Here is a 72,089-nt window from a genome sequence, read left to right on the forward strand (position 1 = left end):
TCTTAACACCTCATTACCCTACTAGATTATCAGACACCTAGTTCGAGCTTTAGATTGGGGGTCATGCAATGATGTATCTCTAAGTCATGCTTAGAGACAAGACATTCAACATTCACTACGCCTAATCATGCAAGCATTCTCTTTAGACCGGGATAACATTGTATTTATCCATCATGCTTCAAATTTCCCATTCATACTATGAAAAAGATACTAAACATTACGGTTAAACAGTAAAATAACCAATATCTAGAGGAAAAACAACACATGCAAGAAAAGTCCAAGAGAGGATTGTGAGTTCGACTACTCAGACTTCATCCTAGCGCTTACTTTCCATTTAACCCACCCCCAAAAAGAAAGTATGCAATTTTTTCCAATGCATAAGAAATATAAAAAAGGTGGTAGGTGAAGACCACCTAAGGTTGATAGGACCGACGATCAACAAGTTGACAGGCCAGGTTCCCCGGAACACGCTCCCTCAATATTAGGGACACAATCAATAGTGTTCACAACAATGTTTGCACCCTCAGTGGTGCTCCTCTCAACATCCTCAAGCCTGGAGCTACACGCCCCAAATCCAACTCACTGGCCCTCATCTGTCGGGCCACCACATCCTCTAAAGAAGCTCTCCTCGCGGCCTCCACCTTAGTGCCCTCCTTTTTTCTATCCTGAGCCTCATCACCCTCTATGGACTAGAGCCTCTTGGCATGCAGGTGGTAGAAGTGGTGGCGTATAAGTGGTCTGGAATAGTGCACTATGCACTGTGTCCTCAGCAAGCTCCACAGGTTTGGTCTCAGGCTCAGGTACCCAAACATGCAGAATGACATCTACATCAGCCCTCAAGCTCGCCTAAGAAGCCTGGAGAGTTGACAAATCAATAGAAAGGGTTGGCCGGGCGAGAACTCTTAACTCGAATGCATCAAGGTGTTGGTGGACTGCCATAATCTTTCTCTCAATGTGCTTGGAAATCTTATTCTCGACCCTATCCTCTGCCTCAGCAATGGACCTCTGCATCCACAGTTTGATATGATGAAACAATGTGGCCATACGGGAGTCTAGATTGGGGACCCTAGCAATCGGGACCAGTGCTGCTGATGGTGTAAAATGGGAGTAACTCGGAGATTTGCAAGTGTCCAAGATAGACTCAACCAGGAAGGGGGGGGGTGTCAGTACACTATCATGTAGCCTGATCATCCCCTTGGGTTTGCTCTACTATGTCCTCCAAGTACTCACTTACTGGCTGCACCTCTACTCTTGGCCCTCTGTTGGGTGCTTCCTCATTGTCCCCATTCTGGATGACATCGATATCAACTGTCCTAGTAGGAGACCTGAAAACATGGATGTGCTAATCGGGCACTCCAGTAGACCTGCACAACTAAAAAATCATACAGGGAAAAGGGTAAGTTATTGAGGCCTTAAAGTCCCTCTCATGAATGAGTACCAGAAACAACTTCAGAAAATTCACCTAGAAGCCCGCAACCATAGCAGCTACCAATACTGCTCTATCCCATGTAAGAATGTTGTCAGCAGCAGTGGGGGATAGGCAGTAACAGACCAATAGCCAGATGAACTTGGAGCCAAATGTGAAGTTGGCCTTCTTTATAAGGACTCTGGGCTCCAGCACCCAATCTGCACCTTCACGATCCACGGAAATGTGCTGGGCTATCCACCTCCTAGTGGTCACTCTCACAAGCGTATCACGCTGAAAATGGCCCTCCTTGATCTTCTCCCAGTTGCAGAAATTTTCCCTTCTCTTTTTTCTTTCCAGATTTCTTATAGTGTATTTTCTCCAACATTTTATACCCTTAAAAGCTAAATTATTTTTCAATATAGATAAAACATATTGGATAAAAATTATACTAAGCTTTATTAATAATTTGAATTCAAAAAAAAACTCTTCCTACTAAATTAAATTCTTGATCTATAAATTATGAATTGGATACTATTTTAATTTGCTCATATGGTAAGATTTCTATTAGAAACTTCTATCATAAATCTTATCTTTACGTTGTTATAAATTTATAAAAGCATGAATTTGTCTTTGAATTTATTTATATTAATAGATACAATTCAGTTTAATAAATTTTTTAAACATATTTTATTATTTTTTTCCTTATATTCATATAGTTCTCTATTGTTAGTGTTAAATGGAAATAAAAATCAAGTGTAGGTGTTAGAGATATTTATTGTTTTCATTGAACTCGAGCTGTTTGATCATGGTCGTATATATGTTTTAAAGTAAAAGTGAATTTTAGATATAATAAACTCTTTTGTAAGTTTGTTTAATCATTAGCGCAAGAAAAATGAAACACTGAATCTTCGAATGATGGTGGTAATGAGCTTTTTGTTCATCAATGTAGTATAAGATCTAAAGATGTTCATAGTTAAACTGTCAGTGAAGTGGTTGAACTTGATGTGGAATGTGGGAATGATGGTCATATAAAGGCTATCAATGTTACCGGCCCAGTTGGTGCTCTTATCAAATCAAGATCACGTGATTACAGAGGTGGTGGAAGTGATTTCTACGGTGGTGGTGGTTTATATAAACTTTTAGGTGGAAACAATATGGTGGTTAAGGTTGTTAGGGTGGCAGCAGGCAGTATGGAGGTGATGGTTGATATAGCGGTAGTGGTGGTAGGTATGGTGGAGGTATTGATAGGTATTGTCGTGGTTGTAGAGGATCAAGTTGGTGTTACTAAGTGTGGAAAGGATTGTCATTTCACAAATAATATTAAAATTCAAAATTCTACTAAAAAAGTATTGAATTTTTTTCCTAAAAAAAACTATAGAGGTTGATGCAAATCACATACAGACAATTGTTCACATCATCAACTAAATTATGTTAGATCAATTACGAGACCTCTTTTTTCTTGTCACGATTAAAACGAGCATTGAGTGACACCCACACTTAACCTCATAGGTGGGCGAACCAAGGATTTTAAACCCCAACATAAACCTACAATTCAAATATGACAAACAAAAATTATGTGGAAGCTCCAGAACTGATTAATGTATCATTTCCCAAAATCTAAAAGTCATCACATCAAAGACATCTGATCCTTAAATACTAAGTCTAAGAATATTGTAAACACAAAATTAAGTAAATGAAATGATACGTGTCTAAAATTTAAGGAAATCATGACATAAATGAGAGAATTCACGAGCTAGAAATAATAGCTCATGATGAACTCTGACGTGTTAGAGACTGGCTAGAGCTGAGGAAAAGGCAAAGTCGATTATAAACTAGCTGGACTCCACTAAATAACATCAAAGAAAATAGAACTAGTGGTCAGTACAAGGAACACATACTAAGTAGGTATCATCGGAAACATACATACATATATATATATATATATATATACATACATATATATATATATATAAGAAAATCATAGGTACGCCTACGTGGCGCCAACACAAACAAGAATTCCCTTTTAAATTTATTTATTTCCAAAACTAGTCTTTCCCTTTCATAAAAAAGTTGTGACTATTATGAAGTTTTGTGACTTTATTGAAGAGTTATGAATAAGCATTCATTCTATTATTATTGAACCTAGTTTTTTTATAATCATTAATTTATACTTATGTTATTAATTTATATTTTTGAGTACATGTTTTAATCTTTGATGTTTATATTTATGCTTTTGTTCATTATGTTGAAATATGTTACTCAAGAGTTTTATGTAATCATTAAGCTATTGGTGTCATGTATATTATAATTCGTGAACTTTTAAAATAGATGACTCTAATGTTTTCAATGGCTATAAGACAATAGGGTGTCCAAGAATGGACTTTTTAGTGTTCAAAGTTATGGTGATTCCTCACTACCTTAGAGTTTTAGTTATTCAACTTTCTATCTTATCAAGACATTCAATTGATTAGTGACACTTCATAAATAAAAGAATGTAGTGGGATGATAAGTATTGTCTCAACCTTAATCAAAAGTTAGTTTTCAAATGGTTGATTAGAGTAAATGAATTACTAGTCAAAGAAGGATGAATCCATAATAATGAATATTAAGTTAATAAATATATCATTATTTCTATTAGATTAAAGTCGCAAAAAATAAAGTTTCAACCATATCGATCGAAATATAAACAACAAAATATGTCTTTTGGATATCAAAGTAGTGTCATCGACTGTGAATGATTTTGAATAAGGGACTTGCCAAGACATCATTTAATTCAAATTATTTGAGTGAAATACGTTGTTACATTGAACTGCAATCTACGTCCGTTTAAATATCAATTAACTTATCAAGTACACAACTAATTATATAAGGTGTATTAAATTTAAATTTTATATGTAGAGGTCTTTAGTAGAAGAAAACTATCCTATTTAATGAATAAAATGTTCGTACCAATTTTTTAAAATACAAATATAGCATAGACTAGGAAAAAATTATATATATATATATGTGTGTGTGTGTGTGTGTGTGTGTGTGTGTGTGTATTCTACAGACATTGGTGATGAGTAACTACAATAAAATGATAAATTAATAAAAAATACATCAAAATTTAGAATGAAATCTTTTTGGTTATAAGATTAAAAAAAAATTCATTTCATCTTAGGATAAAATATTTTTGACAATTTATTGTAGGGTTGTACCCACTCAAAAACACTTATATTATTAAATGTTCTTAATTAGATTATTGACATAGTTCACCACTGCACGAAGCGCACTCAATTTGCCTAGTTGAATAATAACATAAAATCTACAATACTTGGCTTGTGGCAATCACCAAATAACAATAACCTGTGACAATAACACTATAGTAGGTACACAATCAATCACAATATCAAACACACCTATGAGGACTCATGCCTCCACACCATACTCATTTGCGAAGTTTGTTCTTTGTGATTGTGTACATTACATTAATTCTATATTTCCTTTCCTTAAATGTTATCGTGTCGGAACGTGACACTCAGATATCATATACTATTTCACAATGTGTCACTCCGATCCCATAATACCGTGTCGGAAATTGACACCTCAATCCAATAATATAAGGTCGGAATATGACACTTTGATCCAATTATATCATAAATTTAGTTCATCAAACCATTGTTATTATTTTTAAGGTGTCATTTTAAAAGAGAGAGTTCATAATTATAAATTCAACATTCTCAGAATTTTAGGTCAACCACAAACCACACAACAAGGATATACAACCACACAATCATGTACTTAGTAAACTTCACAATATCACTCAGTGCATATCAATCGCTATTGAGAGTTTATGTATCAAATAAAAATAAATCATAACCTACCTCCACCGAAAAATTGAAGCCAATCAAACTACTTCTCCAATATTTTTCCCTTACTTAATGCCTCCGAACCCTTCTAATCTATAGAATCTGTATGAACAATTTGTAGGCTAACTAGTCTATAAACACTCAATTTATTCTATATTTAGCCTAAACGAAAAAAACCCACCTAATTCAATAATCAATTTTCTAAAGGTCAAACGCTAGATTCCACCAATTACCATAACTTAAATAGAATTTAAATTTTTTGATACATCTATTACCTAATTAAATATTTCCTTAATAAAAATTTAAACTATAATGTGATAACTAAATATTTTATCTAAGGACAAGCATTAGTGAAATACTGTGAATAATTGACAACTATCATATTGAAATATTTCACTGTTTAGTCTAAATCATTGTCCAATGATAGGTAACCATTGTCCAATGATTGACATGAGAGTCATTCTATATTTTATCTAATTATCAAAATACAAGTCCAATGTTAAGTCATAGTTTTTTACAACACTACACCCTCAATAGTTTTCATATGACATAATCCACTGAATATTTAATTACTTATCCTAATATATCACACTTGAGTCTTAATATGATAATTAGAAGAAAAGTCTACAAATAAGTCGAATGTTTAAGTGAACATAAGTTAAAAAAAATAAAAGACTCATGCTATATGTCCATATAAAATTTTGGAATCAATTTTCATCAATATTTTATAATAAGTGACCATCCTACAGTAATATGTTACCAAAAAACTTTTCCTAAATACCATATATAAGTAAAACCAACTGTTATACATCATTTTTTGCCTTATACCAATACAAGAAGTCAACAATATGAATGTCTATTAATTTATACTACTGCACAACAACATATCTTTACAAAGCTAGAAGTCTAACAAAGATCGTACCTGAGAAGTCACAGACGCCTACATGCGTAAATTTTTCCCCTTAAACCCTCCATCTTTTTACAGATTATTTAATCCCTAATTATTATTAAAGACTATTTATAAAAGTTCTAAAAGTGACCCATTATTAATTTAAAATTTATCTTCTTCAACCACCAACTAACTCAATCATAAGAACTACCGCAGTATTTCACAATTATAATTACGAACATTCCAAAATATCCCCTAAATATATCAGAAAGTATTTTATGAAAAAAAACAAGCTTTAGCACTCGAAATAACAAAAAAAAAGTTGTTACAATAGATACTAGTTTACCCATTCTTCGTCCTCCAACGGTCAAAGAAAGGCAAGGGAAGAAAGGGTACCTGAAGAGAAAGGCAAGGGTATATCATTCTCACTCACCCAAGTGGACTCTTCAACTACCCGACTCTTCAACTGCGCCTTGAGAGATGTAATCTCTTTTGACCTAAATTTGCGGACCTCTTTATCTAGAATACCGACAGACTCGTGCTCATAAGATAGATTATCATCAAGAAGAATTGAATCTTAACATTAATGTTGTGTCCATAATTGTATATTTTTTCAAATTACAAACATGAAATACTGGGTTCACTCTTGACAACCCTGGAGGTAAGTCCTGTTCATAGTCCACCTCCCTGATGCGCTTCAGAACTTCATATGGAGCAATTTATCTCGGACTATGGTTACCTCTCTTACCAAACCGCATTACACCCTTCATTGGTGATACCTTCAGAAAGACTTGTTCACCCTCCATAAACTCCAAGTCCCTAACCTTCTGATTTGCATACTCCTTCTGTCTACACTAAGCTTCTCCTGAATAAATTTCACTTTCTCTAACGATGCTCTCAAAAGATCGGTACCCAAGGTATTACCTCAAATGTATCAAACGAACCAACATAAGACCTACATCTCCTCCCATCCAATAAATCAAATGGGGCCATATCAATACTAGAGTGATAGCTATTGTTGTACGAAAACTCTTCTAAGGGTAAGAAGTGATCTTAATGACGACTAAAATCTATCATGCACGCACGATGCATATCCTCTAGCACTTGAATAGTTCGCTTCGACTAACTATCAGTCTGAGGGAGAAATGCAGTACTAAGGTCAAGTCTAGTACCTAATTCAGCATGTAAGGTCCTCCAAACATAGATGTAAATTGTGTACCTCTATCTAATATCATGGAAAATGGAAATCTATGCAAATTAATAATGTAAGAGATATAGAGTTTGGATTAATTGTTTGCATTGTAAGTTATCCTGACTAGAATAAATTTAGTAGACTTGGTTAACCTGTCAAAAATTACACAAATAGAGTCAAACTTAACCAATATTTTTGAAAGACCAACCATGAAATCCATAACAATTCTTTCCCTCTTCCATGCCGGAAAGGCCATTCTATGATGTTTCCCTCAAGGCCTATGATGTTCATACTTTACTTGTTGACAATTAAGACATTGCACAACAAAATTTGAAATGTCACGCTTCATTCTACTCAACCAGTAATATTGTCTTAGATCACAATATATCTAGGTGCACCAGGATGTATAGAATACCTCTAACTATGCACCTCTGCAAGAATATAATTAATCAAATAATCAAAACGGGGCACACCCCTTAGTTCTCAAGACGTTGTCCTCATCAATCACAACTTCTTCAACCTCTCCTTGCAACATCATATCTCGAATTCTGCTTAGTTTCCATCAACAAATTGTTTTCCCTTAATCTTGTCAAGAAAAGAAGATCTGGCCTCTACACATGCCAAAAATCCTCCTTTCTCAAGTACTTCCATCCTCACGAAGTCATTAGACAGAGTCTTAACATCTCTAGCCAATGTGCATCTAGAAACATGTAAGTGTGTAAAACAACCCATGCTCCCTCCTTTTCTACTTAAGGCATCTGCTACAATATTAACTTTTCCAAGGTGATATAAAATACTAATATCATAGTCTTTCAACAACTCCATCCACCTCCTCTTCCTCAAATTCAAATCTTTTTGAGTAAACACGTATTGTAAACTGTGATGATCTGTATAAACATCACACTGGACCCCATATAGATAACACAAAAGGGTCCAAAATACCCTCAAAGTATTGGAGATGGTACAAAATTATCCTCCATCCTCCTATTGGCTTCATAATACCCTTTCCACCTACCTCATGGGTCCAAAAATACCCTTGTCATTCACTTTTTTGTTCAAAATTTACCACTTATTTGACGAATTTGTATTTAAACTATTTATATATTTTTTAAATGCGTGGAGCTTAACTATTTGTTATAATTTAAATTATTAGTATAATTTATAAATCAATCAACTATCCACCTATTACTAATTAAAACCCTCCAAATTTAAAAACCCGTGACGTTATTAATGCAACAACAGAAAAGCTACTTCCAATTGAGTGTTTTTAAAAATTTGAGGAGAAATTAAATATACTAGTAAATTATTATACATTCAAGTGTCTAAAAATATTATCGATAAACTTAAAAGTCTGACTATTTATCTAAATTATTCTTATGTCTCAATTATGTGATGTTACTTCGTAGGTAATTTTTTTCCAAATAATATATTAAAGGTTTTAAAACAAATCATAAATATTTATAAAATTATATTTTTAAAAAGTGCATGAATTAATTCAGAATGTATTACTTCTTTAACTTTAATCATAAATTTTTAATTCAATCTTGAAATATAATCCTATTAAAAGTCTCCTCCTAAATAAGCAGATCAACCTAAATTTAATTGAGGTTTCGATCCGGACTCGAATAATTTTGGATGTCATTTTCAGTAATCTATAATTTCATCGTGTTTTAGTAGTGTTTATGGTGATTTTGATATTATAATTCGATTATTAATTGGGAGGGGTTTAGTTAGTAATGAGTGGGTAGTGCATTTGTTTATAAATTATATAAATAAATTAAATTATAACCAATATTTGAACGCCAAATATTTAAAGAGTTTAATTAAAAACAATTAAATAAGTGGTAAATTTTGAACCCAAAGGTCGATGACAAGGGTATTTTGGAGCAAATATGTTCATAAGAAGGGAATTTCAGATACAATAGGTGGATGAAGGGTATTTTTGTACCATTTTCAATACTTAAAGGGTATTTCAGGCCCTTTTCCGTATAGATAATGCCTCCACTTCTTCAATGCAAAACAACTACAACCAACTACGAATCATGGTCCAGATAGTTATGTTCATGCACTTTAAATTTCCTTGAAGCATAAGGAATAACATTCCTCTCCTACATTAGCACTCCACCCAAGCCAGAATAAGATGCATCACAATAATCAATAAAATTCATACATTCCACTAGCAAGAAAAGCATCGATGTAGTAGTCAGCAAGGTCTTGAGTTTCAAGAAGCTCTCTTCACATTCATTTGACCATACAAGTGTCACATTCTGCTTAGTCAAATTAGTCAACTTTAAAGCAATAGAAAAATCCCATCACTAATCGGCGATAGTAGCTAGCAAAACCAAGAAATATTCTTACCTCATAAACATTAGTAGGCCTTACCCATTTCTTCACAACTTCAATCTTAGAAGGATCCACCATCACTCCATCGTTAGAAACCACGTGCCCCAAGACGGACAGTGAATCTATCCAAAACTCACACTTGGAGAACTTGGCATAATGTCTTTTCACCCATAAAAACCTCAATATATTCTCAAATCCTCCTCATGGTCATTCATGCTCTTTGGGTATATTCATCATGATCATGAAAGCAGCAGGGGCATTCGTATCCCAAAAGACATTACTAAAAATTTAGAATGCCCACGCGTTGTTCGAAAGCAGTCTTTGGCACATCTGCTACCCATATTTTCAATTGATGATAACCAAACCTCAAATTAGTTTTAATGAAGACATAAGGACTTTGTAACAGATCGGACAAAACATCAATGTGAGAAATATGGTACTTGTTCTTAATAGTTACCTTATTGAGCTACATGTTGTCTGTTCACATCCAAAAACTACCATCTTTCTTCTACACAAATAAAACAAAAGTACCCCCATGAGATGCACTCGCCGATTTTATAAGGTGGAATGGAAATGGGTAGTACCCGGCTCTAGGTCAATAAAAAAATCAATATCTCTATCTTGTGTCATACTAAGATGGTCTGCAGGAAACATATGCAAAATCTCACGACTGTCGGAACAGACTCGATCGAAGACACTTTGTAAGTATCATCACGAAGAAATGCCAAGAAAACTAAACAAAACTTACTCACCGAACTCTTTGCACGAATAAAAGAGATTATATGAACTGGGGTGGAAATATAGTAACCCTCACACACTTGTGGATCTTTCCCAGACTTGGCACAGACGCCTCAGTTTGCCGCATGTGTAAGTTTTCTCCCCTCATACTCTTAACCTTAATAAATAATATTCACTCCCTAATTATTATATAATACTAATTATAAAAGTGGTAAAAGTGACTTATTATTAATTTTAAAGTTATCTTGTTTAACCACCAACCAACTCAATTATAAAATCTATCGGAAACTAATTTATGAAACAAAAAATTTTAGCACTCGAAACGAAAAAAAAAGTTTTTACATTTCTTCAAAACACAAAATCTTGAAAAACAAAGACACATGATCAGTTTAAGAGATTAATTCTAATCTCTGATCTAAAGTGACAATAAACTATGAATTACCCGAAATACAAAATAAAAGATATTTATTAAACCTGAAAAACATCTATAAATTTTACCACCTTCTAGTAAGCTTCACTGATTACTTTCAAAATATTCTTATTTTTTCAGTTTTATTCTTTGGTGTTTCCCTTTGCAATCATTATCCGGATCGTCCTTAAATTCGCAAGCCTTATTTTCACTCTTGTACTCCTCCTCACCGACGAATTACCTTCTTGAACTTTGTAATGTGCATAATATGTCATTGTAACAACCCATTTTGTCAGTTTTGAGCACTAGAACTTTTTCTTGATAAATACTTTCCGATTGATTTTAAATGGGTGTTTTGAACTATTCATAAAAATATTTAGGAAATTAGTGGGGAGTTTTAATAAGTTATAGAGTTGGTCTGAGGCAGATACATCTGATGTTATTATCACAAGTACTGTTCTTGTTTGTGATTGCATGGCTTTTGTATTTTTTGGTCATGGATCCACATTTTCATATGTATCTTCATCATTTTCTACAAGTCTTTATTTATATTGTGATTTGATTGACAGGATTATTTGTGTTTCTACTCTTGTGGGTGACTTTGTGATAGTTGAGAAGGTGTATAGGTCTTGCATTGTGACTTTTGTGGGGAACAATACTTATGTAGATTTGATTATTCTAGACATGGTTGATTTTAATGTAATTCTGGGTATGACTTGGCTATCTCTAAATTTTGCAGTATTAGATTGTAATGCTAAACCTGTGACATTGGCCAAGCCTGGGACAGATCCTCTAGTGTGGGAGGGTGACTATATTTCCACTCTAGTTCGTATAATGTCTTTTATTCGTGCTAAGAGGTTGGTGAGTAAGGGTTGTTTATTTTTTTTGCCACATCTCAGGGGTGATACTTCCAAAGTGCCTTCGATTTCGTCTATTTTGATAGTCCTTGAGTTTCCGGATATGTTTCCAGTAGACCTTCCTGGTATGCCACCGGATAGAGATATTGATTTTTGTATTGACCTGCAGCCGGGTACTCGCCCCATTTCCATTCCCCCTTATAGAATTGCTCCACCTGAGTTAAGGGAGTTAAAGGCCCAACTTAAGGAGTTGTTAGGTAAAGGTTTTATTAGACCTAGTGCATCCTCTAGAGGTGCTCCTGTTTTATTTGTGAAGAAGAAGATGGAATTTTTCGAATGTGCATAGACTACACGCATCTGAATAAGGTAACTATTAAGAACAAGTAACCCATTCCTCGCATTGATGATTTGTTCGATCAATTACAAGGTGCTTGTGTATTCTCTAAAATTCATTTGTGATCCGATTATCATCAATTTAAAATTCGGGCAACAGATGTTACCAAGACAACTTTTCGAACTAGGTAAGGCATTTTGAATTCTTCCTAATGTATTTAGGGCTTACGAATGCCCCTGCTTCTTTCATGAGCATGATGAATGGGATTTTTAAGCCATATCTGGACCTTTTTGTTATTGTATTTATTGATGATATACTTATATACTTAAAGAGCAAAAAAGAACATGAGTAGCATTTCAAAATTGTATTGGAGTTGTTAAGGGAGAAAAAGCTCTATGCCAAATTCTCCAAGTGTGAGTTTTAGCTCGATTCAGTGTCCTTCTTGGGGCACGTGGTTTCTAAGGATGGAATGATGGTGGATCCTTCTAAGATTGAAGCAGTGAAGAGTTGGGTAAGTCCTACTAATGTTTCAAAGGTAGGATCTTTGGTTTTTTAGCTAGATACTACCGTCGATTCGTCAAGGGATTTTCTTCTATTGCTTCCCAGCTGACACATTTGACTAAGAAGAATGTTTCATTTGTATGGTCGGACGAATGTGAAGAAAGCTTGCAGAAACTCAAGACCTTGTTGACTACTGCACCAATTCATACCTTGCCAGAGAAAGATAAGAATTTTATTGTTTATTGTGATAAATCTTATTCTGGTTTGAGTGCAGTGCTAATGCAGGGGATAAATGTAATTGCTTATGTTTCGAGGCAATTGAAAGTGCTTGAACATAACCATCCAACCCATGATTTAGAGTTGGCTGCAGTTGTATTTGCATTGAAGCAGTGGAGGCATTACCTAGGGGTCAAGTGTGAAGTTTACACACATCATCATAGTCTATAATATGTCTTTACTCAGAATAATTTAAATTTGAGGCAGAGAAGGTGGATTGAATTATTGAAAGATTATGATATTACTATTTTATATCACCCTGGAAAATATAATGTTGTGGTAGATGCCTTAAGTAGAAAACAGGAGCATGGGTAGTTTAGCCCACTTACTGGTTTCTAGACGCCCATTGGCTAGAGAGGTTTACACTCTGACTAATGACTTTATTAGTCTAGAAGTACTAGAGAAAGGAGGATTTTTGGCCTCCGTGGAGGCAAGATCTTCCTTTCTTGACAAGATTAAGGAAAAGCAGTTTGCTGATGAGACGCTGAGCCGAATTCGAGATATGGTATTACGAGGAGAGGCTAAAGAGGTAATAATTGACGAGAAAGGAGTCTTGAGAATTAAGGGAAGGGTATGTTTGCCCCACGTTTATGATTTAAGTCACACTATTCTTGCAAAGGCTCATAGTTCGAGGTATTCTATAAAACTTGGTGCAACCAAGATGTATCGTGAACTAAGGCAACATTATAGGTGGAGTAGAATGATTCGTGATATTGTTGTTTTTGTTGCCCGATGCCCGAATTGTTAGTAGGTAAAGTATGAACATCAGAGGCCTGGAGATACACTTCAGAGAATGCCCATTTCTAAATAGAAGTGGGAAAGAATTGCGATGGATTTTGTAGTTGGTCTTCCAAAGACATTGGGTAAGTTTGATTCTATTTGGGTAATTGTTGGCATGTTAACCAAGTTTGCTCACTTCATTCCGGTTAAGATGACTTAAAATGCAGATAATTTAGAAAAAATCTATGTCTCTGAGAGTTTTTAATTGCATGGAGTTCCACTTTCCATCATATCAGATAGAGTTACTCAAGTTACTTCTATGTTTTGGAGAACATTACATGGTGAATTAGATACTAAAATGGATCTTAGTACTGCATTTCACCCTCAGACCAATGGTTTGTCTGAACGAAGGATTCAGGTGTTAGAGGACATGTTTTGTGCGTGTGTGATATGATTTGGTGGTTATTGAGATAAATTATTACCCTTAGCAAACTTTTCGTACAACAATAGTTATCATTCGAGTATTGATATGTCCCCATTTGAGGCATTGTATGGGAGGAGATGTAGGTCTCCCATTGGTTGATTTTATGTATTTGAGGTCATACCTTGGGGTATTGATCTTTTGAGGGAATCATTAGAAAATGAAATTTATTCAAGAGTAGCTTTTGAATCTCAGAGCAGGCACAAGGTATATGCAGATCGAAAGGTTAGGGACTTGGAATATATGGAGGGTGAGCAAGTCTTGGTTGAAGTTTCACCCATAAAAGGTGTGATGTGGTCTGGTAAGCAAGGTAAGCTTAGTCAAAGATATATTGGTCCATTTGAAGTTCTGAAGTGCGTGGGAGAGACGGCTTATGAATTGGTCTTGCCTTCTGGGTAGTCAGGAGTGCACCCGCTATTTCATGCGTCCATGCTAAAGAAATACCATGGTGATGAAAACTACATCATTCGTTGGGATTCAGTTCTTCTTGATGAGATTCTTTCATATGAGGAGGAGTCTATTGCTATCCTAGATAGGGAGGTCCGCAAATTACGATCAAAAGAGACTGCCTCTATCAAAGTTCAGTGGAAGAATAGGCCAGTTGAAGAGTCCACTTGGGAGAGTGAGGATGATATCCATGAAATATATCCACATTTTTTTATCGATTTAGGTACTCTTTCTCTCCCTCGCTTTTCTTTTGATGGTTCGAGGACGAACGATGAGTAAATTGGTATCTATTGTAACAACCCGTCTAGTCGGTGTGATCACTAGAACTTTTTCTTGATAAATACTTTCCGATTGAATTTAAATGGGTGTTTTCAACTATTCGTAAATATAATTATTAAATTAGTGGGGTAGTTTTAATAAAAAAAAATAGAGTTGGTGGTTGAAACAAATAAAAATTAATAATAAATAAAGGGTCACTTTTACCCCATTATAATATTAAGGTATACAATTAGGATAATTACTGATCTGTAGAAAGGAGAAAAAAATTAGAAATAAGGCGCACGAATTGTCAAAGCAAATTCACGAAGGAGTTCAGGTGACCTTTTTCTTTGTTGGATTAATGGGCTCTTATGCTTTATTGGTTAATTTATGGCATTGCTTATGAAACTTATAGTATATGTTAACTTGCATATTGCAAATTAATTGGGTTCTCTAGGAATTACTGTCAACAAATATATGTATAGAATATTTGTTAAAGGTTATTGAAAGCATGGTGGGTGGAGGATTTAAATATTATAATAATGTAATAAATTGGGGAGAATTGAAGTTACAGTAGTAATGTATGTCGACCGATTTTATACCTCGTACTTAATAATTATACTTAATAAAGAATGAAGTAGGGAGAATAAAGGGTAACATTATTGCACCTATTGATTGCCTAAGAATTAATATAACAATGTTAGTATATATGTACATATGTAAATATTGGAGAATGGGGAATTTTTCTTAGGTTTGAACTTTAGAAAATTTATTATATAATTAGGAGAGTTTATGGGTATAGGCTAGACACAGAATAATCTTAGTGTTTATGATCTTGTGAACCTACATTTTATGTATATATATATTTGATAGATTGGAAGGGTTCAGAGGCAATAAGGAAAGGAAAGGCATTAGAGAAGTAGTTGCTTGACTTTGATTCTTCGGTGGAGGTTTGTTTTAGTTTATTTCTATTTGATAGATAAACTCTAAATAGTGATTGATATGTATTGAGTGATATTGTAAAGTCTCCTATGTACTTGAGTGTATGGTTGTATGATTTGATTGTGTAATTTGTGGTTGGCCTAAAATTATGAGACTGTTGAAATTCTTATAGTGAACCGTCTCTATTTATATGATGTCTTAAATAAATAAGGCTTGATGAAATAAAATAATGAGATAATTTGATCAGAGTGTCACATTCTAACACAGTATTTTTGGATCGGAGTATGACGTTTCGACACGATATTATGAGATCGGAGTATCACGTTCCAACACGACATATGAGATCGGAGTGTCACGTTCAGACACAATAAAATTAAAGGAATGGAATGTTGAAGTAAATTAATATACTTAATCTCAAAGAATTAATTTTCGAATTGATTATGGTGTGTAGGCATGAGTCCTCATAGGTGAGCTTGATGTTGTGATTGATGGTTTACCTATTATAGTGTTGTTGTCAATGGTTCGTGTGTTTGTTCATTGCTACCTGTTAAGTATTATAGTTGATTTTATATTATTATTCAATACATATTGATTTCTATTTTGAGTTGACCGATGATAGCTACTCAGTACGTGTTCCTTGTACTGGCCCCCACTTGTATTTTCGAGTCGCCTTCAGCTCTTGCCAGTGTCCAGCAAATCAAAGTTCAGGGTGAGCTATTATTTCTAGCTCGTGCTGGATTCTCTCATTCAAGTCTTAATGTCTTGGAATTTTGGACACGACCATCTTTTTGGGGATAATGAAGTTAAAATTTTTAAAGCTTATTTAATTGATTACTTTATAAGTTTTGGAAATTCCGCAATATTTTTGTTATTTATAGGTGAACTATTGGTTATGTTGGAGTTTAGATTTGTTGGTTCGCCCACCTAGGAGGTTAAGTGTGGGTACCACTCATGACTCATTTTGGATCGTGGCAGCCATGTTCTCCAATTGTTGCTAATCCACATACCAATTTGGGGACAAAATTAGCGTTTCTCAACATAAAGGATTTGAGTTCAGGAGAGACAAAATAGTGAAGAGGTTTGTTAGGGTGATAAACAAAGACTTTGCTGAAAATCAATAGGATATGTTTAAAGAAATTGACATTTTCCAAGTTAGAAAAACCTATCTTGTTCTAACATATTTTGGATAATGTATAAATTCATATGTTGCTTAATTTGTTTTAGTATAATGTAATCTTCTATAGAAAAATATAGATATTCTCACTTATAAAGGATATGAAATCCATGCATTAGGATCCTTATACTATAAATTTAACCTTACAATAACGAGTTTAAAAAGAAAGAAAATAGACATTTTGTATTACATGTCAGATACTCCTTCCTGTCCTATTTTATGTAACACCATATTGATATCAATCTATCAAAAAAAATATGAGATATATCTACATTATAAAATAATAAACATATAGAATTTTTATTTTATCATTAGTGAGAAGTATTATAGTAACACAAATATTAAAACATATTTAAAACAACAAGTTTTAGAATTTTGTGTTCCATTTAGAGTTAAAGTAAACATGTCTTTGAAAGATAAAATATATGAGGTTCAAACATCAACATGTTTTGATTAAGAAAATGTTGTTTTTTATTATTAGATTAAATAGGAAAGAACGTCACTTGAAATAGAAGAAAAAAAATATTCTTTTTTATTTTCTATGTTTTAGTTGATAATTGAAGTACAAATATAAGTATATAAAACCACAACATATAGATAGATTAGACATGTATAGACCTTTTTGAGAAGATGATATTGGAATAGACAATAATGATTGTTTGATCTGACCACATCAAGATATTTGATGAAAGATTGTTTAAATCTTCACCATTTAGTCATTAGGATTTATCATTTCTTTTTTTCTTCATTTAACATTAGTCTTTCTTGACCTTATTATTTGATAAAATTCAAAATAAATTTCCTACATAAACACAACATAATTGAAGATATTAATTAGTATATAACCTTTTATTTCTGAATTTATAATAAAATAATATGAACATATAATATGCATTCTGTTTTACTTAAAAAAAATAAAAATACTACTGTTTATTGGTTTAAATGAGAAAAAATTGACTAGGTTTCGAAAAATTAATTAATCTTATTGTTTAAGAAAAACCGACCTTCAAAATCGGAGTCGCCACTTGATTTTTGATAAAATCAAGAAAAACTTCAAAAGATTTAAAAACAGATTAAAAATCAATTGAAAAGGGTTCGAAGTTCAATATACATCTCGAGAAGGTGCTAGGCCCTCGGGATGCCCGCTAACTTGCGGTTGACCGGCGATTTGACTAAATGACTTTTAAAATAAAATTTTTAACTAAGTAAAGAGAAAATTCATTTTGATTTTTTTATTTCATTCTCTTTACTTTTTTTTTCTTAAGGAAAATGTTTAGAGGGAATTAATTTAAGGAAAACTAAATGGTAATAAAAGTGAATAAAATAGTAAAATTTAAAATAATGAAAAATGGCTACTCTTTAGGAGATTATTAAAATTCTACCAAAACACTAATTAATTAAAACAAATAATAAATAAAGAGAGAAAAATATTTGAACTTGGGCTTGATTGCCCAAATCCATCCAATTGGACTTTGGCCCACCTGTCCTAATCTATTTACTTAGATTTGGGCCCTTTTTTTAAAAAAAAACCTGCAAAAACAAATAGTCATTGGGCCTGTTAATAAAAGGGGACTGAAGGGCCTTGGCCCAATTTCCTAAAAAAGGAGACATAAAGTATACAAACGATGTATACTGTTGTATATGGTGTATATCACCATCCATTTTGGACCTTTTGAGCCCTGCACCTGTTTAAATACATATTTTCATTATTTTTCCCTGTATTGCCCTGCGTATTTGTAAATGTATAATTTTTTTAAAACTTACTTAACAAGTGTATATCATCACGCGATAATGTATACTGATGTATACGGGCTGCATTCTACGTCCGCATTGTTTGCCTAATTCCGAATTTTAATTAGAATAGGCGTTCCTCTACGTTCCCCTACCAATCATATTTTTTGAGCATATATATAGTATATCATTCCTGTATATCTGTGTATACAGGCTGTATATAAGCCTGTTTTTCAACTTTTGGAAGTTGAAAACTCCTTTCCAGAAACGTAATCGCCCTGTCGTCAATTCAGATTTTGAGTTTGGGCCTCCTGTGGATTTTTAACCTGTATCACAGTGTATATATTGTGTATAAACCAGATACACAGCTTCAAAACAAAAATCGCAGCCAAATGCCTGCAATCCGCTACTTCCAGCAGCTCTCCAATGGTTTTGCTTTCGACCTGTACATCCTCTCAGGGGGTTGGCTGACTCGGAAAAAGTGTTTTGAGACTTTATGGCTCAACGAGGAATGCAAGAATGGAATCCAAAGTGGACTCGAATCGATGTCACACAAGAAAACAAAACAAAAAAAAATAGTTAGCAAGGTGGAATGACAACATCTAAAAAAGAAGAAAGAAAAAAAAAGGATTACCTTCTTCGGGGCAGCAAGCTAGAGACGAAACGAGCAAAGGGATGACCTTCCACTACACAACTTCGAATTCAAATGATAATCAAAAACCCCGCAATCCTTCTGTTTTTAATTCAACTTCAATAGATATATAGGTGTGCTTAAACTATTGTAAAATCTTCCTATGAATAAACTCTTTCAATAATTCTTTTCTTTTCTATCACAAGATGTAAAAAAAAAATTCTCTCCAAAAACCATCCCTTTCTTTTTTTTCTTCTTCTTTTTCTTCTCTTTTTCTTTCTCCCTCTTTTCTTCTTTTCTCTCAACCAACCCCCTAACAATAAAGAAGATGGGGATTATTTATAAGGCAAATTATGGCCAAAAGAGGGGGAAATTTATTTAAAAATTGAATTTTGAATTTTTGAATTTTGAATTTTAAAAAGGGTAAGGTTGGAGGGAAAGGGAAAAAGGGAATTGGGTTGGGAATTAATTAAAACGGAATGGGCTATGTAATTGATCCTGGGTGTCTGAAAATAAAGTGGGCCTGGAAGGGAATGAGGTGGGCTGGAAATTTATTAGGCTTGGGGTTTGGGAGAAGTGTTGGGTTGCTGAAGTGGGCCGGGAGAAGAAGAAATACAAATGGGCCTGGAAATTAAAGGGAGTGTGTAAGTGGCCCAAGGCTAAGATCTTTTGGTGGATTTAAAGAATGGGTTAAATTTGATAAATAGCCAAATTGAGTTAAGATAATAAATTCGGCTAAACCTTAAATAAAACGAATTTGTATTAATTAATCAACGAGCTTCTTTAATTTAGTAATATAATTATTTAAATTGTAAAATAGTGGTTCAAAATATAACCATAATTTAAACTATATTAGCTAAATAGAATACTTACTAAAATTAAAAATATTTTTTTGTTGGTTTTTTGAATAATCATAAAATATACTAATTATATACATAATTATGTAAAATATATGTATTATTCAAAAGTTATAAGAAATGACAAAACTATTCAAAATGACACAAACTTAATTTTTTTTCTTAAAAATTTATAAAACTAATTATTTTAAATTGCTTGGAAAATTTAAGAAGCTCATGAATTAATTTCTATCGGAGATGGTCAAAATTGGGTGTCAACACATTCGAAAAGAGTTTATAAATAATCTTACAGATTCTTTGAGAAATAAAGATTGTAACATACGAAGAATTGATAGTTTGAGATTCATAGTAGCTATATTTGTTGAATACCTTTAATGAACTCCTCCATTTTCTCTTTCTCTAAATCCAATTTTATATTATAAAATAAAGAAGAATTTCAAATTTTGAAAGTCACCAACCACAAGAATTTTTTTTTCTCTTGGGCGAATCAAGTAATTTTACTTATCGAACTTAAGTTTTTGTTTTAGATTTTTTTGAGTGTACCAAAAAAATAGATTTACAACATATATTTGGACAATAGCCAAAAATAATGAATAATTATTTGGGGCCAATCATAAAAGATAACAATAAATTAGTGTTTTTATAAGAAAAAAACATGAATTAGCTAGGATATTTGTTATTAAAAATATATATAGTTACTAGTATTGTTGTAACAATTTTTCCCTAAATATTGTTACAATGCAGTTTTGATATATAGTGATACTGGTTCTCTTTTTCTTGTAATAGTAAAATAGAAAAAAGAACATTTATTTGAAAAACTAAAATAAAAATTAGTGCATAATGTATCAATTAGTGATACTCTATTTGTTTTCCAACACCTAATTAGTTTAGAAAATATAACATATCTTTGGATATATTTTGTATCTACAAAATTCTTTTTTTATAAAAATCATCATAAAAATTTAGATAAAACAAAACATTAGTGAAAAGTCACAATTCTTTAAACATCATAAGTAAAGAAAAATTAAAAAAGAAAAGAAGAGCGATTTATTAAAAAGATGGAGTATCCCTTAGTTTGACTTGCTATGTCTAATAATCTCAATGTTTTTTTAAGTTTATATATGTCATCATCTTCTTCATGAATAAAATTTGTTTGCTCTAGACACTTAAACACCTTTTAAACTTTGATGCTTAACCTGACATTCTGCATATGAAAATTTAAGAATACATCGACGTAAATCAGAAATTGAATTTGAGAATTTGGCAGCCATCTAACCCATGAAGTTGCACTTAACATGACAACCCCATATCTTCTTCAACATTCTCCGTTTTTAAAGAAAATTTTTGAGTGATTTTTAGAGGAACTAAATTTATTGGTGAATTGTCGTCAAATTTTTTCTTCTTAAAGTAGGCATATCTTGCATTAAGGAATAGTTGTTAGATTGGTAAAAATAGTATTTTGATTGAATAGGAATTTAATAAATCATGCTTAGCTAATGCAACTGTGGTAAAACGAAATAAGTGTTTTTGTTAATTGTCATTTTCTTATGAAAGTCATGGTATATAAATTGTATTCACTTTTTTAAAATAACATTTGTTTTTACGATATTAGTGTTTTTTAATGAAATTTTTCATTTTTTCCCAAGTTAAATTTGAAAAATTTACTCAAAAATATTGTGAATAATTGACAACTAACATATTCCAATATTTCAGTGTATAGTCTAAATCATTGACCAATGATTGACATGAGAGTCATTCTATATTTTATCTAATTCTCAAAAATTCAAGTCTAAGGTTAAGTCATGATTTTTTAAATCGCTACACCCTTAGTAGTTTTCATATAATCTTATCCACTCAATATTTAAGTACCTATTCCAATATATCAAACTTGGGTCTTAATATGATAATTATAAGAAAAGTCTACGAATAAGTCGAATGTTTAAAAATACGGCACCTAATTTATAAATGAACATAATTGAAAAGACTATGAATTTTCATCATTATTTTATTCTAAGTGACCATCCTACAATAATATCTCACCCAAAAACTTTTTCTAGTTATCAACTATAAGTCAAACATTTTTATACTTACATTTTTTCTTATACACGAAGTCAACAATATGAATAGCTACTAATTTATACGACTGCACAACCAAGATCGTACATGAGAAGTCAGAGCCGCCTCTGTTTGCTGCATGGCATAAGTTTTCTCCCCTCAAACCCTTAATCTTTCTACAGAATATTGACTCCCAAACTATTATATAAGACTAATTATAAACTGGTAAAAGTAAATCATTATTAATTTTAAAGTTCTCTTCTTTAACAATCAACTAACTCAATAATAAAAACTATCCCACTATTTTCATACTTATAATTACGAATATTCCAAATATCCCTAAATCTATCAGAAAATATTTTCTGAAACTAAAAGCTTTAACTTTTGAAACAACCAAAAAAAAGTTGTTACAATAGATTCCAATTTACCCATCGTTTGTCCTCCAACGATCACAGGAAGACAAGGGAAGAAGCGTATCTTAAGAGACAAAAAGGTGCGGATATCATTCATGCATATCCGTCTCACCCTCAAAGTGGACTCTTCAACTGACCGATTCTTCCACTGAACCTTGATAGATGCAATCTCTTTTGACCCCAATTTGCGGATCTCCCTATCTAGAAGAGCAACAGGCTCCTCTTCATAAGATAGATTCTCATCAAGCAGAACTGAATCCCAATTAATAATGTAGTTTCCATCACCATGGTATTTTTTTCAGCATACACCTATGAAATACTCGGTTCACTCCTGACAACCATAGAGGTTAGGAAATATTAAGATACCTCCCCGACGTGCTTCAAAACTTCAAATGGAGAGATATATCTCGGACTAAGCCTACCACTCTTGCAAAACCGCCTTACACTCTTCAAGGGTGGATACCTTTAGTTAGAATTGTGCACTATCCACAAACTCCAAGTCTCTAACCTTCCGATCTGCATACTCCTTCTGTCTACTCTGAGCTGCTAAGAGCTTCTCAGGAATGCATTTCACTTTCTCTAATGGTTGTCTAAAAAGATCGGTACCCCTTGGTCTCAGCTCAAATACATCAAACCAACCAATAGGAGACCTACATATCTTCTCATGCAATGCTTCAAATGGGGACATATCAATACTCGGGTGATAAATATTGTTGTAAGAAAACTATACAAAGGGTCATAATTGATCCCAATGTCCACGAAAATCTATCACGCACGCACGATGCATATCTCTAGTACTTGAATTGTTCGGTCAAACTGACCATCACTCTGAGGGTGAAATGCAGTACTAAGCCAGTCTAGTACCTCATTCAGCATGTAAGGTCCTCCAAAACTTAGAAGTAAATTGCGTTCCTCTATCTGATATGATGTAAAGTTGAACTCTATGCAAATGAACAATATCAGACATATAGAGTTTTGCTAATTTTTCTGCATTGTATGTTATCCTGACCGGAAAAAAGTTGCAGTCTTAGTTAACCTGTAAATAATTATCCAAATAGAATCAAAGTTACCCATTGTCTTAAGAAGACCAACCACAAAATCGATTGAAATTCTTTTCCACATCTATTTAGGAATGGGTATTCTCTAAAGTGTCCCTCCAAGCCTTTGATGTTCATAGTTTACCTGCTGAAAATTCGAACATTGTGCAACAAAATTAGCAATGTCACACTTCATTCTAGTCCATTAGTAATGTTTTTTAAGATCACGATGCGTCTTGTTTGCACCAGGATGTATAGAATACCTTGAACTTTGTGCCTCTGCAGGAATAGTATGAACATGATCATCCAAATGGGGCACACATACTCTCCCCTTAATTGTCAAGTCATCTTCCTAATTATTCACATCCTCTTTAGCCTCTCCAGATAATACCATATCTCGAATTAGGCTTAGTTTTTTCATCAACAAAATGTTTTCCATTAATCTTGTCATGAAAAGAAGATATTGCCTCCACACATGCCAAAAATCCTCCTTTATCATGAATTTCTAGCCTCATAGAGTCATTAGCCAGAATCTGAACCTCTCTAGCAAATGTGCATCTAGAAACCTGTAAGTGGCTAAACTACTCATGCTCCCTGCTTTTCTACTTAAGGCATCTGCCACAATAATAGATTTTCTAGGGTGATATGAAATAGTAATATCATAGTCTTTGAATAACTCTACCCACCTCCTCATCCTCAAATTCAAATATTTTTGAGTAAAAACATATTGTAAAGTACGATGTTCTGTATAAAATTCACACTTGACCACATTTTGAAAATGCCTCCGTTGCTTCAATGCAAATACAACTGCAACCAACTCCAAATCATGGGTCGGATAGTTATCTTCATGCACTTTCATTTGCCTCAAAGTATAAGCAATTACATTCCTGTTCTGCATTAGCACCGAGCCCAAGTTAAAATAAGATGCATCACAATAAACATTAATATTCTTACCATCCATTGGCACGACAAGAATCAGTGTAGTAATCAACAAGGTCTTGAGTTTCAGAATGACGACCTTTACCATGACCACCTCTACCTCTAACTACTGAGGATTTTTAACTCTGCCTTGGACAATATTTGCTAATACGTCTAGGCTCTCCACATTCATAACAAGTCCTAGAGTAAAATGTAGGTCTCTGTGAAGAGGAAGAAGTGTGAAGATAACCTCAAAACTCAGAAAAATGTTGATAGGTCTTCAACAGACCCTCAACTAAAGCCTGCAATAATGACTGTACAGGACGGGATGGATAACCCCCAACTCTGCCTTTGGAGTAATAACTACTAAACTCACTTCCCTTACGAAACTTCTTTAATGTCGATGCCTTGGTGAAGTCATATGGCTTTACCCCTTTTACCTGTATAATAAAATCAACCACTTCTTGAAAAGATTTTGTTTTACCAGCTATCTGTAAGGCTAGAATCTGAAAATCTGACCTCAATCCTTTCACAAAGCAACGAATACGCTCTTGTGACTGAAGAAAATCTCAGTGGCTTACATGGATAGTGCACGAAATTTGGCCTCATAATCAACAAAATTCATCTTTTCTTTCTCTAGGCTGAGGAACTCATCTCCTCTCCTATTCCTCAATGTTCGGGGTATATACTTCTCCATAAATAAGCTAGAAAATGATGCCCAAGTCATAGGTGCTGCCTTCACTCGTCGACACTCAACATAAGACCGGTACCATATTTTGTCATCCCCCTGAAACTTGTAGGTCACAAACTCAACACTGAATCATACACCTATGTCGATCTTATGTATCACCTCAGGAAAATAAACCAAGAAATCATAGGCATCTTCAGATCACCACCCTTGAAGACGGGAGGTTTTAACTTTATGAACTTAACGAAAAGTTCATGATGGTCACCTGTTATTATAGACATGTAGTCAATCGAGGAAACATTCTTATTTCCAAGGATGCATCTATGCGGGAGTCATAACAGTTGTATGTTGTACTTTATGAACCTGAGGTGTTGGTATAGAAAACAGTGGGTGTCTAGCCCTCATTAGATAAGCCGCTAAGATAGGTGAGAACCTTATTAATCATCTCCAGAGTAGGCTTGGGTGGTTCTTCCTTCTCTTGAATCTTCTCATCTTCCCCTTCTTCACCCTCTCTCACTACCTAATAAGTTGGTGGATGAGTCACCGCTCTATCCCTAATTAGAGCGGTGTTTATCCTCAGCCTCTAGTTGGCCTCCTCCCGCAACCTCAACCACGACCTCTTGCCACTGCTCCTCCTCGAGTTAACGCCCCAGTGTTTGGCTTAGACGCACCATGGCTTACCGGTGTTAGTGTTGTCACAGTTGTTGCTCTAGCTCTAACTATCTGCGTCATAGATTGAGAAGGACATATTCGATTTGTATCACCTAGATACCAATTGAATCCAAGTTATAGCACGAAAAAAAATGTGTTTTTCGAAAGTTATATAGCCTCGAAAAAAAGTAATGGCATCCCTGTACTGTTTCGCATGACTCTACTATACATGTACTTGTGTTTTGGGATCATCTCACCTAATGATCTAACACAAAGTTTGTCATGACCCAAAACAAGTCCTGAGTGACACCCATACTTAGCCTCCTAGGTGGGCCAACATCTACCAACAATTCAACTATGAAAAACAAAAATTATACGGAAGCTCCAAAACATATTAATGTATTATTTTCAAAAATCATAAACTCATATAATTAAGGACATCTAATCTCCAAATATTAAGTCTAAAAATATTGAAAATACCGAAATAAGTAAATCAATGATCCATGTACGAAATTTAAGGACATCATGATATAAATGAGAGAATCTAGCACGAGCTAGAAATAATAGCTCACCTTGAACTATGATCTGTTGGAGACTTGCTAGAGCTGTGGGCGAATCGAAGTCGACGGTATACTTGTTGCACTCCACAAAAGAACAACAAAGAAAATAGAAGTAGGGGTATCATCGTCCAACCCAAAATAGAAACCAATATATATTGAATAATTATGTAAGATCAACTACAATACTTGGAAGGTGGAAAGCAACAAACAACACCAACTAGTGAAAACAACAACATAATAGGTACAAAATTAATCATAATATCAATCACACCTATGAAGACAAACAACATCATAGTAGGTACAAAATTAATCACAATATCAATCACACCCACGAAGACTCATGCCTCCACACCATATTCATTTGGAAAATGGGTTCTTAGAGATTGAATATATTACGTTAATTCTATATTTACTTTTATTTAATTTTATCGTGTCGGAACGTGACACTCAGATACCATATACCGTGTCGGAACGTGACACTCCGATCCCATAATACCGTGTTATAATATGACACTCCGATCAAATAATATCGTATCAGAACATGACACTCCAATCCAATTATCTCATTTATTTATTTCATCAAGCCTCCTTTATTTTTTTTCAAGGCTTTATTTTACTAGAGTGTGTTCAAGATTATAAATTCAACATGCTCAGAATTTTAGGTCAACCACAAATCATACAACCAAGATATAGAATCACACAATCAAGTTCATACCTCAACATAAAAATTGAAGCCTGGCAAACTACTTATCTAATGTTTTTCCTTCCTCAATGCCTCCTAAACATTCCAATCTGTCAAGTATATATGCATAATTTGTAAGCTAGCAAATCTATAAAACTCAATATATTGTATATTTAGCCTAAACAAAGAAAAACTCACATTATTCTATAATCAATTTTCTAAAGATCAAACTGAAGGATAAGTCTAGATTCCTCCAATTAGCATAACATAAATAGAATTTAAATAATTTGATTCATCTAATACTTAATTACCTATTTCAGAACATAAAAGCTTAAACTATAATGTGATAACTAAATAATTTACCTAAGGACGAACATTTGTGAAATACTCTGAATAATTGAAAACTAACATATTCCAATGTTTCACTGTATAGTCTAAATCATTGTCCAATGATAGGGTAATCATTGTCCAATGATTGACACGAGAGTCATTCTATTTTTCAACTAATTCTCTAAATTCATGTCTAAGGTTAAGACATAGTGTTTCCAAACACTACATTCTTAATAGCTTCCATATAATATAATCCACTTAATATTTAATTACCTATCCCAATATATAAACCTTGGGTCTTAATATGATAATTATAAGAAAAGTCTACAAATAAGTAGATTGTTTAAAACAGTAAGAATAATTTATAAGTGAACAGAATTGAAAAAAATAATCTAAGACTCATTCTATATGTCCATATAAAAATGTTCAATGAATTTTTATCATTATTTTATCATAAATGACCATCATAATATAATGTCTCACCGAAAAGCTTTTTCTAATTATAAAATATAAGTCAAACCAATTGTTATACTTGCATTTTTGTCTTGTACCAATACAAGAAGTCAACAATATGAATGTCTACTAATATATAATACTACACAAAAAATAGATTTAAAACATAAATTTGGACAATAGCCGGAATTAATGAATAATTATTTGGGCCAATTATAAAAGCTAACAAAAAAAGTGATTTTATAAGAAAAAACATGAATTAGCTAGGATATTTGTTTTTAAATACATTTATCGTTAATAGGGATACTGGTCCTTTTTTTCTGGTAATAGTAAAATGGAATAAAAACATTTATTTGAAAAACTAAAATAAAAATTAAGGTGTATTGTACCAATTAGTGATACTTTATTTGTGTTTCAACACCTAATTACTTTAGAAAATATAAAATATCTTTGGATATATTTTGTATCTACAAAATTCTCTTTTTATAATAATCATCATATAAATTTAGATTAAAAAAAACATTAGTGAAAACTCACAATTCTTTAAACATCATAAGTAAAGAAAAATTAAAAAGGAAAAAAAGTGGGATTTATGAAAGAGATGGAGTATCCCTCAATTTGACTTTCTATGTCTAATAATCTCTTTGTCTTTGTAAGTTTATATGTCATCATCTTCTTCATTAATAAGCTTGTTTGATGTAGACACTTATAACACCTTTTAATCTTTGATACTTAACATGACATTCTACATATGAAAATTGAAGAATATATCGACGTAAATCAGATATTGAATTTGATAATTTGGCAGCCATCTAACCCATGACGTCGCACTACAAATGACAACACCATATCTTCTTCAACTTTCTCCATTATTAAAGAAAAATTTTCAGTGGTTTCTAGAGGAACTAAGTTAATTGGTGAATTGTCATCAATTCTTTTCTTCTTAAGTAGGAATATCTTGCATTAATGAATAATTGTTATATTGGTAAAAATCTTATTTTTATTTAATATGTATTGAATGAATTGATACACTCATACTTACTTCTCAAATAAGAAGTAAAGAGGTCGTGTCAAGTAAATAACCCTACTAGTGAGATTGGGATCGTTCCCACTAGGAAAATAGTTTAGACTTAACTTTAACCTATTATTACTATTGATCGGTCAATTACTTCCTTGGAAAGCAAAAATAATAAAAGGGGAGTTTCTATTTCTAAATTAATGAAAATAACTAATGAAATTGAAAGAGACACTTAACAGCTTTGAATGTTAGAGTTTAATCAATTAATAAAAGTAACTAGGGTTTACGTGTTCCCCACGGGTTCATAACTTGATAATTCTAACTATAACAATTCCTTCCTAGTATATTGCATGTAAAGTGATAAGTTATGTATTTCTAAATCGTTGGTCCAGCATCTAGAAAATCTCCCTCCGCACCTTGGTCCGGCTACATGTGTTGCTATCCTAACCATTATATTAAGCATCATATTCGATATTTGACTACGTTATTACCTCGTATCAATCAATACTAGCCTATTAAATAGTATACACTAAATCTATGTTGATAATTCTTTTCCTATTATCCACCTCCTTCGTCCAGCAAGTAGAACTAAGTCGAGTTCTAATGTTGGCCATCCGTTAAAAAGACTTTTAAGCGAATGAATTATTAATACATGCAAGACACTATTCTAGAATTGTTATTTTAGTTAGGTTTTATCTCATTATTTGCCTATGGTTCCCAAAACCCTAGTTATGAAGTTTAGTTACCCATAGTCATAATCACAATATTCAAATATATTATATAAGAATTCATGTACTTACTTCAATGAAAAAGAGTAAAATCCGAAAGTTTGCTTGATTAATCACCAAAAACCACCAATAATCACTTGCAAGAATCTCAAAGTAATCAATAATCTCACAAAAAGTCTAATCATAATCAAAAGGTGTCTAACAATACGGAGTCTAATAATGATCAAGAGTGTAACCTCAAAAATGAGGTTTTTCTAACTATTTATGGAAAATAAAAACCTAATTAAACAATTACTCTAATTGTTGGAAATCTGTCCAAACGCGGCTGGGTCGACGGATCTCTCGACGGATCGTCGTGGTCACGACGGACCGTCATGAACTCCGTCGTCTAATACTTGTGCACTTTCTTCTACTTCTCTCTTCATACCCTCGAAGTCAAGTATGACGGACCTTCATAAACATGACGGTCCGTCGAGGGTCTTCGTTCTAAAATACCTCAACTCTTGGAATATGAGTACTGAGATTACTTCTCTTAACTTAATGACGAACCTACAGGACGGACCGTCATAGACACGACAGGCCGTCATGGACTCCGTAACCCCACACTTGGTCAGACTTCCCCATCTTTCTTCAGCAGCGCACTACGCTGCCACCTACGGACCGTCACAAGCACGATGGACCGTCACAAGCTCCGTAGGTGGTCTGTTCTACATTTCTTCGTTCAAAATCTCTGCATTCATCTTTGGACAGATTTCCTTCAAATAAAGAGAAACTTATATAAAAATTAGCACAAAAAGGTTTTTGGACGCACTAGACTTTAAGGAAAAAGTATTAATAATACTGTGAAACCACGGTATATCAACACCCTCAACTTAAATTCGTTGTTTGACCTCAAGCGACACACTATGACTCAATACACCATTTTGTTCAATAGTATCCATGTTTTATCTTTTTAATCATTTGGCTATCAATCCCGATTAATCTCATCATATCTATGCATGCTATCACTATTAGGCTAGAATTATGTGGGATCAGAACATGACACAGACTCACCATGCACTAACACCTATCCTCTTCAATTTTTCACCGAGGTGCTAACAATTCCGGTATTGCAACTAGTGTCCTCACTCTAAAATAAAATACTCATTTTTCAGACAATGATTTCAGTTTGAGTATAAGGATTACTTTTCAACACTCGCTCTAAGAACAGAGTCACACTCATTCTTACCTATTGCCATAAGCTTGACCTTATTTTCACTGCCTGAAGTTCGCTATACAACCCTTAGGATCACGATAAAACTTTCTTAGGTTGTAACATAGGCTCAGGGTCACGTAGGGTATATTTAGGTATACTTTAGTGACTTTTTTCCCTCCTTGACATATCGGTGAAACATACCATTTTTTATCATTTCATCTCGCCCAGTTTTTCATATTCTTTCACCCTTCTATTTTCTCTTCTTTCTTCATTTGTGTAAGCGACTCTCTTCTTTTCTTGCTTGTATTTCTTGTATATTTTTCTTTTTCTTTACTTTTCTTTCAACTAATTCTTGAGTCACTTTACTTTTTTTCTTTCTCTATCTTTGTTCTTTCAACGCCACTTTCCAAAGCATTCCTCATAATAGCCACCCTCAACTCATGGCTTTGCCATGAGTCAAGGTACACAATACCCAAAGTTGGGTCAGGTTCATAAAAAAGGTTATTTACTGCACTAGCCACCCTCAACTTATACTTTTGGCATAAGATGAGGTGCACATGTCCAAGGAAGGACAAGAGCCAACACATTATTCCCACAAAAGATCAGTTGGACTGAAAAAGAAAGGTCTAATTTAAGCTCAGATCATTTGGATCAAAGAAGGATAAATTTCATTTGGTTTTCATTTTATTTACGCTAAAAATGGGCTACATTAAATAAGGGCCTATGATCCTTTCCTAATTGTCTATTATAGCTTACTTTTAACAGGACTAACCAGGCAAGTTCTAGATCAGTACAAATAGTGGACTATTCAAATCTTCCTAACATCAATTGATATTCAAATCCCCGGCAACGGCACCAAAATTTGATACGCTCAAACTTACTTCTCAAATATGAAGTAAAGCGGTCGTGTCAAGTTAATAACCCAACTAGTGAAGTTGGGATAATTCCCATGAGGAAAATAGTTTAGACTTAACTTTAACCTATTATTACTATTGATCGGTCAATTACTTCTTTAGAAAGCAAAAATAATAAAAGGGGGAGTTTTCTATTTCTAAATGAATGAAAATAACTAATGAAATTGAAAGAGACACTTAACATCTTTGAATGTTGGAGTTAATCAATTAATCAAAGTAACTAGGGTTTACGTGTTCCCTACAGGTTCATAACTTGCTAATTCTAACTATAAAAATTCTTTCCTAGTATCTTTCATGCAAAATGATAAGTTATGTATTTCTAAATCCTTGGTCCGGTATCTAGAAAATCTCACTCCAGGTGTGTTGTTATCCTAACCGTTATCTTTACCTCATATTGAGCATCGTATTCGATATTTGACTAAGTTATTACCTCGTACCAATAAATACTAGCCTATTAGATTGTATAAACTAATTCTATGTTGATAATTCTTTTTCTAATATCCACCTCCTTGGTCCAGCAAGTAGCATTAAGGCGAGTTCTAACGTTGGTCATCCGTTACAAAGACTTCTAAGCGAAAGAATTATTAATACATGCAAGACACTATTCTAGAATTGTTTTTTAGTTAGGTTTTATCTCATTATTTGCCTATGGTTCCCACAACCCTAGTTATGGAGTTTAGTTACCCATAGTCATAATCACAATATTCAAATATATTATATAAGAATTCATGTACTTACTTCAATGAGAAAGAGTAAAATCCGAAAGTTTGCTTTATTACCAAAAATAACCAATAATCACTTGCAAGAATTTCAAAGTAATCAATTATCTCACAAAAAATCTAATGATAATGAAAAAGTGTCTAACAATACGGAGTCTAATAATGAACTAGAGTCTAACCTCAAAAACTAGGTTTTTCAAACTATTTATAGAAAATAAAAACCTAATTAAAACAAGGACTCTATTTGCTAGAAATCTGTCAAAACGCGGCTGGGTCGACAGACCTTGCGACGGATTGTCATGGTCACGACGGACCGTCATGGAATCTGTCTTCACATACTTGTGAAATTTCTTCTGCTGCTCTCTTCATACCCTCGACGGAAAGTATGACGGACCGTCATAACGGTTCGCCGAGGGTCTTCGTTACAAAATACTTCAACTCTTGGAATATGAGTACTAGGATTACTTCTCTGAACTTTATGATGAACCTACAGGACGGACCGTTATAGACACGATGGGCCGTCATGGACTCTTTAACCCCACACTTATTCAGACTTCCCCATCTTCCTTCAGCATCTGCACTACGCTGCCACCTACGGACCGTCACAAGCACGACGGACCATCACAAGCTCCGTAGGTGGTCTCTTCTGCATTTCTTCGCTCAACATCTCTGCATTCATCTTTTGACAGATTTCCTACAAATAAGAGAAACTTATATAAAAATTAGCACAAAAAGGATTTTGGACACACTAGACTTTAAGGAAAAAATATTAATAATACCGTGAAATCACAGTATATCATCAATCAAGATCAACTAATTCAAGTGTGGTAAAAATAAATAAATGTTTTTATTCATTGTCATTTTCTTATAAAAGTCATGGTATATAAATTGTATTCACTTTCTTAAAATAACATTGTTTTTACGATATTAGTGTTTTGTTATGCAATTTTTCATTTTTCCCAAGTTAAATTTGGAAAATTTCTCAATTTTAAAAAAAGAACTTTCGATTTATTTATTTTATATATAAAACAGAAATGAAGCAACAAATTCAGTAAACATTATTGATGTTGGCCTCCTGCTATAAGTTTTGAGAAAACACTATTGATGAACATTTCTAAGGAAACATGTTACTTGCACAACCAATTCCTAATATTAATACAAACCCTTGTCTTATACTATCTATGTAGAATCAAGGAACTGACGTAATTCTAGGGACCTAATTGATGAAAGGAACCCAGTAATGAAATCCCAAATTCTTCGTGAAAAAATCTAATGAGAAGTCCTTTGAATTATGGGGCTAAAACATAAAGTATACTATTTCTTGTTCTTGAAAGAAACTGATGCCTCGTTCTCTTTCTATTAGTAAAACGACTTATCTTAGACATCAAAGGATGTAGCTTAATTGCCTTATTGAATAAGGACACGACAAAAAAAAACCTTGACATAAAAGCTGATGAAGTCCATTAACTACAATAATCATGCGCCATTGTTTGAACTCTCGGCTGTCACACGAGGTCATGGTTTTATATCACACGGTTTATGTCTCGGTTAATAGTATCCCTAATGTATGACTGTTAGTATATTGGACTAGGTTTTCAGCAGTTATATCAGTGTATTGTTCATCATGTTCTCTTCATGATTAGTACTTTGTAACTTCATTCAGTTGAACTATTTTATATGTTTCGGTATTTATATTCTTGCTCAGATTATGTAATTGCTCAATTACAATTTGTTCTGCTCATATATATTTTTCATGTTAGTATCTATATCCTGCATGTTCAATGCATTTAAAGTACTTTCTCATACTCTTTTATACATCCTTTTATGATATATGTTTAGATACTTAGCATCCATATCACGCTTAAAATCAATTCTCCATTCACATTCAACAACTTCAAAGGTGAGTCATCAAATTTCAAGGACAATAGACATGCTTTCATTTTTGTCATTATTTTTAGTTTCAGTTTTATCAGAGTTAGTTGGGCGCATGTCCCATCACCTCAGCTCATTTAGAGCTTTTCAAACATAGTAGTAGATTCAGTTTGAGTTGTTAAGTGGTTGTTGCAGTTATCACAAACCCTAGTTTATTTCACTTATTTTTAGTGCTTTTAGGTTTTTCCTAATTTCCAGGTATCCTTCATTGTAGTTTCTGCACAGTACAGGTTTTACTTAATTATTTTAGTATTTTCATGATATGCCAGATTAGGCGTTAGCTTTGGGACACTCATGATCGTAGGTCCCATGTTATGTCTAGGGGGTAGCCTCGAGGTTTGAAAATTGGTGTCCACTTTTGGGAATTGTATTTTTTCACTGTACATAGGTCCTGACAACAAGGTTTTAGAATGGTTTCTATTGTATGTTGTTTTTTATGTTTTACCTCGCTTCTGTCTATTTCTTTTATTACTACTATTAACTTTAGTTCTACCCGTGTACTAACTACATTAGCTTCTCGGTACGGGTTGTATTACACAGTAGTTATTATAGTAGATGCCATCAGACTCAAAAAGTAAGGTCATGGAAGGACATTTGTTGAGCAAGTAGACAACATGTTGACCAAAAGGGAGATATGTGATGTCTCGAAGTGTTACTTTTTTAGAAACTATGGTTAAGGAATTATTGAAAGGATAACGTAAATTTTCTATATCAATTATAATATGAGCCAATTTTTATAAAATAAAAAATTTTGGTCAATTTTTATAGCATTGGTGATTCAATTGTTTTTCGCAATAATCTGTTCAAGAATTCAAATGGTAAAAAATTCATCTTGTGTTCTGTCAAATTAATAGAGTAACATAACATAACATATTAAAGATAATTTAAAAGTCAAAATATTGGTTATATATAAAATCTTTTTCAAGAATATATGGTGCAAACTATATGTATAGAAATTAGTGTATTATGAACTCATGAATTTCAAAATATTAAATGTTTATTGGAAAATATATTTTTAAAGTTTTAATTGATTTTATAACCTCAAAAGCTAAATTATTTTTTAAAAGAGATAAAACATATTGTATAAGAAATTATATTAAGCTTTACTTAATAATTTGAATCCTACAAAAACTTTTCCTACTAAATTAAATTCTTGATCTATCAGTTATGAATTGGATACTAATTTAATTTATTCATATGGTGAGATTTCTATAAGAAACTTCTATCCGAAAATTGTCATGACGTTGATATAAATATAGAAAAAGCATGCATATGACTTTGAACTTATTCAATGTTATAGATACTATTCGGTTTAATAAATTTTAGAAACATATTTTTGTAGTTTTTCCCTTGTACTCATATTGTTCACCATTATTAGTTTGAAATGGAAATAAAAATTAATTGTAGGCGTTAGAGATCTTTATCGTTTTAACACAAAAAGTGATTTTTATCATGGTCGTTTATATGTTGTAAAGTTAAAGTGAATTTTAAATAGAATCAACTCTTTTGTACGTTGGTATAATCAGAAGCGTAAGAAAAAAGGAACAGTGAAGTGGTTTAGTGACCAAAAAGGGTTTAGTTTGATCTGCATTATTGTGTTGATGAGCTTTTTGTTCATCAATCTATGATAGGATCTAGACTTTTGTAGTTTAACTGACGATGAAGAGGCTGAACCGATGTAGAATCTGGGAATGATGGCCATACAAAGGCTGTGAATGTTGCCGGCTCAAATGGTGCTCTTTTCAAAAGAGGATCCCGTGATCTCAGAGGTGGTGAAAGTGATTCATATAGTGGTTGTGGTTAATATATATTTTTGGATGGGAAATATTTTGCTGGAGAAGGTTGTTGGAGTGGCATCATGTGGTATGGAGGTGATGGGTTATATGGCGGAGGTGTTTGGAGGTATGGTGAAGATGGTGATGGGTATAGTGGTGGTAGAGGAGGAAGTGGGTGTTACAAGTGTGGAGAAGATTGTCATTTTACAAGGGAGTGTAGCCACAATTGTTAATATGGTAGGGGTCTGGTGGTGGGAGATATGGTTGCACGACAATGGAGACAGAGGTGGTGGGAGATATGGGTGCACGACAATGGAGACAGAGGTGGTGGGAATGATATTTACATAAAGGATGTCAATGTTACCAACCCTTGTTCCCCTTACTTGTAACAACCACCACCACCACCACCTAGACCTCCTTCGTCGTTCAACCATATTAATCACCACCAGTGCTTCCCCATCCATAACCTTGACTATATTTCCTTGAAAATAACCAATATACTCGCACCTGTAATACCCACTTCCTCCTCTACCATATCCACCTCCATCATGCCTCCCACCACTATCGCCATATTAACCTTCACCTCCATAATGCTTGCTACTGCCCTAACCAGCTTTATTACCACCATATATCCTACCTCAGGATCAATATCCACAACTACCACCATATAAATCACCCCCACCACCTCCACAATACCGTGGTTTTCCTTTGAAATAAGCAACATCTAGACCGATAACAATAAAAGCCATAGTACGACCATCATACACAGATTAAACATTGAGTTCAACAACTTCAACATCATCTAAACTATAAAAAACTTCACATCTTTACTAGATAGATTATAAGAGAGGTCATTGCCATCATTATCAGAAGTAAAAAACTGAATCAATTTATCTCACTAAACCAATTTACTGTTCTGTTGTTCTGACGTCGCTGAATAAACTAACACTTCAAGGTAGAGAATACAATTATTGTACCTTGGATTATTGAGGAAAGAGATAAAGAGGTTGAAAAACCCTTTGGTTAAGCACGCAATATCTTCTATGCATAAAAAAGGGTACAAAAGTGGCACTGCCTTATAATTTAAATGTTGGTGTTGCACATATCCAAAATAGGAAAAGATTGTATTAATGTTCCCACACTCTTATTTAAGTAAAAAAAAATTCAGTTATCTATTTCTTTTCTTCCGAATGTTAAATTAATGAACGATACCTAAGAGATATAATTCTCATATGGTGTACTATCGTAGTGATATTATGGAAAAATCTAAAATATGAATTTAAAATAATCAATCCTACTTCTCCTCCTATTTCTACAGCTCTGATGCTTTATAGGAGGTTTTGCAATTTTTTGTGAACATTAGTCGTATAGGATTGAGCCCTCTTGTGAACTTGATTCATAATGGCTTGGAGACCACTTGAGATTCTGTTTATTTTGGAACTACACTAGGAAGTACTCGTCATGCAACAGAAAGACCATAAAAAGGGAAAAGAAACTTCAACTTATTTATTTTGTTGCAATATGGGCTGAATATCATCTATCAAAGACTTTATGTGTTTCATCCCACTTGAAGTACATTCAACAACCTTTTTTTTAGAACAATTCTAACTGAAAGAAGAGTAGGAGATAGAAAATTAAAAAAAAAAGATTTTTCACCCCATGTGGTAGCCCAAAAAAGTAGATTTCACTAAAATAATATATATTTAAGAAACTGATTAGCTTCCTTTGATCAACAACGAATTGTTTCACATGGGTAAGCAACAAAGAATTAGAACAGTGATGAATAAAGGTACTGAAAATATAGGAGTTATGTTACTTTAGTTGACTGACACATCTCCTATGAGAAGAAGAGAGATGAGAACGTTGTAATAAAGAGCTTGTACAACCCAGAAGACATAAAGGGGTAATGTAACATTCAGTCGTGAGCAAGGAGGAAACATCGTTAGATGAAATGAAGGTGAGCTAAAGAGAAAGTTAAAGTTAGCTTTTATAGCAAGGGGTAATGAATGTAAGATTAGGTTGGGCTTGGGCCAAAACTTTTTTTTTTTGATAATAAAAAAAATGGCCTATATGAATAAAAAAAATTATCTTTAAAAAAAGGGTTTTAGGGGTAATTTAGGAAGTTATAGAAATATTAAATATGATAAATTAATGTCAATCATGTAATATTTCCAAAAAGTTAAAGTATGAAATTTCCATGATTTTCGTGAGTTCCTCATATAGAAAATACCTTCATCCCCCTTCACAACCACTTATGTTTTGATTGTGTAGGAATATAAGAAATTAAAATTCAATCTATTGTAGATATTAATAAGAGATTAATGGATCACCAATGCTGAAGTAGTCCTGAAGAGCTTTCTAGCTCCTCCAAAATTTTGAGGACAATATGAATCGATTTTACTGATTCTCTCAATGAACTCCAAATATGCACAATGACCAAGGATGATTTGCTCTTAAACTATCATAGTCTATACACCGTTATAAACAGAATCTAAAAAAATTATGTCCCCCTAACTAATAGTCTTATATAGTTTAGGAATCTAGTAAACATTGAAATGTTGCTCATGTTCAAGTACTTATGACAAAGACATAAAAGAAGAAAATCCTACCTTTGGTTTGAATCTGCTTTCATGAAGAATGTGAAACCAAGTAAAAGAAGACGAGGATGATATATCGATGTCAGGTTTCCAACTTATAGACTATACCTTCAACCTTTTTTAGTTACAAAAAGGATTTCCATTCATCAAATTAGGAGGACACAAAATTACCATCTCAAAAAAAAAATGGTCCACATTCTCATTTATCATTAGCTAAAGGGAATATAAGGAGTTCTTACCTTAACTAAACCTCCTTCTTCAATATTGGCGTATCTTACTCTCTATAAGCAAGACTATTTATGTAACAAAATTATATTACAAGTGAAGAAAAATGAGTCTTTAATAGATATGATGAAGAATATTTCAAATAATTTACTATTTTTTATGGTTATAGTTATTTCACTATAGCGTTATAGTAGAGGTGAACCTTTGTTTTAGAAACTTTTGTTGCACCAATATAAACATAACTCAAATATAAGGTCTAAGCTAAACTGAAAATAAAAAGATGCTTAAGTGGGATTCGAACACTTGTGTAGAGGGTGGTATACCTACTTTCTACATATTCCACATGGGCACTTCTATGTTTTTATGGGTGCACTGTTAACTATATCTTAATCTCTACCAATTTTATATATATATATATATATATATATATAATCTTTTTTGAAGTTTGTGCACGTGCACCCCCACAATATAGTGTGGTTCCGCCGCTAGTTAAAACAATAAAAATGGAGAAGTGCAAAGAAATATTGCTGAGATGCTTTCTCATAAATGTATGAACAATGTATTTGGATAACTCGAAAAGTAGAAACATTTCAATTGATTGAGGACAAAAAATGGGAGCAAAAAGGAAGACTTCCTAGATTAGCATAATGGAATATAGGAATGGTAATTAAGAGTTCTTCAAGTTACAACCTTACTAGAAAGGTCAAAAAAGAGAAATATCAACTAACATTCAAAAGAATTTAAGAATATATTAATGGATAAACTAGCATTCCAAGTTTCTATTGTAGTGTCCTTCACGACTTCGTTTCTCATAGCTACAATTTATACATGTTCATCACTCGTTATCCCATAATTGGTTAATTTAAGAAAATGTTGCTTAGCAAAAATACCAAACTTCATCGTTTTTAACATTCTCAAAATGAGAGATTTCAACCCAGTAGAATCTAGTTGTTCATCATTAATAAAGAAAAAACATTCCGTTGAAATGGGATGGAAAAGTTCTACACACACATAAATATATCGTTGAGTTTTCAAGAGCATAGTTTTAATTTAATAGAAAGATAATGATGAAATTACAAATTAAAAATGGACAGAGCTCAACTGTACTAGTAGGGAGTATATCAGTTCCACTTCCTTCAGAACTATCTCAAATATATCAAGAGATAAATTAAATAATATGATATTGTCCTCAATGCTTAATATATTATGGTGATTCATCCAGTTTTGAGAACAGTTTTTTGACGATCACCATGACTTTTTGTATGACAACTTGTTAGGATTTTGATCAATTTTTTTAACATCACCATAACTTGATGTAAATGAAGTCTTACCCAATATAAAATTTTAGTAGTGAAAAAACATATTCATCTTACAATTGAATCTAGGAGGTAGGATATACACATATCTTATACCTATTTTTGCGGGCTAAAGAATTTTTTTCTATTTGATCTACAATCCAAAAGATAGGTTTATTAAGACCTCTTTTGATGTCCATTTTTATACTAAATAACATTTCGTGTAATCACACAAGTGAGTTTGAAGAAAGTATTAATTAAGATGTACACATATTTTAATATATCTTTGTGCCATAAGAATATTATTTCTAATAGACCTACGATTCAAAACAATAGTTCATAACATGGTCGTAAGCAAAAAAATATTCCAATAAAACAAGAATAGAGAAAGCAAACTTAGGTTTATACGTAGATATTCTTCAGCTTCTTAGATAGTATAGTTTCTGTCAAAAAAATAGAATAAAAAATTTCAAGATGATAAATATTTATATGGATAAGTCAAGTGAAGTTTATTGGTGAAATTACTAAATTACAATTAAAAATAAATTTTCCGATTGAGACATTAATAGATATCTTGCTCTTTTTAAGGAGATTTATGTCCATCACAACAAGTTTTTCTACAGTCTAGCACTAGTTTCTTAAGTTGTCTTCTCCGGAAAACGTACCTCAATCTCCTAGTACAAATCAAAAACTATGAGACAAGAATTGAATCCAAAGCTTCATAAAAAGAACCTCTTCCTTCAACTAGTAAGAAATTTTCTTTTACTCATTTTTATGCACTCTATAATTTCTTATACATCAAAAAACATAATTTCATTTTTATATGTAGTGGAGACATTCTTTCTTTCCATGAATATGAATAGTATGGAGTAGTACCTTTGATAGACAAAGGACATAGAGGTTACATGGTTTTAAAGACATAAAAAGATAGAATATGAGTTAAGTAATTAAGTTCAAGGAGACGTTATGGTCAATATATGTCACGCCCCGAGCTATCCCCAAGACGCGGGGACATAACATAGAACCACAAGTGATCCCAAGCTAACCCTGCTGGAATAATCATGAGACTACAAAAGATAATAAACTGACGCGGAAGTTAATTCATAACTTATAATGAAAATATGGGGAATACCCATATTCTGTAACTGAGATATATGAAAAACATATGGGTTTAATACAAAGAAATATTAACTCACTAATAAGCTGAAACTAACTATGTCTAAAAATAACCTTTAAATTGGACTAGAAATACTAGGACAAGCACCAACTAAATCTAGCAAAAACTAAATTTAAATGACTAAAGACTGAAATGAAACTCATTACTGTTATCCTCGGAGAATAAGGACGCACTCCTTAATCTAATAAACTTGAGATTGGAAAATTGATTTACGCGTGATCTGGATGCTGAGAACGTGAACCTACATCACGAGAAGATATACCGATGTATGCATCAGCACTTGAAAGATACTAAGCATGTATGATAGAGTAAATACGAAATATAACATAACTGAACAAGCATAAAAGCAAGTATAATAATATGACATGATCAACTTAATTATGAGCTAACTATATGCAATGGCCAATTTATAACATTCTAAAACTTAATAATGAATATATTTATAAATGGTCAATGCAGAGAATCTGAGTGAACTGTGGGAGCTACTAATAACCGATAATAAACCACATGAGCTAAATGTAGAATTCGATGTATATGCCCCATCGAGAGGACCCAAAATGCCCTGCCAAAGGTATAAAGGTATGCTGGCGTGATTAGTAAGTTGATTGCCCACACATGAGACTTACAACCTACTTGGCTAGTAGTTCTTGGACTATTGGGTATGCTAAACCCTAGTCAAACTCAATATTATGCTACGCCCAATGAATTTTGTAAATTAACTGATTATGTCTGAGTTTCTATAAATACTGGATAGCTTGAAACTTAAAATGCAATCTGAGAATGCAATAATTAATCTGGTAATTATACATTTATAAATGAGGCATAAATATCTGAAGTGTCTAAAATATCTGACCTAGTATGCGTAATTCAAGAACTACAGAAATACAAAACTAAAATTCTGAAATTCATGTGATAATCTGGGTAATAACATGATAATCTAATTTGAAACATATATTTAACAAGGGAAAAGGGTCAAATATGCCCCTAAACTATTCGAAAAGGTTTAGATGTGCCCTCCGTTAAAAGTTTGGTTCACTGATGCCCTCGCCATCCAACTTTTGGTCCAAATATGCCCTTATGGGCGTTAGTTGCTATGTTGGACATATCCAACCAATTATTCATTTCTTTAAATGCTAAATGGAATTTTCATGTCATATTTGCCTTACCACATAACATTTATAAGAAAATGGAAATATATTCGAACTCATAAACACCTAATCCGACCCGTAAATCAACCCCCTTTTAAATAAATTATCCGACAAATTTACAACAATTTATTTTAATTTTTATTTTTTTGATAAATTCCGAAAATAAGTAATTGATTAATAATAAAATACGAAATATAAAAACAGTATAAAATTTACGCCAAAAATTCAAATATAATTATAATAACCTTAAATTCAATTTAAACATTTTTTTAATTTTTTTTGATAAATTTTAAAATGATTAATTGATTAATAAAAGTATGAAAAAATGTAAATTTAATGCCAAAAAATAAAAAATTAATACAGTAACCTTAAATTCAACAATTTCAATATTTTTTAATTTTAGTTTTTTTGATAAATCCCAAAAATGAGTTTATTAATCAAAAAAATATGAAAAAAATATAAAAATAACCCAACAAATTCACAAATAAAAAAATATGAAAAAATGAAAAAAATTGTTCAAATTATTGAATTTAATTTTACTATATTTATTTGTGAATTTTGACTTCTATTTTTTGTTTTGTTTTCATATTTTCCCTTTTTATTAAGAAATTACTCATTTTCGAGATTTGCCAAAAAATATAAAAATATTTAAAAAATTGTGTATTGAAATGTTACTATATATATTTCTGAACTTTTGGCGTTAATTTTTATTTTTTTCATACTTTTCGTATTTTTTTATTAATCAATTACTCATTTACGAGATTTATCGAAAAATAAAAATTTTTAAAAGAAATTTAAATGTTAGATTTAAGGTTACTATATTTATTTGTGAATTTTTGGCGTTAATTTTATATTTTTTTACATATTTTTCCTATTTCTTAATAATCAATTACTCATTTTCGGGATTTACCGCCATAAAAAAATTAAATTAAATTTAAAAAAATGGGTCGATAGTAAATTTAGAAGGAGCTGATTTATGGGTTGGATTAGGTGTTTATGAGTTCAAATATCTTTCTATTTTAATATAAATGTTATGTGGTAAGGTCAAATTGACAGGGCAATTCCATGTGGGATTTAAAGAAATGAAGAATAAGTTGGATATGTCCAACATGACAACTAACGCCCATAATGGCATATTTGGACCAAAAGTTGGATGACGAGGGCATGATTGAACAAAACATTAAACAAAGGGTATATGTAAACCTTTATAAATAGTTTAGGGGCATATTTGACCCTTTTCCAATTTAATAAATTCATGAAGGTCTAACAAAGTTCAAGAAACCCTATGTATCATGAGATGAGAATCAAGAATCTGACTGAAAACAAGGGACTCAATGCATGAAAGGAACCCACTAGTGAAATCACACATACCTGGTGATGAAATTCACGGAGAATGACATAAATTAATGGGCTGGAACTACTGGAAACTTGCTTAATTCTTGAACTAGGGTTCTTGAGCTTTTACTCCTTTCTTGCTTTAGTTTTCTATGTCTTGAGTTAATGATTTGACTTGGATAAGTTTTAATTATGTTTCTAGGCTTAAACTGACTACGATATGATGATTTTGGGTCAAAATGACGTAGATTAGGGTTTAAACGGAGTGGAAAAGGTCAAAAAGACCCATGAAAAAGTTGTTATCGGGCCAAACAACGGCCACGACTGACGGTCCGTCATCTTCCCGACGCCCCGTCGTCGGGGTCTGTTGGAGAGGCTCTTACTAAAATTGACATAACTTTTTACTCGAAGTTCTGATTTTAGCAAGATTGGCGGCTATGGAGAGATAATTAAATTATATATCTGTGACTAGGTCATGAGACACATAATTCATTTTATGCCAAGAGTTATGACTATTTGAAGTTGTACATTTCCCCTTAACTGTCTTCAATTTTTCCACCTATGGTTAGACCTACTGGTCGTGCTGGTCATCCATAGCTCTTGTCAGAGAGTGGGTTAATGGGGTTCTCGATCGACAATCACGTACTACAGATCATCGTCTGACCTACGGACCGTCGGTCCGTTCATCGATCAAGACTTAGCCAAATTTTTTTCCTGGCTAAATTTTTTGAGAGTTTTTGCTCAGATCGACGGTTGTGCAGAACAAACAGTCGTCTATCCTACGGACCCTCTACAAACACTCAATTTATTCTATATTTAACCTAAACAAAAAAAAGTCACCTAATTCTATAATCAATTTTCTAAAGTTTAAACTAAAGAATAAGTCTAGATTCCTCCAATTAGCATAACTGAAATGGTATTTAAATAATTTGATACATCTTATACTTATAACGTATCTCCGTAAATAAAAAATTTACCTAAGGAAGAACATTAGTGAAATACTGTGAATAATTAACAACTAACATTTTCCAATATTTCAGTGTATAGTCTAAATCATTTTCCAATGATAGGGTAACCATTTTCCAATGATAGACATGAGAATCATTCTATATTTTATCTAATTGTCAAATTCAAGTCTAAGGTTAAGTCATAATTTTTTCAAACACTACACCCTTAATTGTTTTCATATAACATAATCCACTCAATATTTAATTACCTATCCGAATATATCAAACTTGGGTCTTAATTTGATAATTATAACAAAATTCTACCAATAAGTCGAATGTTTAAAAACAATACAACTAATTTATAAGTTAACATAATTGAAATAAAATCTAAGACACATTCTACATGTCCATATAAAACTGTTCAATAAATTGTCATCGTTATTTAATTATAAGTGGCCATCCTACAATATTATCTCACACAAAAACTTTTCCTAATTACCAAATATAAGTCAAACCAATTGTTATACCTACATTTTTGTCTTATACCAATGAAAGAAGTCAAAAATATGAATATCTACTAATTTATACTACTGCATAACCACATATCTTCACAAACATAGTAGTCTAACCAAGATCATATCTGAGAAGTGACAAACGACTATGTTTGCCGGACGAGTAAAATATCTCCCCTCAAACCCTTAACATTTCTACAGAATATTCACTCCCCAATTATTATATAAGACTAATTATTAAAGTGGTTAAAGTGACCCATTATTAATTTTAAAGTTATCTTCTTTAACCAACAATTAACTGAATAATAAAAACTACCCCCGATTTTTTTAATTGTAATTATGAATATTTCAAAATATCCCCTAAATCTATCGGAATGTATTTAATGAAACAAAAAGCTTTAGCACTAGAAATGACCAAAAAAGGTTTTTACAATAGATACTAAATTACCCATCGTTGGTGCTCGAACGATCAACGGAACGCAAGGGAAGAAAGGGTAACTGAAGAGATAAAAAGGTACGAATATCTTACATGCATATCCGTCTCACTCTCCCAAGTTGACTCTTTAAGTTAACGACTCTTCCTCTAAGCCTTGATAGATTCAATATCTTTTTTCCTCAATTTGTAGACCATGCTATCTAGAATAACAACAGGCTCCTCTTCATAAGATAGATTCTCATCAAGCATAACTGAATCCCAAATAATAATTTAGTTTCCATCACCATGGTATTTTTTCAGCATACACACATGAAATATTGGGTTCATTCTTGACAACCCTGGAGGTAATGCCATTTAATAGGCTACCTCCCCGACGCGCTTCATAACTGAAAATGGAGCAATATATGTCGGGCTAAGCTTACCTCTCTTACCAAAATGCATTACACTCTTTTAAGGTGATACCTTCATAAAGACTTGCTCAGCCTCCATAAATTCAAAGTCCCTAACCTTCCGATATGTATAATCCTTCTGTCTACTCAGAGATGATAAGAGCTTCTCCTAAATGAATTCTACTTTCTCTAAAAATTCTCTAAAAAGAACGATACCCTAAGGTCTCACCTCAAATGCATCAAACCAACTAACAGGAGACCTACATCTCCTCCCATACAATGACTCAAATGTGGACATATCAATACTCGAGTGATAGCTATTGTTTTACAAAAACTCTTCAAAGGGTAAGAATTGATCCTAATGACAACTAAAATCAATCATTCATTTAAGAACAATTCTAGTACCTAATTTAGCATTTAAGATCCTCCAAAACTTAGAAGTAAATTACGTACCTCTATCTAATATGATAAAAGTGGAACGCCATGAAACCAAATGATATAAAAAATATAGAGTTTGGCTAACTTCTCTGCGTTGTAAGTTATCCTGAATGGAATAAAGTGAGCAGACTTATTTAACGTGTCAACAGTTACCCAAATAGAATCATTCCCAATTTCATTGAAAGACCAACCACATAATCCATTGCAATTTTTTCCCACTTCCATTTAGGAATGGGCGTTTTGAAGTGTCCCTCCAGACCTGTAATGTTCATACTTTACCTGTTGACAATTCGGGCATTGTGCAACAAAATCAGCAATGTCAGGCTTCATCTACTCCACCAGTAATGTTGTCTCTGATCACGATATATCTTGTTTGAATCGAGATGCATAGAATACGTCGAATTATGCGCCTATACAAGAATAGTATGAATCAAATCATTAAAATAGGGCACACATACTCTCCCCTAAATTCTCAAGACGCCTTCCGCATCAATCACAACCACTTTAGACTTTCTCGCAATACCATACCTTGAATTAGGCTTTGCTTTTCATCATCAAACTACTTTTCCTTAATCTTGTCAAGACAAGAAGATCTTGCCTCCACACAAGCAAAAACTCCTTTCTCAAGTACTTCCAGCCTCATAAAGTCATTATCCAGAGTCTGAACCTTTCTAGTCAATGTGCATCTAGAAACCTGTAAGTGGGCTAAGCTACCAATGCTCTCTGCTTTTCTACTTAAGAAATCTGCCAGAACATTAGCTTTTCCACGATGATATAAAATAGTAATATCATAGTGTTTCGATAACTCCATCTACCTCCTCTACCTCAAATTCAAATCTTTCATAGTAAACACATATTGTAAACTACGATTATCTGTATAAAATTAACACTTGACCACATATATATAATTCCTCCACTTTTTCAATGCAAATACAACTGCAGCAAACCCCACATCATGGGTCGGATAGTTATGTTCATGCACTTTCAATATCCTCGAAGCATGCACAAATACATTTCTCTCCTACATTAGCAAAGCACTAAAGCAAGAAAAAGGTGCATCACAATAAACAATAAAAAATTTACCTTCCACATTCAAGGGAAGAATCGGTGCAGTAGTCAACAAGGTCTTGAGTTTCAAGAACCTCTCTTTAAATTCATCCGACCTTAAAACTGGAACATTTTGCTTAGTAAAATTGGTGGAAAGCCATAGAAGAGAATCCTTTGACGAATCGGCGATAGTAGCTAGCTAAACGAACAAAGCTTCTTACCTCTGAAACTTTAGTAGGCGTTACACAATTCTTCATTGCTCCAATCTTAGAAGGATCCACCATCACTCCATACTTAGAAAACACGTGCCCCAGAAGGACACTGAATCGAGGCAAAACTCACACTTGGAGAACTTGGCATAAAGTCTTTTCTCGCTTAACAACCCCAATACAATTCTCAAATGCTCCTCATTTTCCTTCCTGCTCATTGAGTATATCAGTATATCATCAATAAATAAAATAACAAAGAGGTCCACATATGGATTGAAGTTACAATTCATCAAGCTCATGAAAGCAGCAGGAGCATTTGTAAGCCTTTAAGAGATTACTAAGAATTCATAATGCCCACACCTAGTTCTAAAATCAGTCTTTGGCAGATTTGTTTCCCGTATTTTCAATTGATGATAATCTGACATTAAATCAATTTTAGAGTAGACACAAGCACCCTTCAACTGATAGAACAAATCATTAATGTGAGGAATAGGGTACTTTTTATTAATAGTTACCTTATACAGTTGCCTGTAGTCTATGCACATCTGAAAACTACTATTTTTCTCTCTCACAAATAAAACAAAAGCACCTCAAGGGGATGAACTATGTCTAATAAAACCTTTACTTAACAAGTCCTGAATTTGGGCCTTTAAATTCCTTAGCTCAGCTGGGGTCATTCTATAAGGTGGAATGGAAATGGGGTGAGTACCCATCTCCTGGTCAATACAAAAATACTATCTCTATCTGGTGGCATACAAGGGAGGTCTGCAAGAAACATATCCAGAAACTCACGGACTGTCGTAAAAGACTCGATCGAAGGCACTTTGGAAGTATAATCACTAAGATGTGACAAGAAAACTAAATAATCCTAACTCACAAACCCCTTAGCACAAATAAAAGAGATAATATGAACTGGGGTTTAAGTATAGTCACCCTCCCATACTGGAGGATCTTTCCGAGGCTTGGCCAAAGTCACAGTCTTAGCATTACAATACAAGATAGCAAAATTTGGAGAAAGCCAAGTCATACCCAGAATTACATCAAAATCATCCATCTCTAGAATAATTTAATCTACATAAGTATTGGTCCCCACAAATGTCACAAGGCAAGACCTATCACATTCTCAACTATTACTGACTCACCAACAGGAGTAGAGACAGGAATACGCATGTCAAGAAAATCACAATGTAAATCAAGAAAGGTAGGGAATGAGGAAGGTACATATGAAAATGTGGATCCAGGATCAAATGATAAAAAATCAATGCAATCACTGACCATAAGAGTACCTTTGTTAATAGCATCAGACAACTTGGGGAAAGCATAACAATGAGCCTATCAATTGTCTGTACATTTTCTCTACCATGAATAACTACAGTAGTTCCAACTTTCCCTCCACCCCGACTGAATTGGTAACCATCATAACCTTGACCACAACATCCTCCAGAATGACTAACTCTACCATGATCACCTCTACCTCTAACTATTGAGGATTAGCAACTCTGCCATGGATACCTAAAATGTCCAGCCTCTCCACATTCATAACAAGTCCTGGAGTCAAGTGTAGGTCTTTGTTAAGAGGAGAATTCTTGAGATAACCTCCAAATTTTGAAAAGGCTGACTAGTCTGCAATGGACCCTCAATTGAAGCCTGCATTGAAGACTTAATAGGACAAGCATGATAACTCGCTGAACGCTACCCTTTTGAGTAAGAACCACTACACTCACTTCCATTACGGAACTTTTTAAATGTCTACTCCTTGGTAAAGTCTTTGCTTCAACCATACTACCTCTATGACAAAATAAACCACATCCTGAAAGGATTTTGTTGCAGCAACTACCCGTAAGGCTAGAATCTGTTAATCTGACCTTACTCCTTTCAGAAAGTGGCGAATCCGCTCCTGTGTAATAAAGAAAAGCTGAGTGGCATAACTTGATAGTGCATGATATATGGACTCATAAGCAGTAACAAACATCCTTCCTTGCTCTAGGCTCAGGAATTTATCTCTCCTCCTATCCCTCAAAGTCCGGGTGATATACTTCTCCATAAATAATATAGAAAATGATTCCTAAGTCATGGGGGGTGCCTTGACTGGTCAACACTCAACATAGACCGCCACCACATTTTGGAGTCCCCTTAAAACCGGTAGGTCACAAACTCAACATCAAATCGTTCTACATTGTCCATCTAATGTAGCAGCACAATCAACAAGTAAATCATAGGCATATTCAGATTTAGCACCCTTTAAGTCTTGAGGTTTCAACTTTAAGAACTTAATTAAAAGGTCATGATGGTCACCTGTTATTATAGACCCTCTAGTCAATCGAGAAAACATGCCTATTTCCAAGGATGCATCTATGTGAGGAGCCACAACATGTGTATGTTTTACACACTAAACCTGAGGTGTTGGTGCAGAAAACACTGGGGTGTCTGTCCTTGATCAGATAACCTGCTAAGTTAGGTGAGAACATGCGTAATTATCTCTAGAGTAGGCTGGGGTGGTACTTCCTTCTCTTGAAGCTGCTCATCTTCCACCTTTTCACCCTCTCTCACTACCTCATCCGTTGGTGGAGGATTCACTGCTCTATCCCTAGCTGGACCACGTGTTTGTCATCTTTCTCTAGTGGGCCTCCTCCCTTAACCTCTACTAGGGCCTCTTCCACTTCTCCTCCTCGAGTTACATCCCCAATGGAGTGCCTAGACGCACCCTGTCATGCCGGGTTTAGTGTTGGTATAGTTTTTGCTCTAGTTCTAACCATCTGCAAAATAAAGTTAAAAGGTTAGATGCCAATTTGTATCACCTACATACCAATTTGATCAAAATTTATACAGGAAAAAAAAGTTTTCCTAAAGGCATATAGCCTCTCGAAAAAAAGTAAAGGCGTCCCCGTGTTGTTCGGCAAGACTGTACTAGTCTTGTACTTGTGAGATGAGATGATCTAACCTAATGCTCTAATATCATGTTTTTCATGACCCAAAACAAGTAGTGAGTGACATCCACAATTAACCTCATAGGTGGGCGAACCAAGAAATTCAAACCCCCACATTTACCAACAATTCAACTATGAAAAACAGAAATTATGCGGAAGCTCCAAATCTTATTATTGTATTATTTCTAAAAACTATAAAGTGATCATATAAATAACATCTAATCTTGAAATATTATGTCTAAAAATATTGAAAGTACCGAAATAAGTAAATCAAATCATCCATGTTCGATATTTAAGGACATCATGACATAAATGAGAGAATCCAACATGAGCTAGAAATAATGGCTCACCCTTAACTCTGATGTCATGGATACTGAATAGAGCTGAGGGCGAGCCGAAGACCATATTACAGTTGTTGCACTCCACAAAAGAACAACAAAGAAAATAGAAGTAGAGGTCAGTACAAGGAACACATATGGAGTAGTTATCATTAGTCAACCCAAAATAAAAACAAATATATATTAAACAATAATATAAAATCAACTATAATACTTGGCAGGTGGCAAGAAACAAATAACACGAACTAGTGACAACAACACCATAGTAGGTACACAATCAATCACAATATCAAGCACACCTATGAGGACTAATTCCTCTACACCATACTCATTCTGAAAATGGGTTCTTTGTAATGGAGTATATAAATTTAATTCAATATTTCCTTTTGTTAATGTTGTCGTGTAGGATTGTGGCACTCCAATATCATATACCGTGTCGAAACGTGATACTCTGATCCAATAATACTGAGTCGGAACATGATACTTTAATCCAATAATACCATGTCAGAACATTTGTAACGACTCATTTGGTCATTTCGAGTAATAGAGATTTTATTTCATAAAATACTTCCGATATATTTTAAATGGATATTTTGGACTATTAATGACTACAATTATAGAATTAATGAGTTACTTTTAATAATTTATTTAGTTAGTGGTTAAAGAAATAACATTATAATTTATAGTGGGTTACTTTCACACTTTTATAATTATTCATTAATAATAAGGGTTCTTATCTTGAGTCATAAACACAAAAGTAACTTATCGATGGCGATACGATTGGCAGGAGACGGACGAGCTCCCCACATAGAAACTTCAATACTTGAATTTGTGTATTGCTAATATGTTAGAATGAACATATTATTTAAGTATTAATTATTAAATTATTCAATTGTGTTTAATCCGAATAAAAGTGTAGGACAACAACTAGTTGTATATATGTTGATTGTTTGCTGAGGCGAGAATGCATTATATTGTTACTTTATTAGATAGAAATTACAGGTGGGTACATATATTGTTACAATTGAAACATGGTACAATATTAAAATTGATTGGTTAAAGGGGAATTGTTTAATAATTAAAGTAATGTAAATTATTAGTAAAACAATAAGTGGATTACATGTGAAAAATTTACAAAATTGATTTATCATTGTTATTTTTGTGATTTGGAATGTATTTCATTTGTTTTGGTGTGATATTGGTTTCCCTTGGTCAGTTTATTTGGCAGGTTTATGTGTTGGCTGCCATTGGTATCATGACAGTGGTAGTTTTACTACCTTATAAACAAAAATTTCATATATTGAAATAGTTAATTAAATATAAGGTGTAGTTATTATAAGGTGTTGTACATGAAAGTTATGTAAATGGAGACTTAACCTTAGGTTTGAACTTTAGGAAATTGATTATAGAACTAGGAATTTTTTGGGTCTATGTAGATGTATAATATCATGAGTATTTATAGGATTCTTAACTTACAAACTATGCATATGAATTTGATAAATTGAAAAGTTTTGGAAGTATTGAGGAAAGGAAAAGCATTTGAGAAGTAGTTGGTTGACTTGGGTTCTTCGGTTGAGGTAGGTTATGGTTTATGCTATTTGATAGTAAACTATTAATAGTGATTGATATACATTAAATAATATTGTGAATTTTTTTATGTACTTGATTGTGTGGTTGTGTGGCTTGGTTGTGTGTTTTATGATTGGTCATAAATCATAAGACCGTGAAATTTATATTCTTGAACCCTCTTTATCAAAGTGATGCCTTGAATAAAGAAGGCTGGATGGAATATTATCAATGAATTGAAAGTGGTGATAATAAATGATAAATTAATAGTATAATTGGATCGGAGTGCCACCATCTGACACGGTATAATTAGATCGGAGTGTCACATTTCGACATGATACTCTTGGATCGGAGTGTCATGTTATGACACGATATTCTTGGATCGGAGTGTCACGTATCAACACGGTATTTTTGGATCGGAGTGTAACGTCCTTAAACTGTATAATTGGATCGGAGTGTCATGTTCCAACATTATAATATTAAAAGAAAAACATATTGAATTAAAGAATGAACTTAATCTCAAAGAACTCAATTTCCCAAATTGTTTGGTCAAAGGCATGAGTCCTCATGGATGATTTTGAAATTGTTGACTTGTTACATACTTACTCTAGTGTTGTTGACACTGGTTCATGTTTTTTGTTGCTTATCACCTTTTAAGTGCAATAGTTGAGTTCATACAATTATTCATTGTATATTAGTTTCTATTTTGAGTTGACCAATTATATCTACTCAGTACATGTTGCCCCTTACTGAGTCCTACTTGTGTTTTCCTTTGTTTACTTTTGTGTAGTGTTCTAAGTGTACCTGCAACTTTAACTTGCCTTTAGCTCTAGCAAGTCTTAAGTATATTAGGTTAAATTTTGAGCTACTCATTCAAGCTCATGTTGAATTCTCTCAGTCATAACATGATGTTCTTAGTTTGCGGGCATAAACTATTTTGTTTAATTATTTTGATTTCTTTAATATTCCTGGACATAGTATTGGATATTAGATTTGCTTGGAGTGATGACTTTCAGGTTTTGGGATGATATGTAATAAGATTAGAGGTTTATTTATTGGTTACTTTAATAAGACTTCAGCATAATGATTGTTATCCAAGGTCAACCACTTGATATAAGTTGGGCTTTGGATTCATTGGTTTTCCCACCTAGGAGGTTAAGTGTGGGTGCCCCTCACGATTAGATTCAGGTCGTAATTTGTGGAACGATATGGGTCTACCTTTACTTTTCTTCGAGAGGCCTTAAGACTTTAAGAAAACTTCATTCCTTCATTCGTTCATGTTATTACTTGAGTCCAATCGGTATCTAGGTAAAAATTTGTATATGACCTTCACTCTATTTCGTGTATGATTAGTATTAAAGTAGTAGAATTGGAACCACCAACACAACCAAGATAATAATCGTCCTTAAAAATAGATATGTTTAAACATTTCATTATAAACATGTAATTAGTAGTTACTGGTATGGTCTTTTTATTAAGTTTTTTTAAGTTGAACCCCTATTCTTCATGGATAGCCTTTTCTGTCTTCTTTATGAAGAAGTATATTCTCTAGATCTTAATGGATATGAGATAGATGGGGTGAAGCAAGATGACTTTTCCAAGGTAACAACATTCAAAAAGTTTGTAAGGAACGGCTAGGAAATATCATTAGTTAGAATAATATAGTTATTAAAGTTCTCATAAGATATATGATTGCTTAATGAATAATGAAATTTTGTTAAGTCAATTGATGGAAAAATATCTAATACGATTTTATAGATTAAGAGTATATATATATATAAAAGGAAGGTCATGATACAACAAATAAAATAATATAGATGATTACATGGCTACAGTTATTGTGTGTATTAGTTTTTTTATCGACCTGATCAAGAATAAATTTAATAATGTTTTGGGTCTTTTCAACGGATAGAAATTTGTTAGCTATTGGTGTACGATCTTCTTGATAGGTAAGATGTGTTCTCGTGATGGATTTATGAACTTTCAAGAAGTGATAACAGTGCTATGAAAAATGAATACGTCGATTGTCAAGTGTAAATACTATCTACTTCGGGAGTTGTCAGTTATAGGACGTATTTATAAAATGAGATTTTGTGTTGCATTCTCATTTGAGAAATCAACTAGATTGTTACTACAAATGCTTGTGTTAAGCTTTATTTTAAAGGAACGTTTTAGTGTGGATCTGTTGTAAAATTGTAATACATTTTGATTGAGAAATGTATCTTGAGAGTTCTTACTGAGGACTGTGATTTTCTCTTAAGCTTCAAAAGGTAGATTTATACTAGACTGACAAACATATAGGGAAAGAAAGTCCTTGTAATTATACTTGTGTGAATTAAAATGAAGATTTTTTTAGTAAGAAAATGCCTTTAAAAGTTAGTTAGTGCCTTAAATTTTATTGGTATACATAAGTTTAAGATGTCATGTCGAGGAAAAGGTTCACTTCTTGATGATGAAAAGGTCTGGCTAAGCATGATTGTAAAAAGAGAAAGTGATATATGACCTATATGATATATATTTGTTCTACTAGTATCGAAAATTCTCATTTATAATCAGTTTAGTGGCAACAAAGTCTTGAAAGTGTTTTACCGGTTGTGATATCAAATTCAAAATTTTCTTAAGAGTTTGACACTAGGACTAATCCTACTTGAAAAAAAATTGAAATTATTCTCTTTATTTGGTTTCCAATTCTATCAGGAAAAGAATTGGAATTGTAATCCTATTTGTAGTTGATTTTGACTTTGTAAGGAGAAGCACAATTGTATAAATAAAGGATGCTTTTACGAGAAAAATTGAATGACTCATTAGTATATTCCTTGAAAGACATTAGGACATAAGAGAGGTATTGAGAGAGAATCAACAAGAGAGAAGAGAATAGAAAAATATTTATTTTGCTGCATACCATTTCTCCGACCATGAATTTTCAAATCGTGCTTTTCAATTAACTAACTGTTGGTTCGAGCTAAGATTTGAACGACATGTTCATTGCATCATTGTGGTTGATTTGAACTGTGGAGATTGGATTCTCATGTCCAAAAGATTATTTTATTTTTCCCGAATTGCAGCTGTGTTGGGTGGTGCTTACATTAAAATTGTAGAGGCATTGTATTTATAGTGCATATTATGAGGTGTTTTAGTATAATATTTATTAAGAGAAATCATAATTTAATAATTGATGCTTTAGAATCTAGTAGAATTTGGCTTACATGGAGGTGAAAAAAAATCTTATTGGAGCATATTTGGGTTCAAGGACGCGTGGTTCTATCTATTTTTGTCTTGGTTAAGGTAATAGTGTCACATGTTATGAGATCAGTTAAACCTATTGGATAAAACTTAAGAAAGTAATGTACAAACATCAACTCAAGTGGGATGATAAGTTCTATTGTAGTGTTGAATTTATTAATGAGTATGGTTAAATTTTTAGTGATGAATATTGTAAGATCAATGAACAGACGATCAATGATAAGTTAAGATATAGAAATTCATAAAAGTCTTCAAAGTATAAGTAGTTGTAGATATATAAGGGCATTGGATTACATAGTTTGATTTACAATTCAATGTTTTTCTTTTTCATTATAAGTTTGCATTTCTAGTGATATGTCTTATCAAAATATGAGTTTGTAAGGTAATAAAGAATTGATTGCATAGATTATTGAGAATGTGAAAGAACTTACACATGATTAGAGTCATAAAGTTTGGTAGTTTTGATTGTTAAAGGATATAAGGTAGAGTTTCCCTAAGAGTTTTGAAAGTGTGAACTAAAACGTCACGGGTTATTGGTAAAAAGATGAGATCGGTAAGCGAGCTAGATAAACAAAAGACATAAATATTGAAGAGCCGAGATATTTAGAATCTCCTATCATGTGTAAAATGTTAGAAAGGTAAAGTAATCAAACCTCTCATATAGACCCCATACATCAAAGTTGAATGTTGTATGAATTTTCTCTTATAACCTTAAAATGACTATAAAGTGTAGACTGGTTTGACATAAACTTACTAGGAGTTTATCATTTACTTTTACAAGGACTAATTTTGGTTTGGATGACAAATGCTAAGGTATGAAAAATTTAGTCTTAACGTGGTATTAAATTGCTCAAATTATGATGGATGACTTAATAATTATGTATAAGGTGAGATCGAATTTTACATGGTCATTAATAATTTAGAGTTGGATTAATATTGCCCTATTGATGGGACTACATAGAATGTAAGATGTGTTTCATACACATTTAATGATGAATAGAAGTTATGAGCTTATAGTATATAAAATAATTTTAGTGATCAAGAATTTCCCTAAGTGTTGACTTTAGAGGATATGGGGATCGATAAATCAAGTATATGTGTGTAATCATAATAGGGACTAAATTGGTGATTCTGGATAGTAATAAAATCAAAGAGAGAGTCAAATGAATGAAAATATTTATATTGGCACCATGAAAAGAGTGTTGTAGAGTTATTTGACCTTGGTTATGTACATTCTTATGTGACCAACTACTTCATTCTGGGCGTGGTTTAGAGTAGGATTCATTTTCTACGTTAGTGTGTGCTTTTTCTTCTATGGGTGAGTCTCTAGTAGTGGATGGGTATACCGATTCTATGATTGTGCTCATGGTAAGGTGACATCCTTGATTAAACCTACTCATTTAAATTATGGAAGATTTGGTGTTGTTTGGAATTAGTTGAAGAATACTAGTAATTCTGCACACACCTTTACTTGTGAGAATTTATAGGGTAGCTACAATAAAAATGAATTTTTTTTGATAGGCTTAAGGTCTATCTCATCATTATTATCATGTTTCGGCTTTGTGTGATTGAATGTCTGAACCATTGAGTCTACTTTTGTCATCCTTAAGGTTTGGTTATAATAACTACTAATCTAGCATTTTGACAATGTAGTTAGAGGTTATGTATGCTTGGGTGTATCACTTGATGGGTAGTTACTTGGTCATCTTCTTCATTGGGTTAGATAAGTTTGGTTCTCCCTTGATGAGTACCCTATGTTTAAAGATTAAATTTTTATAACTCAATCTCATGAAAAATTTATGTTGTGAGAAGACAATATTGATAAGATCTATGATGGTGTATACAATATGAGTGTGTGATAGTTGTTTCAAGTTCACTACTGATTATAACTCGTATTGATTTTGAGATTTTATCATGGTTATGTGAGAGAAGATTCCACCATATGTTTGTGCCTAGGTCCTTGAGAACATGTTGAGGTTTAAATAATATTATTTTTGGTGGTTATTGAAAATAGTTTTGTTGTTAGTCGAGTTTACATATAATAATAGTTATCATTCAAGTATTGAGATGACCCCATTTGAGGCATTGTATGGGAGGAGGTGTATCTCTCCAATTGGTTGGTTTGATACTTTTGATATGAGACCTTGGGTACTAATATTTTGAGGAATTGTTAATACAACAACACTTTCTTACCCTTACCTTCTTTTGATCGTACGAGGACGAATGATGGGGTAAATTGGTATCTAATGTAACGACTCATTTGGTCATTACGAGTAATAGAGATTTTAGTTCATAAAATACTAACGATATATTCTAAATGGATATTTTGGACATTTAATGACCACAATTATAGAATTAATGGGGTACTTTTAATAATTTATTTAGTTGGTGGTTAAAGAAATAACATTATAATTTATAGTGGGTTACTTTAACACTTTTATAATTATTTACTAATAATCAGGGTTCCTATCTTGAGTCATAAACTCAAAAGGAGCTTAGCGATGGCGACACGATTGGCAGGAGGGGGACGAGCTCACAACGTAGAAACTTCAATACTTTGAATTTGTGTATTGCTAATATGTTAGAATGAACATATTATTTAAATATTAAGTATCAAAGTAGTCAATTATATTTAATCCCTATAAAAGTGTGGGAAACTAACTAGTTTTACATATGTTAATTGATTGTTTAGGCGAGAATGCATTATATTCCTATTTTGTTAGATAGAAATTACAGGAGGGTACATATATTGTTACAATTGAAACGTGGGACAATATTCAAATTGATTGGTTGAAGGGGAATTGTTCAATGATTAATGTAAAATTTGCAAAATTGAATTATCATTGTTATTTTTGTGATTTGGAATGGATTTCATTGGTTTTGGTGTGATATTGGTTTACTTTGGTCAGTTTATTTGGCAGGTTCATGTGTTGGCTGCCACTGTTATCATGATAGTGGTAGCTTTACCACCTTTTAAATTTTTTTTGATATATTGAAATAGTTAATTAAATATAAGGTGTAGTACAAACTATGCATATTCACTTGATAGATTTGAAAGGTTCGGAAGCATTAAGTAATGGAAAAGCATTGGAGAAGTAGTTGGTTGACTTTGGTTCTTCGGTTAAGGTAGATTGTGAATTATGCTATTTAATGGTAAACTCTTAATAGTGATTGATATGCATTGAATAATATTGTGAATTTTTCTATGTACTTGATTGTGTGGTTGTGGCTTGGTTGTGTTTTTCGTGATTAGTCTGAAATTCAGAGACCTTGGAATTTATATTCTTTAACCCTCTTTATCGAAGTGATGCCTTGAATAAAAAAGGATGGTTGAAATATTTATTAATAAATTGAATGTGGTTATAATAAATGATAAATTATTAGTATAATTGGATTGGAGTTCCACAATCTGACATGGTATAGTTGGATCCGAGTGTCACGTTTCGACATGATATTATTGGATCGGAGTGTCATGTTCCGACATGATATTCTTGAATCGGAGTGTCACGTACCGACATGGTACTTTTGGATTGGAGTGTCTCGTCCCTTCACAGTATAATTGGATCGGAGTGTCACGTTTCGACATGAAAATATTAAAAGAAAAACATATTGAATTAACTGAATGTACTCAATCTCAAAGAATTCAATTTCCCAAATAGTTTGGTTGGAGGCATGAGTCCTCATGGATGATTTTGAAATTGTTGACTTATTACATACTTACTCCAGAGTTGGTGACACTAGTTCATGTTGTTTGTTGCATATCACCTGTTAAGTGTTGTAGTTTAGTTCATACTATAATTCATTGTATATTAGTTTCTATTTTGAGTTGACCAATGATACCTACTCAGTACATGTTGACCCATACTAAGCCCAACTTGTGTTTTCCTTTGTGTACTTTTGTGTAGTGTATTGAGTGTACCTGCAACTTTCACTCGCCTTCAGCTCTAGCCAATCTCAAGTATACCAGGTTCCAGGTTTAGATACTCATTCAAGCTCGTGTTTGATTCTGTCGGTCATAACATGATGTCCTTAGTTTGCGGGCATAAACTATTTTGTTTAGTTATTTTGATTTCTTTAATATTCTTAGACTTACTATTGGAGATTAGATGTCGTTGAGGTGACGACTTTCAGGTTTTTGGGCTGATATGTAATAGGATAAGAAGGTTATTTTATTGGTTACTTTAATAAGACTTCCACATAATGATTGTTATCCGTGGTCGAACACTTGATATAAGTTGGGCTTAGGATTCCTTTGTTCTCCCACCCAGGAGGTTACGTGTGGGTGCCACTCACGATTAGATTCAGGTCGTAACAACATCATACTCCGATCCAATTATCTCATTAATTTATTTTATCAAGCCTTCTTTATTTTTTTTCAAGGTGTCATTTTACTATAGAGGATTCAAGATTATAAATTCAATAGTCTCAATATTTTAGGCCAACCACAAACCGCCCAACCAAGATATACAACTACACAATTAAGTACATAGTAAACTTCACAAAATCACTCAATACATATCAATCGGTATTGAGTGTTTATCTATCAAATAGAAATAAACTATAACCAACCTACACCTAAAAATCGAAGCCAAGCAAACTATTTCGCCAATGTTTTTCCCTTCCTCAATGCTTCTAAACATTTCCAATCTATAAAGTATATATGCACAATTTATAAGTTAGGGAGTCTATAAACACTCAATTTATTCTATATTTAGCCTAAACAAAAAAATTCACCTAATTCTATAATCAATTATCTAAAGTTCAAACTTAAGGATAAGTCTAAATTCCTTTAATTAGAATAACTTCAATGAAATTTAAATAATTTGATACATTTAATAATTAATTGCCGATTTCCGTAAATAAAAACTTAAACTATAATGTGATTACTAAATAATTTACTTAAGGATTAACATTAGTGGAATACTGTGAATAATTGACAAATATCATATTCTAATATTTCACTGTATTGTCCAAATCATTGTCCAATGATAGGGTAATCATTGTAATAATTGGCATGAGAGTCATTCTATATTTTATCTGAATCTGAAAATTCATGTCTAAGGTTAAGTCATAATTTTTCCAAACACTACACCCTTAATAGATTTCATATAATATAATCCACTCAATATTTAATTACCTACCCTAATTGTAACAACCCGTGTAGTCGGTTTGGGAACTAGAAAATTTTATGTTAGAAAATACTTTCTGATAGGTTTAAGTGGGTGTTTTGGACAATTCATAATTATAATTATGAAATTAGTGGGGTAGTTTTACTGATTTATTTAGTTAATGGTTAAGAAATAATATTATAATTAATAGTGGGTCACTTTTATCACTATTATAATTATATGAGTATAATAATTAGGGTAACAGATAATCTGTAGAAGAAAAGAAAAGAGCAAAAAAGAAGAACAGTGAGAAAGACGGCTTACCTGTGCAGCTACATTAAAGATTAAGCGTGGATTCGTTTAGCGGTAAGTTTCTTTATAAATTCGTAACATGCAGATTGGTGGAAAGAATATATTAGTTCTTGTAAAACTATAAATATTCAGGTGTATGCTAAATTGCTACGAGATAGGTTGAAGTACAAATTGTTGATTGAAAAAGTTAGGCAGCCATTAATCATTAATGTGTAAACAAATTGGAAGATTAAGGTATGGATGTGCATGTGGAAAAGCTTACTGCCACTGGGTTGTCACCACTAACTTAAAATTTTAGACATTAAAATATTTTATACCTTATTATTTGTTATAATTTTATATATTGAACTATGAAATTAATTATGGTTGGATAAGAAGGTTTAGGTGAGAAGAATTGCTAAGTTGTAAAATCGGGTTAGACGTTTTGCCACTAGGGTTCGAAACCAGTGCTTAATATTGAATTAAACTGCGTATCATCCATTTATAAATTGAGTTTAGTATATTAAAATAGGTAGTTAAATATTAGGTGTATGAAATTATTTATATTTCATTAAAGTTATGTTAATTAGGGGAACTAAGACCTACCCTTAGTTTGAACTTTAGGAATTTGATTTTATAATTAGGTGAGTTTTTGGGTCTAGGCTAAATATAAAATAATCTGAGGGTTTATAGACTCGTTAACTTACAAGTTGTACATATATATACTTGATAGATTGGAAATGTTCAGAGGCAATAAGGAAATGAAAGGCATTGGAGAAGTAGTTACTTGACTTCAATTCTTCGGTGGAGGTAGGTTATGGTTTATGCTATTTGATAGTAAACTCTTAATAGTGATTGATATGCCTTGAATGATATTGTGAAGTTCTCTATGTACTTGACTGTGTGATTGTGTGATTTGGTTGTGTGGTTTGTGATTGGTCTGAAATCCTGAGACCATAGAATTTATATTCTCTAATCCTATCTATCGAAGTGATACCTTGAATAAAGAAGTCTTGATGAAAATAATATAACAATGAATTGAAAGTGGTGATAATAAAAGATAAATTAATAGTATAATTTGATCGGAGTGTCACGTTCCGACACGGTATTTTTGGATCGGAGTGTCACGTTCCGACATGATATTCTTGGATCGGAGTGTCACGTTCCGACACGGTATTTTTGAATCGGAGTGTCACGTTCCGACACGGTATTTTTGGATCGGAGTGTCACGTTCCGACACGGTATTCTTGGATCGGAGTGTCATGTTCCGACACGGTATTTTTGAATAGGAGTGTCACGTTCGACACGATAATATTAAAGGAAAAATATGTTGAATTAATGGAAGATAATCAATCTCAAAGAACTCAACTCCCAAAATGGTTTGGTTTGGAGCCATGAGTCCTCATGTGTGATCTTGATACCGTTCACTTAATACATGCTTACTTTATTGTTATTGACACTTGTTCATGTAGTATGTTGCTTATCACATGTTAAGTGCTATATTTGAGTTGATACTATTATTCTTTGTATATTAGTTACTATTTTGGGTTGACCGATGATACTTACTCAATACATGTTGCCTCGTACTGAGTCCTACTTGTTTTCTTCTTTGTTTTCCTTTTATGAAATGCAGCGAGTGTATCTATGACTTCTGATTTCCCTCAGCTCTAGCCAGCCTCCTGCATATCAAGTTACAGGGTGAGCTATTCATTCAAGCTCATGTTGGATTCTCTCGGTCACGACATGATGTCCTATACTTTCGGACACACACCATGTTATTTTTTATTTTAGTGTATTCGATATTCTTAGACTTAGTATTGGAGATTAGATGTGCTTGATGTGATGACTATTAGATTTTGAGATGATAAGTATTAAACTTTAGAAACTTATTTAAATTGGTTTCTTAGTATCTTTTGGAGCTTCCGCGTTATTTATATCATTTATAGTTGAACTATTGGTATATGTTGGGGTTTAGATGTGTTGGTTCGCCCACCTAAGGAGGTAAGTGTGGGTGCCATTCACGACCCGTTTTGGGTAGTGACAAACTTGGTATCAGAGCGTTAGGTTCGTTGATCTCATCACACAAGGACAAGTCTAGTAGAGTCTTGCGGAACAGTAAGGGGACGCCTTTAATTTTCTTCGAGAAGCTATAGGACTTTAGGAAAGATCATTTCTTTCTTTCTTTCGTTACTACTTGAATCCAATTGGTATCTAGGTGATACAAATTGGTATCTGAACTTCTTCACTCTATTTCAAATATGGGTACTACTAGAGTATTTGAAGTTGAAATAGTACCAACAGAAAAAAATAATGTCCTTAGAAATAGATATATTTTCTCGATCGAAAAATGTAGTAGTAGTCTCATGTCCAGTGTCGATTAATAAAGACACTACTTTGACTTCATAGAGTGAGGGTATATTCAAGAAAGTCATCGATACTTAATTGGTTAAAGTTAGGAAGTGTGTTATTTTTTTATTGAATTGATCTAAGAAGTAAAACAATTTGTTTGGTCTAGAGAGAGAACATATTCGATAATGTTTTGCAATTATTCAATGGGTAGAAATATGTGGGCTATTTGGGTACGATATTATGGACATGTATGATGTGTTCTAGTAAGGTATCTAATGGTCTTTCACGGTGTCGTATTACTAGGGTTATGTGGAAAGAGGTACGTCGATTGTCCAGTATGAATACTAATTACTAAAGAAGTTACAAGTTATATGACACGGTCAGATAATAAGATTTAGTGTTGCATTCACATTTGAGAAACCAACTTGTTCATTACTACACGAACTTAGATTGAGCATTATTTTGAAGGAAAATAGTGGTTGAGCATTATTTTAAAGAAAATCTTTAGTGGTGGACCTTTGGTACAAATATTAAAACAACTTAAACTGTGCAATGTATCTTGAGGGTTTTGAGTGAGGACTGGTGGTTTTATCTTAAGCTTTAGAAGGTAGATTGATATTAGCATGACAGACTTATAGGGAAAGAAAATCCTAGTGGGTATAGTTTGGGTGAAGTAAAATGAAGATTTTAGTAAGAAAATGAATATAAAATTTATTAGTCCCTTCATTTTGATTACTAAATTTGAGTTTAAGGTGTCATGTCGAGGAAAAAAAATTGACTTTATGGTGATGAAAAGGGCTTACAAATACATGATGGGGATAGGAGTAAGTGATGGATGGTGACGGAGATGCAAATTATAGAATACAAATTATTGGTCAAATAAATTTTGTATGGTGATAAAAACTTGTGAGTATCTAAGGTTGATATTTGTACTATTTAGTGAGTAATGTTGTATGATAAATTTTAGTAGATTTAGGCACACTCGAATATAATTTAAAGGAGCTGGAATTATAACTAAAATAAGATAAAACTTGTGGGATGTGTACACTTAAGAAAAATAAGTGAGAGCAGAATTATTTTTTCTGTTTGTAAGAACTAAAAATGTATCTACGAAGGGATCGAGAATTGGGTTAAAAATTGCATGATTTCATCTGTTTTGTTTTGGTTAAGGTAATAGCATAACAGATTAATCAGCTTGGTTAAAATCTATTGAATAGAACTTAAGAGAGGTGTGTACAGACGTTCAACTTGAGTGAGATAATAGGTTCTGTTGTACTGTTGAATTTAGAAATGAGTAGGGTTGGATTTTTAGTGAAGCATGTGGTATGGTTGGTGGAGAGGCAATCAATGATAAGCTAAGATAAGGTGATTCGTAAAAATCTTCAAAGTATAAGCAAATGTAGATAATTAAGGGCATTATGTTACACAGTTGGACTTATAATTCAAATTCTTTTTTTTGTTATAAGTCTGAATTTCTGGTGGTATATTTTGTCAAGGTATGAATTAGTAAGATGAGAAATGATTGATTGCATCGTTATTGAGCACGTGAAAGAATTTATGCATGGTTTGGACCATAAAGTTGTTACTTTTTATTGTTAAAGGAACTAAGGAAGGGTTTACCCTCAGAGTTTTGATTTAGAGTATGAAGTAAAATGTCATGGATTATTAGTAAGACATGAGATTGGTAAGCAAGCTAGATAAACAAGAGTTTGATATATTGAAGGAGTGAGATATTTAGAATTTTCACCATGAAAAGAATATAAGAAGAGTGAAAGAATAAGACCTCTCGTATAAATCCATGAGGTGTAGTTGATGGTTTTTTTAATTTTTGTCTATGATTGTGAGATGTGAACTAGTTCGGTACAGACTTACTAAGAGTTTGTCATCGACTTCTATAAAAAAAGATTTTTGGTTTAGGTGACAAACAATGAGGTGCAAAAAATTTAGTATTTTACATTGGGGTTAGATTGCTCAAATTAGGATAGAAGACTTAAGAATGATGTAAAAGGTGAGATGTAATTCTACATGGTTATTAAGAATTTAGAGTTGGATTAATATTACCCTATTAATGGGACTACATAGAATGTAAGATGTGTTACATAGATATTTGATGGTTAATAGAGATTATGAGCTTATTGTATACAAAATAAATTGAGTGATAAAGAATTTCTCTAAGTTTTAACTTCAGTTGATATGGAGTTCCATAAATCAAGTATATGTGTGTAATCATAATAGGGACTAAATTTGTGATTCTGGATAATAATAAAATCAAAGAGATAGAGTCAAATGAATGAAAATATTTATATGGTCACCATGAAAGGAGTATCTAGACTTATTTGACCTAGGTTAGGTATATTCTTATGTGACCACTTTCTTCGTATTGGACATTATTTAGTAGTATGATTCACTACTTATACTACGCGTGTTTTCACAACTATGGGTTGATTTCTAGTGGTGAATCGGATGTAAATATCCTCTTGTGTCCTCTTGACAGGGTAGGATCCTTAGGCAAACATGGTATTTTAGTTATGATGGAATTGGTATTGTTTGGGATAGCTAAAGTATATCAGTAGTTCTATACGCACAAGCATGCTTATGAGAATCTATGTAAGAGTTGCTATGAAGAGTTACAATTGCCTATGAGTAATGTTAGAGGTTCTGCATTTTGAAGTGTATTTCTTGTTGGTAAATACATGATATTATTATTCCTTGCGATAGATATGTTGATTCTCCCTTGATGAGTAATCGATGTCTAAAGCTAATATTTTCATCACTTAAGCTTGTGATGAGATTGTGTTGTGAAAAGAAAATCCTGATAACATCTGTCATGTTTTTTACATTACGAGTGTGGTAGTTGGTTAAAGTCCACTTCAGGTTGTAGCCACATTTGAATCAAAATTTTATTGTGGTTATGTTAGATATTTGTTCAGATGGTGGTGTCAAGGTGTAGTTGGAGAATAGATTAATTGAAAAGTCCATTATTAGAAATAGTTTTGTTGTTAGATGAGTTTACATACAATAATAAATATCCCTAGAGTAATGAGATGGACCCATTTAAAGCATTGTATGGGAGGAGGTGTAGATCTTCAATTGATTGGTTTAATTTTTTTGATATAAGACCACGGGTACTACAATTTTGAATGATTTTTTGTTGGGAGGAGGTGTAGATCTTCAATTGATTGGTTTAATTTTTTTGATATAAGACCACGGGTACTACAATTTTGAATGATTTTTTGAGACAACTACCCTTTCTTGCCTTGCCTTCCTTTGATCGTTCGAGGACGAACGATGGGTAAATTGGTATCTATTGTAATAACCCGTGTAGTCGGTTTGGACAGTAGAAATTCTTATGTTAGAAAATACTTTCTGTTAGATTTAAGTGGGTGTCTTGGACAATTCATAATTATAATTATGAAATTAGTGGGGTAGTTTTACTAATTTATTTAGTTAATGGTTAATAAATAATATTATAACTAATAGTGTGTCACTTTTATCACTATTATAATTGTATGAGTATAATAATTAGGGTAACAAATAATCTATAGAAGAAAAGAAAAGAGGAAAAAAGAAGAACAGTGAGAAAGACGGCTTACCTGTGCAGCTACATTAAAGATTAAGCGTGGATTCGTTTAGCAGTAAGTTTCTTTATAAATTTGTAACATGTAGATTGGTGGAAAGAATATATTAGTTCTTGTAAAACAATAAATGTTCAGGTGTATGCTAAATTGCTACGAGAAAGTTTTAAGTACAAATTATTGATTGAAAAAGTTAAACAACCATTAATCATTAATGTGCAAACAAATTGGAAGATTAAGGTATGGATTGTAACAATCTGTTTAGTCGTTTTGAGCAGTAGAGTTTATTTCTGGTAACAGTTGTCGGGGTCGACGGATACCATGACGGACCGTCAATCGGTACGACGGACCGTCGAGGGGGGTCTCGTTCCAAAAAACATAGACTCTGGAAATTTTGGTACTGAGATAGACTCTCTGAACTTCACGACAGAATGGAAGGACGGACCGTCACAGTCATGACGGACCGTCACAGGCTGCGTAACCTTGACTGGGTCGGATTTCTTTTAAAAGTTTTTAACGGGTGTTTTGGACTATTCCTCTTATGATTATAAAGTTAGTGGTTTAATGTTAATAATTCAATTACTTGAGGGTTAAAGGAGATAACTTTGAAATAAATAGTGGGTTACTTTTACCATCTTTTATACTTAATTAAATGATAATTAGGGTAAAAGAAAAGAGTTCGAATAAGGAAAAATAGAAAGAGCAAAGAAAAGAAGGGAGAAACGAACGAGAGAAAGAGAAGAACGCAGAGGAAAGCAAAGGTTTTGGGGGATAGCTTGCTTGATCATGATCATTCAGTGGAGGTAGGTTATGGTTTTCTACTAATTCGTAGTAAACTCTTAATAGCGAATGATATGTATTGGGTAGTATTGTAAAGTCTTCTATATGCTTAATTGTGTGCTTGCATGATGTTATTATGTAATTGTAATGGATTTGAAAGATGAGACTGTGAATTTTAAACCTTAAATCCACTTTGTTAATAATGATGCCTTGGTATAAAAGAAGGCTTGATGAATATAAAAGAACGAGATTAGGGGATCGGGTGTCATGAATCGACACGTAGAATTAGGGGATCGGAGTGTCACGTACCGACACCAGGAATTAAGGGATCGGGTGTCACGAACTGACACGTAGTAGTAGGGGATCGAAGTGTCACGTTCCGACACCAGGATAATAAAGAGATGGAATATTTAGGGGATCAGAGTGTCACGTTCCGACACCAGGATGATAAAGAGAATGAATCTTGAATTATGTTAATATACTCAAATTTAATGAACCTATTTTCCAAGTGAGTATGGTGTGGAAGCTTGTGACCTCATAGGTGTGCTTGGGTTGTGGCCAAAGGTTATGGTACTTGTTGTTGTCAACAATTGAGTATGGTAGTCGATTTTATGTTATTATCTTATATATATTGGTTTCTATTTTGAGTTGGCCGATGATATCAACTAAGTACTTGTGCCTTGTACTGACCCCTACTTGTAATTTTCTTCTTTGTTATTTGTGGAGTGCAGCAAACGTTCCATCGTCTTCAACTCGTCCTCAACTCTAGCCAGTCTTCATCACGTCAGATTTCAGGGTGAGCTATTGTTCCTAGCTCAGACTGGATTCTCTCTCATTCATGTCTTGATGTCCTTGAAGTTCTGACATGGACCATTTGTTTACTTATTTTAGCTTCCTAGATACTCTTAGATTTAGTAATTTGAGGATAGAATGTTATTGTGGTGATGACTTCCAGTTTTTGTGGATAATAATTGATAAATTTTAGAAGTTATTTATTGATTTCGTTAATGAGTTTTAAGTCTTCCGCATTAAATTCTATTTATTATGGTTGAAATGTTGGGGTTTAGATTAGTTGGTTCGCTCACATAGGAGGGTAAGTGTGAGTGCCACTAGCGGCTCGTTTGGGTCGTGACAACCTTGGTATCAGAGCATTAGGTTCGTTGGTCTCATCACACAAGAACGAGTCTAGTAGAGTCTTGAGGAACGGTAAGGGGACGCCTTTACTTTTCTTTGAGAGGCTATAGGACTTTAGGAAAATTCCATTCTTTCTTTCTTTCGTGCTATTACTTGGATCCACTTGGTATCTAGGTGATACAAATTGGTATCTGACCATCTTCACTCTATTTCGCAGATGGTTAGAACTAGAGCAACAACCGTGCCAACACCAACACTGGCAAGACAGGATGCGTCTGAGCCAGCAACTGGGGCTGTAGCTCGAAGAGGAGCAGTGGCAAGAGGCCATGGTAGAGGTTGCGGGAGGACGTCCTCTAGAGGAAAAGGACAAGCACCTGGCCCAGCTAGTACTAGGGCGGTGACTCCTCCACCGCTTGAGGAAGTATTAAGAGAGGGTGAGGAAGGGGAGAATGAACAAGTGCAAAATGAGGAATTACCACCCCAACCTACCCTAGAGATGATTAACCAGGTTCTTGCTTATCTTAGCGGGTTATCCGATCAAGGCCAAACGCCTCCTGTGTTTTCTGCACCAGCACCTCAGGTTCCGGGAGTACAACATGCAGCTGCTGTGGCTCCCCGCATGGATGCCTCATTGGAAATAGGCACGTTTCCTCGATTGACTACAGGGCCAATAATGACGTGTGATCAGCACGAACTTTTAATTAAGTTCTTGAAATTGAAACCTCCAGTCTTCAAGGGTGCTGAATCTAAGGATGCCTATGATTTTCTGGTTGATTGTCATGAGCTGCTACATTAGATGGGCATAGTGGAACGATTCGGTGTTGAGCTTGTAACCTATCAGTTTCAGGGAAATGCCAAAATGTGGTGGTGATCGTATGTTGAGTGCCAACCAGCACAGGCACCACCTATGACTTGGGCATCATTCTCTAGCTTGTTTATGGAGAAGTATATACCTCGGACTTTGAGGGATAGGAAGAGAGATGAGTTCTTGATCCTAGAGCAAGGTAGGATGTCGGTTACTGCTTATGAGGCTAAGTTTCGTGCATTATTCAGGTATGCCACCCAGCTTTGCTTCAGTCCACAAGAGCGGATTCGCCGTTTTGTGGAGGGATTGAGGTCAAATTTGCATATTCCAGCCTTACAGGTAGCTACTGCAGCAAAATCCTTTCAGGAAGTGGTAGATTTTGTGATAGAAGTGGAGGGAGTGAAGCCAGAAGACTTCACCATGGCATCAACACCTAAGAAGTTTCTTAAGGGAGGTGAGTTTTGTGGGTCCTACTCCATAGGGCAGAGTTCAGGAGGTTACCCAGCCCGACCTATTGAGTCTACACTGCAGGCTGTAGCTGGGGGTCCACCGCAGACCCGTCAACACTTCTCTAAGTTTGGGGGTTATCCCAAGACTCTGTCGTTCTCATAGAGACCTATGTTTGAACCTAGAGAGTGTTATGGATGTGGGGAGACTGGACATATTAGGAGGTATTGTCCAAAACAGAGTTACAGACCCCCACTAGTCAGAGGTAGAGGTGGTCATGGAAGAGGCCGCTATTCTGGAGGACGGGGTGGCCAAAGTAATGGAGGTCATCAAATCAACCGGGGTGGCGGGCAAACTGAAACTACTGCAGCGCAACATGCTAGGGGCAGCGGGCAGACAGGTCATAGGACCCATTGTTATGCTTTCCCTGGGAGGTCTGAAGCGGAGACATCTGATGTTGTTATCACAGGTAATCTTTTGGTTTGTGATTGCATGGCTTCTGTATTGTTTGATGCTGGATCCACATTTTCATATGTATCTTCCTCATTTGCTACTGGTTTTGATTTACATTCTGATTTGCTTGACATGCCTATTCGTGTTTCTACTCCGGTGGGTGAGTCTGTGATACTTGAAAAGGTGTATAGGTCTTGTCTTGTGACTTTTGTGGGGAGCAATACTGATGTAGACTTGGTTATCTTAGAAATGGTTGATTTCAATGTAATTTTGGGTATGACTTTGCTTTCTCCAAATTTTGCAATCTTAGATTGTAATGCTAAAACTGTAACGTTGGCCAAGCCTGGGACACATCCGTTAGTGTGGGAGGGTGACTACACTTCCACTCCAATTCGTATCATCTCCTTTCTTTGTGCTAAGAGAATGGTTAGTAAAGGGTGTTTAGCTTTCTTGTCACACCTCAGGGATGATACTACCAAAGTACCTTCAATTTAGTTGGTTTCGATAGTCCATGAGTTTTTAGATGTGTTTCCTGCAGACCTTCTTGGTGTGGCACCGGATAGGGATATTGACTTTTGCATTGATCTGGAGTCGGGTACTCGCCCCATTTCCATACCCCCTTATAGAATGGCTCCCGCTGAGTTAAGAGAGTTAAAGTCCCAACTTCAAGAGTTGTTAAGCAAAGGCTGCATTAGACCAAGCGCTTCCCCTTGGGGTGCTACTGTTTTGTTTGTGAAAAAGAAGGATGGAAGTTTTCGGATGTGCATAGAATACAGATAACTAAATAAGGTAACTATTAAGAACAAATATCCTTTTCCTCGCATCGATGATTTGTTCGATCAGTTACAAGGTTCTTGTACCTTCTCAAAAATCTATTTGAGATCTGGTTATCATCAATTGAAAAAACGGGCAACGGATGTGTCAAAGACTGCTTTTCGGACCAGGTATGGACATTATGAGTTCTTAGTTATATCTTTTGGGCTTACGAATGCCCCTGCTGCTTTAATGAGTTTGATGAACGGGATTTTTAAGTCACATCTGGATCTCTTTGTCATAGTATTCATTGATGATATACTGGTATACTCAAAGACCAAGAAAGAACATGAGGAACACTTGAGAATTGTATTGGAAATGTTGAGGGAGAAAAAGTTTTATGCAAAATTCTCCAAGTGTGAGTTTTTGCTAGATTCAGTGTCCTTCTTGGGGCATGTGGT

Source organism: Solanum lycopersicum, chromosome 1 (assembly GCF_036512215.1).
Source record: "Solanum lycopersicum chromosome 1, SLM_r2.1".
In the NCBI taxonomy this organism is placed as follows: domain Eukaryota; kingdom Viridiplantae; phylum Streptophyta; class Magnoliopsida; order Solanales; family Solanaceae; genus Solanum; species Solanum lycopersicum.